Raw genomic sequence first — 57,589 nt, 5'->3', positions numbered from 1 at the left:
AAACTAACATCTAGTTAATGCTAACATGAATTAGCAGAGACTTCCCCGTTTCCGGAAACAAGATGGCGACGAGTGTAACGCTGAACTCGAGGCTTCCAATGGGCCACAAACCAACTGGTGACGTCACGGTGACTATGTCCATTATTCATATACAGTCTATGGGTTAGGTTAAGTAATAAAAGACCATGGTTTAGATTAACTACCACACCTCACTAACCAGACTGTAGTTAATGCTCCAGGTGGAACTTAACCACCAATCATTAGATAATTAAATCATCATGAAGTCATGAAGACAAAAACTCTTTGATCATCAGAACAGATCAAACGTGGCGGGATGATTATTTCCAGGATCTGCTGGATAAAAACACTTTGACTTTGGTTGTTCCAATATAAGTTCATTATCTAACTTGTTCTCATCCTCATCACTAACTTTGACTCTGTATGAAGCATTTACTACATTTAGTTTATAACTAATCATCACATTATAACTCATTAATACAGACTCATCATTATTTACTATAAAGTCCTCAATCTGAGGTTTTAATCCTGATTCTTTACACACACACACACGCACATATTCTTGTACTTCTACCTTTGTGAGGACCCTCATTGTAACAGTGAATTCCCTTGCAAGGTTATAATAGTTTTGGGTTTTTCATTAGTTTTAGTTTTAATTTTGTTGTGATTTTTTTTTTTAAATCAAGTTAGTTTTAATGAGTTTTTAAAGTGAGTTTGTTAGTTTTAGTTTAGTATTTATTTTTGTAATTCTTTAGTTTTAGTTTAGTTTTTATTAGTTGTAGTTTTTTGTAATGGGGTATTTGTTGGGTGGGAGATTAAAAGAGGTCACAGTAAATTTTGCCTTTATTTCCTTTGTCTGATCCATCTTCATTATGTATGAAAAAAGTTGACAAAGACGAAAACGAAGGACATTTTCACTATAATTTTAGTTAATTTTAGTTAGTTTTGTAACCACACAATACAGTTTCAGTTAGTTATCATCATCATGTAACCTTTAACCCTTAAAACAAAGTCTGAAATCTCAAAAAAAAGCCTTTAAAGAAGTGAGGACCGGCCAAAATGTCCTCACTTTGCAAAAATGTCCTCACTCTGTTGGTTTAAAACGTGTTCTGGTCCTCACTATGTAGGAAGTACAAGAACACACACACACACACACACACACACACACACACACAGAGACACACACACACACACAGAGCTGTGTTGTGTGGTTCAGTCAGTAGAACTGAACGTCTCAGCTGAAGGATTCTTCTTTACAGAATACGTGTTGAACTTGTTGTGACTCGTTTCTTGTGATGAAGGAAAACAAACATAAAGTGAGTTTGGTTGCGTGTTTTGTTTTTGACAATCATCAAGACAGAACTCGTTGTGTTTTCTTAGAGCTCTTCCCATGAACGGCATGTTGACAGAATGAGGTGATGTCAATGTGACAGTTGGATTCGTCATGTGTAGATTTATTCTCCTCATATGTTCCCTAAACTCTGTGAGATTATGCAGGATTTAGTAAATAATATCAGAGGTGAAGCTTTGTCACTCAGTCACTTTGTGTTGCTGCAGTTGCATCATTTCACCACATGGAGGCGCCACAATCTCTCTAGTCAGTGAAGAAACTTCAGCCGTCATTCATACGATGCTACATCACCATTTGTTGAGTTTGTGAATTTTATTCATGTTATTATTATTTCATTCTATCTTATGTTTGCATTTGTTTTTTTAAGTTGTTCATTTAAAAAACAGTTTATATTTAATTTGTGAAGCTCTTTTAACTTGTATTAGACTGATTTAAAAATAATACCAATATAATAATAAACTATTTATCTTTTCATATCTATATTTATTTATATGTTTAATTAATTTAATATAAAGTGGTTTTCAGAAAGAAAGAAAAAAATACAGTAGGCGTAAACCATAATAAAAATAATAAAAAAAATACCAACAACAGAGGGATCATAAAAACTTTTTTTTAAATGTTTTTCTCGTGCTAAAATAAAGAAATAAAATCTATATTTTACACTTCAGATAAGTCTAAAATATGCCCAGATCCTAAACGCCCAGATCTAAAAAGTTTCATTTCCTTTCTGATTCTGTGCGTGTTTGTGTGTGAGAGAGAGAGAGAGAGAGAGAGAGAGAGAGGATCAGAATAATTCTCTTCAGTCTAATAAAAGTCTTGATCTGTTCACTAAAAGAGGAAATCGACAAGAAGATTCCCCCTGATGGTAAAATGAACACCTACTTTTGGCGTTTTGGCATCGTCCACCAGACTTTGGGGGTGAGGCTGGAGGTGAGCACTCGGGACATCTCGGTGTTCCAGGATGGCAAACGGGTCAAACTACTGTGGTCTGATACAGCTTCTGTCAAAGGACCCAAGTAAGGACCCTTCAGTGAAACAGAACTATATCTTTCTACATGAGTGATATAAAATATAAAATCCTGTTCAGGATGAATAACTATCATCTCCTCTTATTTCTACTCCAGTGTGGATCTTCTCTTGACCAAGGATCGCAGCGTTACAGTCACTCTAAAGGATTCAGTCAAGTTTGTCATCCTGCTACACAAAGTGTGGACGAAGCACCCGTACCACCAGGACTACTTGGGTTTCTACACCCTGGACAGCCACCTCCTGTCCCCTTCTGTTCACGGCCTGCTAGGTACAACAGGACACACACATATCAGGAAGTAAATAGCCAGACAAACCTCATACACCAACCACCTCAGAAAAATGAAAGAAAAGTTCACTAAAAGTGAAAAAAGTCGCTATAAACAATGTTCTTTCCCACTGCAAGCTAGGGTAATCTTTGAGCCAGCTGGGAGTAATGACCTAAATTTAATTTGCATTTTACTATTTTGCTCACCAACTAATTCTGCCCCCTTGGCAACCTGACCAGTGTGTCTGAGGCATTCTCTCTATAACAACCAATAGTTTTATGTGACTCCATGGCTCTAGGGGAATGCTCGCTTGGGGGCAAAACAAAACTGCATCCTTTTACCACAGTTAGCGAAAAATGTTGAATATGGTCGTTCAACTGGATGCACAAACTTAAGATAGATAAGCTGGCCTAATACTAAGTTGGTAGTAATAACTGGTGGAGATGCTGAGGGCCAGAATAAATGCGTAAAAAAAAGATGCTTCCTTAAAGGTATGACTTATGTAATATAATTGGCAAGAAGACTGAAATGTCACCCTGTGCTAAAGCTTGTTTTATTTTTATTTGGTCAAGTGGGATTTTATGTTGCTGTGTCGATGCTGTGATGTGTGTTGTGGGTCTTGCTGATTGTTAAGAAAGGTTCACTTGGAAACACAGCAGGAGTTTATACAGACTTTGATTTAATTCCTGCCTGTATTATATTGTATAAGTCCTTAATTAACTTCTTTCTCATGGCCCAAAAAAAGAGTAATCTGCAGCTGCCTTTAAAAAATATGCTTTTGATTACATAAGCTAACACCATTCACACAAACACACACACACACACACTTGCTGCACTTGCATATCTTCCTCCCATTGTTAGGTTTGTTTTTATGCCTTTTACTCAACTTTGCCCACTCACACAAAAACTGTCGCAATCTAAATAAACACCCACACTTCACTGTCTGAAGCTCACTAAGTGAAGGGTGATTTTACATGCGAATAGAGTTGAATGATTATTTATTAAGGGTGTAATAAAATCATGTGAGCTAGAAATGAAAGGTAGTGTTTACTGTAAAGACGTGATAAAATCCAATTCTTCCACTGGAAATCAGACAAGAGTCAGTACAGCAGAGTGATGGAACATCCCCCCCCCCCCCACATATTACTACCCAAGTGCAATTCTTAATACTTGTTAGATAGATAGACAGATAGACAGACAGACAGACAGACAGACAGACAGACAGATAGATGATAGATAGATGGTGTGGTCATTAAATATGTATTCTGATATATGTTCTTCACAGAAAATGAGCCAAAGTCAGTGAGTCTCAGTTTGAAAAATTAATTAATTGTATCATTTTTCTTTTAATAAAAAATGAAAACGGGTCCCACAGACCCGAACACCACACAAGGGTTAAATGGTGCAAAACATCTTGTTAGATTTCAGTGTAGTGTCAGCTACCAACTCTGAGCCCACAGAGACTGTGTGTCCCTCCCCCCGGGGCAGAGAGCTTTGAGCTCAGCAGTGAATCAGTCACTGTTCAGTGGGAGTTTGTTCATGTCTGGCCTGCAGGGTGTTGGACTGCTGCTGCTGTGGGGCAGCGCCTGCCTCTGGCTGCCCGGCTCCGCTCTGGTTATTACCTCCAGGAAGCATGAAGCTCTGCAGGTAACTTCACACACTGACCTCTTTGTACTCTGGTTCTCATTTTAAATTGCATTATTTATTGGAGAAATGTTTGTTCTATCGAGGGTTTTGCTATTACATTCCTCCTGCTAACTGCTCTTTGTATGTATATGTGTGACGCAGCATGCAAATGTTGTTTTTGATAAGCAGATTCATGTTATATCAGTAGCTTTTTAGCTTTTTTACAATCTTTGCACCCTGCTGTGTTTGTATTTCAGGAGACAAGAGGAGGTGCCGAATCACTGCAGGTATTAGTCAGAAACGATTTCCCAACAGTCCATTTTGTGCTAAAGTTGCATGTTTTAACTTGTGCATTATAATGCTTAAAATAAAATAAATAAAGCTATTTCCTAATACATAAATTACTATATAAATAGTCTTTTTTGGATTTTTGGACCGCCAAAAGAATGTCCTTGTTGTGATGTTTCTTTTTTATGTTACAGAAAAAAAGTACAAATGACGTCACAGTAAGAAAATAATCTGTTTTTATCTCTATTGATGATAAATGTTCAGTTCTATACAGCTTAATCCTGTAAATAGTTTACAACAGCTCACCATTCAAATCAACAGATACACACACACTGCATATGAGAAAAAAAAACTCTATTTAAATATAATATAAAATATATTTCAAATGTATTTGGAATGGTAAGGTACTAAGTACATAAATAGATACATACATAAATATAAATATACGGTAAAACAATGTAGAAACTAAGAAATAAGACTGTACAAAAGCATACATTTACTATCAAGACTTAAGAAGATGGACAGCAGAGGGAATTAAAGACTAACAAATACTTTTACAAGCGGATAGAATGAAGAGAGGAAAGAAAAGAGGATTCAAATTAAAGTGCTCCGCTAGTTAATGATTCGTTGATTCGTTGTCTGTCTGTCTGTCTGTCTGTCTCTTTGAAGATATTTAAACACTGTCCAGGCTGTGAACCCAGCAAATACAAGAATAGGTCAATAGACTCTTAATAAAAAGCTATAAAATAAGTTAAAAGACCGGAAATGTTTCCATTATATTTAGTGCCACGGCTGAGCAACGAGGCATCTCTTATTATTGCTCATGTTTATTATTCTTTATAGATTATTCTTCCGTAAAAACTTTGGCGCGTAACTAGTCTCACAGCTTTGAGAAATCGCGAAAAGTAAAAACGTCAAAAGTTGCGCCCTAATCGGGAATTGTGTGGAATGACTTTTATTAGCGATCGGCGTGCACGTTTTCGCACAACGTGCACAAACGTGCACTTTTCGGCCCATCCGGAACGCATTGCGCAAACTTTGGGGCCTCACCATTTGCAAACCGTTGCTCGTAAAATTCCGAACTGATTTAGAAAGTTGTAGGGCCTGAATTTAACTCTAGTCCTGTGAAATTTCAGAGTGATTGCACATATAGTTTTCGCACGAAGTGCGAAAACATTTCCATTTTTCCAAACTAATGGGGAGGGCGATTTTCCCATGTGTGTGTATTGCGCGGAATGTTCAGAGTCTAGAGTGGTGATGTCATCAAGCAGAGTGGAGAGGGAGAGAACGAACTGTCAAAAAATAAATTTGAAAACTGCGCTCAAGGCCGCAAATTTCACTCTACAGAAATAATTTATACATAGAAACGTAGGAAAATTTGTCATCTCCCTCACAATCCTCTGGTAAAGCTGTCAGAGTTTTAGTTTGGGCACAGGACGCACAGATGCTCAAACAAAATGCACCAACTGCCCCATTGAGTCCCATATTAAAAACACACGAGGATTTTTAAAAAAATCAGATTTAAGAGTTTTTTGAAATCGCTCTAACAAAGCTATTTTTTCATTTTTCTTAAGAAAAAATATATGTAGATGTTCAGGAAGAACTCAGGACGCTCAAAGTGAAGTCGGATCAATGATAGGTATTATGGTTTTGCCGAAAATGCTTTCTGTTCGAGGCCAGAATTTTCAGTTTGTCCACCTCTGTCTGCGGAACTGTCTCCAACAGCAGTTAATTTCAGTTGATTGCTCTGCTCTGATTGGTCGACTCCACCTGGCCACGTGGTTGCTTAGCTACCAAAGCCGCCCCCATCCTCCCACTCTCCCCCCCACTCCTCCAACACAGACATTCTCACTGAACAGAAATGGCGTTCTTTCATTAAACACGAGACCTAATAACTTGACCATACATTGTCCAATATGCCTCAAACTTGTCATACATGATGATGGCTCATCACTGACAATTTCTACATATTAATATTTCATAAATTCCCGCCCTTTTTGATTAGCCACGCCCCCTTTCATAACTAATGAACCGTTTGTCCTAGAAACTTGTATAAGGTGTCAGATTACTCAGCATAGAGTCCCTGTTTAACTGGTGATTAATAACCCCGCCCCTTTTGATTAACCACGCCCCCTTTTACTAAGTCGTGAACCGTTTGTCCTAGAGACTTGTATGAGGTGTCTGTGAACTCAGGACAGAGTCCCTGTTTAACTGCTGATTTAAACCACGAGAATCATCCGGCAGTAGTCCCGTGGCACTCCAAAATTTCCCTGGAATTTTGTTTCTAGTTATCATATACACTACTGGTCAAAAGTTTTAGAACACCCCAACTTTTCCAGAATGTTATTGAAAATGATGCAGTTTAATGTCTCAGTGTACTCTGAAATTAATGCATATAACAAATAAACAATTGAAGTTAAAAAATAAATCATAGAATCAGTTTAGAAAGGAAAATGTATTCTAAACTGTTGACTCATGGAAGTAGCACCTTAACAGATAGAACAGCTGAACACACTCAATGGAAACCAAATATTCTTCAGAAAGTTCTTCCCAACTCTGTTGCAGAAGTTCCCTTAAATGTGGAGCAACTTGTAGGTTGTAAGTGATCAAGAAAAGTTGGGACGCCTGTAGGAATTGGTAGCAACTTAGCAACTTTCAAGGCTTGATCAACCTCCGTTGCTGCAGAACTGCTTTAAGTTGTTAACCCATTTCTTGTTCCCTGAAAAAGGCCTACTTGTATAATTCTGAAATGTACATTATTTTCCAGTTTTGGTTAAGCTTACCTTTTTTTATTTACCTCTGGCAGTTCACCACTTACCTTTGTACCCTTTCAAGCTGTTCATTTGACTTGAACTGCTTGAATTTCAATAAAAAACTGGAAAAATTGGGGTGTTCTAAAACTTTTGACCGGTAGTGTATACTGTATGTCCCTGTTTAGAGCCTACAGCACCCAATCTGTCTCACACAACACCCCCAAAGTGGAATCAGTGATGTCATGTCTTTTTAAACATGTTTTCAAGCTGTTATGATTTTCTTTGGCACCAACTGAAGCCTGAGCCCAATAGAAAAAAAAACATGAGTTTGAAATAACATGAAAATAGCTAGTTATATGTGATGTGTTTGTGAAACGATGTGTTTAAACCTTTCTAATCGTCCCGTCCTCCCTCTCTTCCTGTCTCAGGTGGAGGTGTACAGTGTGAAAGTGGACTGCACTGTGACGTCTCGTTTCGCCCACACCGTCATGACCTCCAGAGCTCGGAACAAAGCAAACGTTTCCCAGGAAATCTTCTTCGAAGTTGAGCTGCCTAAGACCGCCTTCATCACCAACTTCAGCATGTCTGTCTGTCCTACTTGTTTTATGACATTTGTGTGTGACATAATTTATCCTGTAGTGCAGCTATTCTCAACCTTGAGGTCGGGACCCCAGTTGGGGTCGCGAGATGATTTCTGGGGGTCGCCAAATCATTTTGGAAGTCAGCTCTGTCTCCACTGTGTTAAAGTGTTCATGTGTTTTAGTCTTTGTGGTCAATTAATGTCTTTTTTGGTCAATTTTGTGTCTTTTTTTTTTTGTGTGTCTTTTTTTTGGTCATTTTGTGTCTTTTTTGGTAATTTTTTGTAATTTTGTGTCTTTTTTTGGTCATTTTGTGTCTTTCTTGGTCATTTTGTGTCTTTTTTTAGTCATTTTGTGTCTTTTATTGGTCATTTTGGGTCAATTTGTGTCTTTTTTGGTAATTTTGTGTCTTTTTTTTATTTTGTGTCTTTTTGGTCATTTTGTTTCCTTTTTTTGGGCAATTTGTGTCTTTTTTTGGTCATTTTGTGTCTTTTTTTTGTCATTTTGTGTCTTTTATTGGTCATTTTGTGTCTTTTTGGGTCAATTTGTGTCTTTTTTTGGTCATTTTGTTTCTTTTTTTGGGTGATCTGAACTGTGCGTGTGAGATTGTGTTCAGTGAGCGGGGGTTGCGGACAACATGCATGTTAGATTGGGGGTCGCGACTCAAAAAGGTTGAGAACTACTGCTGTAGTGAAACATCACTTAATCACATCACTTGCCGAGCTGGGCCAGATCACCAGTTCTGGGTTCATCAGGTATCTCAGATCTTCAAACATCATATATTGTTCTTACTTAAGTTGCATCATGTCGTTCTCCATCTTTGTTCCTCACAGGGAAATTGAAGGTCAGGTGTATGTTGGGGAGGTGAAGGAGAAAGAGAAAGCAAAGAAACAGTATGAGAAGGCTGTTTCCTCTGGACAGACTGCTGGACTGGTCAAGTGAGTCAGTCAAGATAAATATATATTAAATACACATTCATAGAAACATTGCATATCTTTATTCTTATGGACTTATAGAAGAAATTGATGATTTTGTGTTTCATATTTTTATTGATGCATGTACAAAAACAACAGAGGGACATACATATATCAGGTACATTGGTGTCGATATTAAACATGTTGTACACATCCTTAGATTTAGATTTTCATAATTTTAAGAACAAACAACGGTCACATAAAATGAAACCAAATAAACTATACAATATTTAGATATTTAGACATAGTCTGTATTAAATGAAAAAAAGAAAAGAAAAAGAAAAGAAAGGAGTGTGTGTGTGTGTGTGGGGGGGGGGTTACATCGTCTCAAAAGAGTCCATAAACAGTTCTTTTGAGACGATGTAACCCCCCCCCCCCACACACACACACACATACTCCTTTCTTTTCTTTTTCTTTTTCTTTTTTTCCTCCTCTTTCCCCTCTCTCTTTTACTATTATTTATGTATTTTATCTGTTATGTTTATGTGCTCAGTTTAGTCATTTAATACGGACTATGTCTAAATATCTAAATATTGTATAGTTTATTTGGTTAGTTAGGTTCTTTATTGTCCCCAATGGGATAATTGTTCTCACACAGTCAGGTTTTTTTCAGGACAGCAGACATGTAATGGAAAAAAAGGCACAGCACAGTGTAGCACACAGGTACCAAATATCTCCTCTTCCCACATACACAACATATAACAGATAACTCCTCTTCCCACATATATCACAGAGAAACATATAAGAACATAGACAGCAGCAAACATGACACCCATTCACGACCCCTCACATGACAGATAACAACCCTCACCACAGCAAAACATCTAGAGCAGCATAAACATGACATGGACAATATAGAGTGATGCCAGTGGAAGCTACATATTCTTATTCAGTGCTATGAAGGCTGTGGGGACAAAACTTTTTTTGAAGTGGGCCTTTTTGCAGTCCAGTGCCCTCTATCTGCAGCCAAATGGGAGAAGAGTGAAGAATTGGTTTAAGGGTGGTCCAGCTGCTGACTATGCCAGGCGTGTCATAGTCGTGGGGGGGGGGGGGGGTTAATTAGTTTGGATGCTGTGTGGGATTTTGAGGAGTCTGTTTTTGCTGGTGACAGTAAGCAGGGTGAAGCAGCAGGGGGAGCAGTATGTTAGGTTGGGTTGGATGATGCTTTGGTAGAGAAGTAAGAGGAGGTGGGCACAAATAGAGGTTTTGTGAATGACTTTCAGTGCGGATTCCCACAAGCATTCTTCATGGAGAAATTGATGATGTTAACGCTAGTGTCTGTCAGTAATGTTTGTGTTTCCTTACAGGGCTTCAGGAAGAAAGATGGAGAAGTTTTCAGTGTCCGTCAACATTGCAGCTGAAAGTAACGTGACTTTCATTCTGACCTACGAGGAGCTCCTTCAGAGGAAACTGGGCCAGTATGAGATTCTGACTCGAGTTAAACCCAAACAACCGGTGCAGGAGTTTCAGGTGAATCATGTTCATGTTCAAATCATAGATATAAAACAGTTTTATCTATGGTTCAAATCCTGTCTCTTGGTGATTTCAGATATTACATGAGTAGTTTAAGCTACCTTACAATGATGTGCGTTATTAACTCTGTGTGTGTGTGTGTGTGTGTGTGTGTGTGTGTGTGTGTGTGTGTGTGAAAACAGATTGTGACAAACATCTTTGAGCCTCAGGGCATTTCTCATGTGGACACTCATGCAACCTTCCTCACCAATGAGCTGCTCCCCCTGGTGGAGAAAACTGTCACAAACAACAAGGTACACATTACAGCAGGCCTTGGAGGAAGTTGTCTGATTATATTTGCCTGTGTCCCAACTCTTTTGTTTTTTAAGTTATCAAAATGATCTTTGTCTGACTTTCTTATCTTCACATTAAACATCAAACACAAATACTGACACAAGAACTAAGACTAAGAGGAACTGATATAATCATATCCCATTACAGGCACACATCTCTTTCTCACCAACTATGGAGCAGCAGAGGAAATGTCCAGATTGTGATGGAACACTCCTTGACGGAGATTTTGTCATCAAGTATGACGTGAACCGAGCAAAGAGTCTCGGGGACATTCAGGTCAGCAGTCAACAAATACTGTACTCAGTATCTGATGAATGCATGTGTAAAGATACACATGTAAAAATATACAGACTATCGTTATATGTTCTGTAAAATACAATTGATTAATCTGTGATTAGATTGCACAACAACATTAAACGTATCGACTATACTTTAAAAGGGGAAACAACATTTGCAATCTCCTTGTTGCCTTGTCATTCCTTCTTGTATATTACTGCTCTTGATGACTCTCTTCCCTTCAGGTTGTGAACGGATACTTTGTGCACTTCTTTGCTCCCCCTGACCTGCCCAGAGTCCCAAAGAATGTGGTGTTTGTGATTGACAGGAGCGGATCGATGAGGGGAAGAAAGATTGAACAGGTGAAAGACTCTCAGTCTTCACTCTTCTGTTAAAATATAAAATACGAATACACTAATGCACACGCACACGCACACACACACACACACACACACACACACACACATTTTGACCTCTGAACCTGTCACTCTTTGCAGACAAGAGAAGCATTGCTGGCCATCCTCAACGACCTCCACGAGGAGGACCACTTTGCCCTCATCCTGCTTGATAGCCATGTTGTTTCTTGGAGAGAATCACTTACCAAAGCAACCAAGGAAAATGTGACAGAAGGAATGGATTATGTCAGAAGGATACGTGAAACAGGATGTAAATAGAAAGAAAAGACACCAGCTTTTATGCTGAACAAAAAAAATCCTGTAAATACAAAAAATACACTCTCATATTATACATAAGGTGTTGTGTGTTTCCCTTCTAGCAACTAATATCAATGATGCAGTGTTGAGAGGTGTGAACATGCTGGTCAAAGACAGGCAGGAGAAGAAGCTCCCAGAGAGGAGCATCGATATGATTATTTTAATGACAGATGGAATGCCAAATGCTGGTGAGCATGCCATACTGGAGGATATAATGTATATTTGTGTCACTACAAATTGAATTAACATAGTCTCTGCTCAGCATCACATTTCTGCATGGTGTGTGTTTGAAGGAGTGTCCTCCCCCCCGAGGATTCAGGAGAATGTGCGTTCTGCAATCGGAGGAAACATGTCTCTGTTCTGTCTTGGATTCGGAAATGATGTGGATTATTCCTTCTTGGATGTGTTGAGCAAACAAAACAAAGGAGTGGCCCGCAGAATCTTTGAGGGTTCAGATGCAGTCGTTCAACTTCAGGTGGAGGCTCTCAAAAAATATTGATTTAGCACGTTTTGATCCAGAAACATGTAATACGATGCGTGAATGCATTTATTCCAGGGTTTCTATGAGGAGGTGGCCAACCCTCTGCTATCAGAGGTGGACCTGCGTTATCCTGACAACACAGTGGACTCCCTGACTACCAACCACTACAGCCAGTTGTTTAACGGCTCAGAGATCGTCGTGGCCGGGCGACTGATGGACAATGACCTGGACAACTTCCTAGTGGAAGTGTTTGGCCAGGGGGTGAGGAGAAGAAAAGGACAGACATTTTAAGACAGAGCTGAGGTGGAGGGAAAACTTGTGTTTAATAATCTGTTGGTTTTTTGTCTCCTTTTCTGTCCCCTGTAGTTTGAGGACGACTTCGAGGTGCAGGGCCAGGCCAGTACTGTGGACTGGGACATGATGTATCCAGATGATAAGTACATCTTTGGGGATTTCACAGAGCGTCTGTGGGCTTACCTCACCATCCAGCAGCTCCTGGAGAAGAGGTGTGTTTGAGTTAATTCACTTAAGCTGAGACCTTGATTTCTTTATCTTGGAAATCTTTGTTTTCCATTGGTTGCAATAAAATCTTTGCTAATGTTAGGCCAATGACTGAGAGGCTAGAATGGATCTTGTAATATAAAATGATAGATTCCATGGTGGTTTTCTGACTGTTATTGTCATCTGTGTTTCTACTTGCAGCAAGAGTGATGCACCAGACGAGAAAGCCAACACCACAGCCAAGGCCCTGGACATGTCTCTGCGTTACAGCTTTGTCACCCCTCTCACCTCCATGGTGGTCACCAAGCCTGAAACTGAGGACGGACCAGACAGCCCTCTCATCGCTGATAAGCTGACTGAGGGTAAGGCAGGGTCTGAGAAGTGATACTGGTCGGGTTCTGCTGAACATGTTTGCTGTCAACCTTTCCCCTTGAAAACAAAACCTTACTGTAACACATTCACAAGCAGCACTGACTATTCTATTTATGTTTTCAACATATTCATTCTTCAGTTCAGTTGAACTGTGAAATGCACTAAGTTGTTTTTTTCCATCTGTTTTTTTGTGACAGAGCAAAGACAACAGGCAGAAAGAATGAGTAAGGAGCTTTTATTTGATATAAAGCATAAAAAGTCTTCTGGGATTAAGTCAATTCACTGTATTACTTTTAACTTGAACCTTGTTGTTCCTGTATCTAGTACATCGATACCCTGCTCAAAATGCTGCTCGATATGTTGCTCCTTCATATGCTTACCAGCCGCCACCACCCACATACTTTGGTAAGTACATTGTTAGCAATGGCAGCTGCATGGCTCTGCAGAAGGCAATTCATAATAAATGCATGAAAAACTTTTCACATTCCAAACCATAGGTATCTTTTGTGTTTAGCATTAATTACCAAATGTTACCATGCTTACATGTTGAACTAAGATGGTTAAAAATGATTAGCATTGTCTGCTAAGCATCATCTTGTTCAGTCAGACTCACATGATGAAGACTGTTGGGATGAGCCTCTTACAGAGTTCTCCGTCCCCATTCTGCTAACTTTGCTATTTTGCAAGGACACTGACGCTTAGCACCGCCCAAGACAACTGGCAGCGCTATGGAGATAGGGGTGTGGCTATGCAATAACTTGTTAGCATGCTAACATTAGTGTTTAGCCTCACAGAGCTGCTAGCATGGCTAAAGACTCCTTATACTGTTGACATGTTGTCATCAGCATGTTCAGCCAACACTTTATTCAAAACAAAATCACACCCATTTTGTTTATGACTTTCTCCCTGGTATCACCTGCAGTGGACGGAGATCCTCATTTTATGATCGAGCTCCCTGACAGAGACGACGCTCTGTGTTTCAATATCAACGACAAACCAGGAACCATTCTCAACCTGGTCAGAGACCCAAAACAAGGTCAGCTCTGAGTTCTAATTATCATCATACATTTATTTCCCCTATTTTTTTAACACATGTATAGGTACGTAAGTCACATCTTGCAGTTTACCAATCCCATGATTTTTCCTCAGGTATTTTGGTCAATGGCCAGACCATCGGAGACAAGAAGATTCCCCCTGATGGTAAAATTAACACCTACTTTTGGCGTTTTGGCATCGTCCACCAGACTTTGGGGGTGAGGCTGGAGGTGAGCACTCGGGACATCTCGGTGTTCCAGGATGGCAAACGGGTCAAACTACTGTGGTCTGATACAGCTTCTGTCAAAGGACCCAAGTAAGGACCCTTCAGTGAAACAGAACTATATCTTTCTACATGAGTGATATAAAATATAAAATCCTGTTCAGGATGAATAACTATCATCTCCTCTTATTTCTACTCCAGTGTGGATCTTCTCTTGACCAAGGATCGCAGCGTTACAGTCACTCTAAAGGATTCAGTCAAGTTTGTCATCCTGCTACACAAAGTGTGGACGAAGCACCCGTACCACCAGGACTACTTGGGTTTCTACACCTTGGACAGCCACCTCCTGTCCCCTTCTGTTCACGGCCTGCTAGGTACAACAGGACACACACATATCAGGAAGTAAATAGCCAGACAAACCTCATACTGCAACCACCTCAGAAAAATGAAAGAAAAGTTCACTAAAAGTGAAAAAAGTCACTATAAACAATGTTCTTTCCCACTGCAAGCTAGGGTAATCTTTGAGCCAGCTGGGAGTAATGACCTAAATTTAATTTGCATTTTTACTATTTTGCTCACCAACTAATTCTGCCCCCTTGGCAACCTGACCAGTGTGTCTGAGGCATTCTCTCTATAACAACCAATAGTTTTATGTGACTCCACGGCTCTAGGGGAATGCCCGCTTGGGGGCAAAACAAAACTGCATCCTTTTACCACAGTTAGCGAAAAATGTTGAATATGGTCGTTCAACTGGATGCACAAACTTAAGATAGATAAGCTGGCCTAATACTAAATTGGTAATAATAACTGGTGGAGATACTGAGGGCCAGAATAAATGCGTAAAAAAAAGATGCTTCCTTAAAATGCTGCATTGTCCTCCAGGTCAGTTCTACCATGGGATTGCATATGAGCTGTCAGACCTGCGTCCAGGTGAAGTCCCAGAGAAACCAGATGCCACCATGTATGTGAAAGGACAGGAGCTCAATGTGACCAGGTACGCAAATAAGTGTGTCCCATCTTTGTGTGGAAGAGTTTGCTTACAGTGTGTCTGACATGAATAAACGGTCTACATAACATTTGTGTCGGTCCACAGAGGCTGGCAGAGAGACTTCAGGAGGGATGTGAAGAACGGGGAAAATGTTCCCTGCTGGTTCATTCACAGTAATGGAACAGGACTTATCGATGGAGATGTGACAGACTACATTGTGTCAGGCCTTTTTAAAACTGTTTAAAAATGGTTAATACATCTACCCCAGAAAAAAAAACTAAATCTAATTCACACAATACATATTCAAATCTGCCTGTACTCGCACCATGAATGATCTGACATCTTGTACTGAAGCCAAACATGCTTCATTCACAGTATTGTATGGACAATTTCACAGTTTCTATCATTGTAATTGCTTACATCCTGCATTGTAGTAAATAAAAAATTATAATTAAAAGTACATGCAGGGACATGTTAAGTGTGGTCACCATGGCACAGAGGTGCTCTTTGTCCTGGTTTCACATCACAGTGGTCGGATTAATCTTCATGCAATATGTCTGCTGGCCAAATCGAGCACTAATCAACTTTTCTTTTGATAATTTAACAAAAAAAAAATTAGATTGTCTATTTGATTTGCTCCCTCACAAGTAGGAACTGACATCAACACTCACATCAAATTAAGCAGCACTGTAAAGATCACCAGTACTGGCAGAGTAGAACCCAAAAGCACGACACAGAGACAATAGCTCAGCAGGAAACTCAGTTTACTTAATTGTTCTGGCAAAAGGTCAAAACCGTGAGATCAGTCCAAACAAATCCGACAAGGGGCAGGCAGGTATCCAAAATCCAGTAAACAGGCAGGTTCAGACGTCGGAGAAGCAAAGTAAGCTGTTTGTTGTTGTTTACCTTATACACAGTTTATCACGGGATCTCGCGGTCTCCCGTACGTTCAGGATTATCGCGTGTTCTCGTTATCTCGCGTGTATCTGGCTGGCTCGCTACGCTGCCGTTACGCGCCCGGTGGTAACTGACGCCGGGCAGGACGGAGCAAACCCGCGGCGGAGCCGTTCCGCGCCCGGTGGAAACCCCCAGTAAGGTTGACGTGTGGGAGAGCGCACACGGACCGTATAGCCGTGTTTCACTACCACCGGGGAAGTCTCAGGCCACGCCCTCTCTAAAGTCTCAGGCCACGCCCTCTCTAATGTCTCAGGCCACGCCCTCTCTAATGTCCGCTCACTCTGCGTGTCTCCGTCACTAGTTAGCCCCCAGAGCGATTTAGAGACTCTGGAGGTGACGTATGGTTTTCGCCGTCGCTAACTGAGCACAGCAATGATAATAAACAAAGCAGCATGGCTAATTATTATGCACAGTGTCTCCGCTGATCATAAACATAGTGATCGTGAGTTAATGGTACGCGCTAACTGTGCACAGTGTCCGGTGCTTGTTGTAAACAAACAGAGATCGCTAAGTGAACACCTCCTGCAGCAGCAGCAGCACATACACACTGTACTGCTACAGAGCTAACTGCCGCTAACTGTGGATCTTCTTAACAAGCTGGCCTCCGGCTTGTTAGCGGCTCGTTAAGAAGAGTAAGAAGGAGTCGCTGGATTTGTCTCCAGTCACTTTCTTGAAAAATAGTAATGAAGTGGGTCTAAAACATGCTCGCTGATGAGTCTTCTTGTCCGGCAGGCTATACGCGATCCACCGTAATCCTGCCCTCCCCGGTCATATCGAGATCTAAGGGTTTTTGATGTTTTTTTTATTAATTTTTTTTAACATGATTAAAAAAACAAAAACACTAGAAAAAAAATGTTCTTCAGGCATTCAGGGCTGCGAGATTTGTCCCGTTTGTCCTAGTGGAGCTGCCGTACCTTGCTGTCAAATCAGCGAAGTCGCTCAACCAATCATGTTCGGTACAATTGTGATTGGCATGCCCGCCCAGGCCCGCCCCCTTACTGACAAAAACCGCCCACTAAAAAAACTCACTCGAGCGCGAGCAGACTCGGCCCGTGCGAGCAGATGAAAGTGTCACGCGCGAGGAGAGGAGAGCGGACCCGCGAGCGCACAAATCGTGTTTTCCTCCTCGCAGGCTGCTATATTGCACTAGGGAGCAGAGATGCAGGATACAAAATAGCTCGCGAGTGATTTGAAAGAGCTCGAAAAAACAATATGTGCCCGCGGATGTTTGATTTGCGATCGCGCGGGTCTCATTACGAGTGCGCGATTTATGTCAGTGTTCTAATCCCATAGTAGTGTGGGAGGAAGTTGGAGTGAACTCACGCTGACATGGGGAGAACATTCAAACTCCACACAGAAGAGCCACAGGCCGGAATGAGGGGCCGTCAGGAACATAATTAGGGCCTCGAGGCGAAGCCCCAAGCACTACTGTTATACTGTGGATTTCTTCTTATTCCTCTTCCGGACGCAATTTCGTCCCGCTACTAGTCCTACAACTTGAAGAGTTGCAGGACAAATTATATATCAAAACGTGCGGTTTGATCGGGATCGGTGTGCTATTACTTTTCTCTACAGAATATGAATTTTTCACGACGTAAGTCGCGAAAAACTGCCCAAAATTTTGCATTGAAGTGAATGGGACAGCCGACAAAAAATGAGCAAAAAAGAACAATAATTGGAGATTTTCAAACGTCGACTTCTCCGGCATTATTTCAGCTAAAGACTCCATTTAAACTTTAAACAGTAGACACAAGTCTTGTGTATCGGTGTATTACTCCACATTTCGATAGGCCATATAGTTTTTTATCAATCCTTGTTCAATGACCATGATCATTTTTGTAGAAATTCTGAGATTATAATGGGTGTGTATTGCACGGAATGTTCGTGTCACAGTGTGTGATGTCATCGCTCAGAGTGTAGAGGGAGAGAAAAAACTGTCAAAAAATTAATTTGAAAACTGCGCTCCAGGCCGCAAATTCCACTCTACAGAAATAATTTATACATAGAAACGTAGGAAAATTAGTCTTCTCCCTCACAATCCTCTGGTAAAGCTGTCAGAGTTATAGTTTGGGCGTAGGACGCACAGATGCGCCACCAACATGCACCAACTGCCTCATTGGGTCCCATATTAAAAACGCAGGGAGATTTCGGCAAAAGGGAAATGGAACAGTTTTTTTAGATCGCTCTAACAAAGCTATTTTTTCATTTTTCTTAAAAAAAAACATATGTAGACATTCAGGAAGAACTCAGGACGCTCAAAGTGAAGTCGGATCAATGATAGGTATTATGGTTTTGCCAAAAATGCTTTCTGTTCGAGGCCAGAAATTTCACTCTGCCCACCTCTGGCTGCTGTCACTGTGCCAGAAGATTCCACAGCTGTTAATTCTGTTGATTGCTCTGCTCTGATTGGTCGACCCCAACGCTTTGATGCTTTGATGTGATGACAGTTACAGATACACACACGCACGCACACACACACACACATGCACACACACACACACACACACAAACACACATATGCGCACACATTTTGAGGTTAAAGGGCATAAGTTGCTGTATAAATAAATATTTGAAGAGGAATGCTTGTTGTAGGTGTGCTCCTTGTATATTATATAGTATCATAACATTACTAGTATTAATTGTTTGAAATCTCTGAAGAATCTCATCATAGTGTACACACACCGGCAGTAGCCCCCGTGGCCCTTTCAAAATTTCCCCAGAGGAAATTTTCTAGTTCAGAATTACCATTCACACACACACACACACACACACACACACATATAAAACAAAAGACATTCACACACTACAGTAAAAACCTAACACACCTACAAGTGAAATGCTTTCTCAAACACCACTGAAATGTTATGCTGTCCCACACACAACTGAAATGCTTTTATACACACAACTGAAATGCTTTTGTACACACAACTGAAATGCTTTTATGCATACAACTGAAATGGTGGTCACGGGTGCAGAAGACGGGCAGCAGAGTTTTGGACATACTGTAGTTTCTTGAGTGTTTTGGATGGTGAACCGGAGAGTAGGCTATTGCAGTAGTGGAGTCTGGATGTGAGGAAGGCATGGGTGAGGGTCTCAGCAGCTGAAAGGGAGAGGGGTGGATGGAGGTGGACAATATTTCTGAGATGGAAAAAGGCTGTTTTGGTGATTTGTTTGATGTGTTGGTTGAAGGAGAGGGTTTGGTTGAAGGTGACACCGAGGTTACGGACGTGAGGAGAAGGGAGCACAGTGGAGCCGTAGATGGAGAGGGAGAAGTCAACGGTAGATTTGGTCAGAGATTTGGCACCAATAATGATGACTTCTGATTTGTCACTGTTGAGTTTGAAGAAGTTGGTTTTGAGCCAGGATTTTTTTCAGTGATGCAGTTGGTAAGGATAGAGTGAGTTGCAGGAGTAATGACTTTGGTAGAAATGTGGAGCTGAATGTCGTCTGCGAAACAATGAAAACTGGCCACAGGGGCTACTGCCGGTGTGTGTACACTATGATGAGATTCTTCAGAGATTTCAAACTATGCCCTTTAACCTCAAAATGTGTGTGTGTGTGTGTGTGTAATTAAAATCACAAAAAGTTACTGTGTTTGTGTGTGTGTTTGAAGCATGTGTATGCATGTGTGAGGCGTGTGAGCGCTTACGCGCATGTGTGTGTGTGTGTGTGTATCTGTAACTGTCATCACATCAAAGATCAAAGTCAATCAGATCAAAGCAATCAACAGAATTAATTGACACCTGCTGATGTCCCGGAACATTGACAGGTGGAATTTCTGGTCTCGAACAGAAAGCATTTTTGGCAAAACCATAATACCTATCATTGATCCGACTTCACTTTGAGCGTCCTGAGTTCTTCCTGAACGTCTACATATGATTTTTTTTAAGAAAAATTAAAAAAATAGCTTTGCTAGAGCGATCTAAAAAACTGTTCCATCTCCCTTTTTTCCGAAATCTTCCTGCGTTTTTAATATGGGACCCAATGAGGCTGTTGGTGGTATTGGTGGATCATCTGTGTGTCCTACGCCCAAACTATAACTCTGACAGCTTTACCAGAGGATTGTGAGTGAGAAGACAAATTTTCCTACATTTCTATGTATAAATTATTTCTGTAGAGTGGAATTTGCGTTTTAGGCAAACGTTAGTTTAAGGCTACTTTACTTGAGTAGGTGTTAGAAAAATTGCATGAGGAAACCTTGAAAATTGATAATCTGTCACCAACAGAAAAAACCTCACCATTTTTCTGCGCAGATCGTTGATGGGGGAAATGAAGAGCTGGAGACGTCCAAGTTCTCAGTTTAACATAGTTTTATTACAATACGTCAAAAAATGTGTATTTTACAGAGATTCTCCGGGTTCAAAAACTCATGTCCCTGATACAAACAGACGGGTTTCAGTTGGTGAAGTCTGAACCACGTCTCTCTCCCTGAACCCATTAAAATACTAACATTTGTTTACAAAACATGCTGGTCGATTTCTTCCAGGAAGTTCCGCCTTCTTGATCCGCTGATTCGCCAGTTTTAATCAATACAAAATGGCACGTCATGCCACCTGGGCATACGATCTTGCTGCCCCGGACAAGGCCATCCTGACCTGGCTTCTTCTCCAGAACATTCAACAAAAACCTCCTGCCTTGTTATGTCTTACAGAGATATCATGTCTTACAGAGCCAAAGGATTTTCACTGTCTCACATAGATTCTAAAAGTCTAAAAATATGAAACAGACAATGAAATATATGTTATAACATTAACACACAAACATAATCATTGTATCAAAATCATATTGCCTGATTTAATATAAATGCATAGAGAGAGATATTACACCCAAGGTTTGACCTTTGATAGTGACCTGCGTCACTCACAGAGACAGAGAACAGAGAAGCAGAAATCAAGCATCAAATCATTTACCAATATAGAAAATAATCAATTATTTTAACAAGTTCCTCAAAATGGAGGTGACCTGCCATTTTGTGAGCTGACTCAGAATGCTGATGCATTTTAGTCCACAAATGTTAAAGTCCACAAATGTTAAAGTCCACAAATGAACCCAAGATTCACCTGTGGTACCATCACAACACAGGTCTCCAGACTATCGCAGGGCTGACAGATAGAGACAGACAACCAAGCTCTAATGCACACCTACAGGCAATTTAGAGTCACCAATTAAACCAAGGTGCATGTTTTTGGACTGTGGGAGGAAGCCGGAATACCTGGTGAGAACCCATGCTGACACAGGGAGAACATGCAAACTTCACACAGAAGAGCCGCAGGCCGGAGTCAACCCTCTTGCTGTGAGGCAAGAGTACTAACCACTACACCACCTTGTAGCCACTGGAAAGACGTGAAAATCCAAATTCTTGGAGAGTTAGTTGGTGAGCAGCAGCTTAAATATACCCAAGTGGAAATAATACTTGTTGAGGATCAGAGGTTACCTTGTTTAATCATCTGTTTTGATACTACATATCTGACTCTCTCTCTGTTCAGAATGTATGGGCAAAGTGGCTCCATCTGTGTTCAGTGATGTGAGGACGGGGACGGAGATGACTTGGACGAGCACTCTGCTGTCAAAGCTCCTGGAGCCAGTATGTTATGTGGACACACTGCAGTCTTCATGTTTCTGAGTCAATGGCTGAGTTTTTTTTAATGAAACAGGATTCAACAGAGATAAATGTGCTAGTTTTATGCCAGTAGTGTGTTGACATTGCTGCTATGTAAGCAGTAATTGTACTTTGTAGTTTACACATTGCATGAGACTTGGAAAAAGGCTTCAGTTGTGAGTAATGATCTATAAATGACTTGTGATATTTATTTATCAGTGTTGTCATAAACTACAAAAAGAGGTTCATTTTCTATGGAGATGGTAAACATCCTCTCGTAACCTAAGTATCAAGCCACCAACCGAGCCCCGGCTCCTCCCGCAAATGAATGCGCAGATGACATGCAAATGACTATATAATGCCGGCATGCCCGCTGATCATCTAAAAACAATGGCAAATCAACGTGCTGCCACAGCTCGCGATTTGGATGTGGTGATCTCAGGCCTCAGGTCTGGGATCAGCATCAAGGTGTCATTGTGGCTGTTAACGCAGCCGGATCAGAGACCCGCACCATGGCAGAAGTGTCCCTCAACACACGCTCCTTCTAAACTCCATCGTTGTTTGAATAACTGTAAAACTGACAGAGCAGCCAGTGGGTAATGTGTGCTATAAATATTTTTACGCACCAGTTTATAAGTCACTCTTAACTTGTTGTCCCAATTAAACATCACATGCGGTATCAAATATGCACCACACCTGACTTATTCAGAAAGGATTTCCTGCACGCTTTTTTCTCCGGGGGAGAGGGATCTGTGCGTTATGGATCACTGTGCACCTGCAGCTTTAACATCTCCATGTTAAACCAAAGGGGAAACAATCGGCGATCGGGACTTTGACCAAGTAATTGAGGCAGGTTATCTGTGGTATTTGTGCGCTCCATATTAATCAGAATCAGAAGTACTTTATTGATCCCCGGAGGGAAATTCGGTATATATGTATATAAAAATAGTGAAAATAGCAGAATATAGGTATAGACTTAAGAAAATATACAATCTTACAAAATATACAATCTTAAAAAACATACAGACTTCAACATACTATTATTGCACAAGTAAGCAGACTGCAGTCAAGTAAGCCGTCATTCGCTTCTCCGTATTCAAACCAGCCGTCCCTATATAATGTAATGCACCCGTATTGTGATATTTACGGTAAATTCATTGAAACTGCTCCAAGCGAGCCGACATGAAGGATAAACACTTTACTGTCATTCTTTCTCACTTTTTTTCAGTATAAAACTCCTATCCCCAGAGAGGAGATGAAGTATTAACTTTACATGAACACACCACGTGAAATAATCAAATTGCGTCGCACCAAAAATTTAATTGTTGTGTCGACGTGAGGTTTTCAGTTTTCAGAATAAAGTGTTATACAACCAGGCCCAAATATAATTTAAATATGGAAATAAGATTCATTGCATGATATTCACAGAACTGTTCACTCTGGATTTGTTGAATTGTTTTTTAAATAAAACACCTTTAGATAGACTGTACAGTAAAATATTACATTATATTAAAATTAATTAAAATAAACTGTTTCCAGTCACTAATTCCACTTCATGTTCATTCTAGAGGACCTCAGGTATATTCTCACAAACTTGCAGGACTCTTCACTGTAGAAATTCATAATAAAATGCACTTGAATATTTACTGTACAGTAAAATATTACTTCATATTTTAAAAATCCTTAAAATTAAACTGTCTGTTTCCAGTCACTAATTCCACTTCAGGTTCATTCTACATGACCTCAGGTATATTCTCACAAACTTACAGGACTTTTCACTCTGGAAATTCATAATAAAATGCACTTGAATATTTTACTGTCTCTGTGGTGACATTGTTGCTCCCATAAAGATACTGATGAAAGCGTTGGCATGCAAATACAATGCTGAGGCATTCCTTCTCAATTTGGGCATAATTCTGCTCTGTTGGTGTGAGCGCTCTCGAAGTGAATGCAACAGGTTGGCCCTGCTGCAACAGGACGCAGCCCAGGCCATGCTGGAGAGAGTCACTCTGGATTGTCACTGCTTTTGTCATAGTAACGCAGCACTGGTGTTGTAGTCACCAACTGCTTCACTTCCTTTACTGCATCAGTGGCTGGCAGACCTCTGAAAGGCGTGGTAGGAACTTAGCCAGGTACGTCACAAAGCCAACGAACCGCTGCACGGCCTTCACATCAGTCGGGAGGGGCATGTCCATGACTGCCTTCACTTTCTCCGGGTCAGCCTTCAGCCCCTTTGCCGATTTGAATGTGCCCGTGAAAGTGAACATCTGGCACTTTAAACTGGAGCTTCTTTATACTGAGCCTTAGTTTGACCTGTCGACATCTGTCCATGAGGGCCAGCAGCTTGGCATCATGGCCACGCCCTGCCTCTTCATCCGTATCCCCACAGCCCACGATGAGGACGTCGTCTGCTTTAGGGTCCACTCCATTGAGTCCCAGCAGGAGCTCGTGCTGTTTCCGTTGGTACACCTCTGGAGCCACCGAGACGCCAGAGGGGAACTTCAACCAGCGCTTGCGCCCCCAGGGTGTCCAACAGGTGGTCATGTATCTGCTTGTCTCGTCCAGTCTGCACTGGAGAAAGGCATCCCTCGCGTCCACCAGGGTGAAGACCCTAGCCTTGGGGAGCTTGTAGAGTATGTCCTCAAGCGTGGGCATGATTTAGTGTGACCGCAGCAGAGCCTGGTTGAGGTGCTTTGGATCAATGCATATCCTCAACTTGTCTGGTTTCCTGATGATCACCATATTGCTGATCCAGTCAGTTGGTTCTGTGACCGAGGTAATGTGGCCCTCTGCCTCGTATTTCTCAAGCTGAGCTTTCACTGCCACCCTCATGGCGACTGGGACGTTGGGGGGGGGCACTGGACTGGCTAAACTGCTGCATTTAACTGAAAGTGCACCACCCCTGGAACGGATTCTACTGGCGCAGTGAAGACATCCTGATACCTCTCGATGAGAGCCTCCCTTTTCAAAAGCCTAGCCTGGGTACTACTGTCCACCGCATTCAGGCCTGCTGGGATGGTGAACTGCAAGTCTGAGGCGCTCGCATGTAGACCCGGAAAGCAGGGGCTGCTGACTGGTTTCGACTATCTCAAGCTCTAAGGTGTGTCTGCAGTCCCGCACAACACATTCTGTCATGAACAGACCCATGGAGGTCATCAGCTGACCTGAGTAGAGCTTCAGCTTGGTGCTGCTTGGCATGAGTTTATCTTGTGGTGCGATTCGCGTCTTGTCTTTCAAGCTCATAACGTCACATGTGGCTCCTGAGTCTGGCTGGCATTTTTGCTTAATGCCATTCAGTTGGAGAGCAGCGGGCCACTTTTTTCGGCCCCAATGCATTCGGTTGTGAAGAGATCATCCCAACTACCATCTGTTTCCTGGGTTAGTATTGGATTTTCCATGGAGTGAACATGTGCAGATGCCTCCGATCCCCTGGTTTTCATGCAAACTCGAGCAAAGTGGATAGCTGTAACACAGGCTTAACAGATTTCCATAAGCAGGACATTGCTCTCGCCCTCTCCCATGATGCACACCACAGTATCTGCATGCAGAGACACTGCCTGTGGCTGGGGTTGTGGCTGGCGTGTATTTCTTTTGCTGCCTCCCTGTAGCATGGGGACTTTTTTTTGATGGCTGTCTGAAACCTGAATTGACGCTGTCTGTATGTGGCCTTTCTTGATCCATGGACCTCAGTGTCATGTCCGTCAGCTCTGCAGCACAGCATATTTCTATGGCGGCCAGCATCAGACCTTTCTCTCTCAACAGCCGTCTATGTGTGCACTCATTGGTAATGCCAAGTCATATTTTGTCCCTTATCAACACGCCTCTGAGAGCCCCATAGTCACAGGTTGCTGCCTTTTCCCTCAATCGGGTAAGAAAATTGTCAATGGACTCACCATCCTCCTGTTTGCAGCAGCCAAAAACATATCGCTCATATATAACGTTCTTGGCCAGTTTGAAGTATTCCTCTAATTTATCCAGAATTTCTTCACATCGGTGCGCTCCTCCTCCGTCAGCTGCAGGTTGTGCTTGTACACATGACAACATTCTGGCCCCATTAAAATCCTCAAAGTGGCAGCTTGGACAGCTGAAGATGCGTCTATCAAGGCCACCGCCAAACTGTAATCCTCATATTGAGCCCTAAAGATGTCCCAGTTTGTGCTCCAGTCTCCGCTGTGCTACATCGGAACAGGAGGGGGAATTATGTGGTTGAATGCCATTTTGTCAACAAGTCTCCGTCAGTTAGCCATGGAGCTGAAGCTGGCTAGTTTGCTGGTAGCGCTAGCTAGTAATACTGTGCTAAACTAGTCAAAACAAAAAACGTAATATGCATGTGCACTCACGCGGTAATTGTGCTGATACACCGTCCATTAGCTGTCAATTTGTGGCTTTTATTAACAGCGAAACCATGTTACATGAATGAAGACACAAGAGTGCTGGTGTACTTGACTATTCATGTTGTGGCAATCGCAGGTTTCAGTGGGTAATATCTACATGTAGTACTGAACATAAACAACCACTGGGTGACAGTGCATCCTGTAACAATGGAGCGAAATATCAATGAAGGGTGGCTCCCAGCTGATGACCATGCAGCAGGTGGAGGTGGGACAAGCAGCAATGCTTAGCTGGCAGTCACTTGTCTGTGCTACCATCTATACTAGACACTAAAATGGATACAGCTAGATTTTTTATTTATATTTTACATGTATTTTTTTCTAATAAATAATGGAGAGCAACACAGATATCAATAGTTTGTAAAGTAACTGACTGCATTGACATAGTGTCCTATTTTATTATTAGGAAATGATTACCTCCAGTAAATACACCTCCAGGCCCCCTGCACATTGAGCCCAAGTCTGTTGGTCAATACTTCATGACACTTTGTGTCCCTCCCCCCGGGGCAGAGAGCTTTGAGCTCAGCAGTGAAGTCAGTCACTGTTCAGTGGAAGTTTGGTCATGTCTGGACTGCAGGGTGTTGGACTGCTGCTGCTGTGGGGCAGCATCTGCCTTTGGCTGCCCGGCTCAGCCTGGGGGGCTCTGGTTATCTCCGGGGAGCATGAAGCTCTGCAGGTAACTTCACACACTGACCTCTTTGTACTCTGATCTTAATTTTAAATTGCATTATTCATAGCAGAAATATGTCATCTTTCTGGTGCCTTCTGATCTGGCTTTTTGTTTGTTCTGTTTTCAAAGCTAATTTTCGCTCAGTTTTACTATCACATTACTCCTTCTGACTTCTGTGACACAGAATGCCATTTTTTTTTCTGAGAAGCTAGTCCTTGTTATATCAGTAGCTTATTTTCTAAAATCCTGGCACCATGTTGGTTCATACTGCTGAATTTATATTTCAGGAGACAAGAGGAGGTGCCAGACCACTGCAGGTACTATTCATTTACCAGCAGAAAGTCCTGATGGACGATAATGTTGCATATTTGTCTTTGTGCATTATAATCCTTAAAATAAAAAGAATATGGTTATTGGTGCATATGTAATTGAATAGCATGAACTTCAATTGCTCATTTCTGGAACTTTCAGGCTTAAAAAAAAACTCTTTTTTTCTCGTCTTTTCTTTCTTATTTTATTACAGAAAAGAAGTACCACTGAGGTCAAGGTAAGAAAACGATCAGTTTGTATCTGTTAATGAGAAATATGCAATTCATTACAACTTTATTTATCCTGTGAGGGAAATGGTAGGTTGCAGTTCAGAAAAACAACAACTAATTTAACCATTTCTGTCATTCACTGTTCAGGCTATGGCAACAACAAATAAAATAAAAGGTCAATAAACTCTCAGACTAATAATAAAAAACACCCTGGGTGCTGTAGGCTCTAAGCAGCATACTTAGGTCTGAACCCAATAGTAAAAAGTTTGAAGTAAAAAATAGCTAGTTATATGTAAGTGTTTGTGATAGGAGGCTTACCACAGTGTTTATTCTTTCCACCCGTCCTCCCTCTCTTCCTGTCTCAGGTGGAGGTGTACAGTGTGAAAGTGGACTGCACTGTGACGTCTCGTTTCGCCCACACCGTCATGACCTCCAGAGCTCGGAACAAAGCAAACGTTTCCCAGGAAATCTTCTTCGAAGTTGAGCTGCCTAAGACCGCCTTCATCACCAACTTCAGCATGTCTGTCTGTCCTACTTGTTTTATGACATTTGTGTGTGACATAATTTATCCTGGCATCATTTCCCACTTGTGCTCTGAGGTTCATTTTTATGATGAACACATATATTGTACTTTCCTTAAGTTGCATCATGTCGTTCTCCATCTTTGTTCCTAACAGGGAAATTGAAGGTCAGGTGTATGTTGGGGAGGTGAAGGAGAAAGAGAAAGCAAAGAAACAGTATGAGAAGGCTGTTTCCTCTGGACAGACTGCTGGACTGGTCAAGTGAGTCAGTCAAGATAAATATATATTAAATACACATTCATAGAAACATGCTGTATCTACATTCTTATGGACTTATAGGAGAAATTGATGATGTTAACGCTAGTGTCTGTCAGTAATGTTTGTGTTTCCTTACAGGGCTTCAGGAAGAAAGATGGAGAAGTTTTCAGTGTCCGTCAACATTGCAGCTGAAAGTAACGTGACTTTCATTCTGACCTACGAGGAGCTCCTGCAGAGGAAACTGGGCCAGTATGAGATTCTGACTCGAGTTAAACCCAAACAACCGGTGCAGGAGTTTCAGGTGAATCATGTTCATTTTTTAAATTAGTTTATGTTTTACATAACAAATGTTCTCTGTTTGTGTGTGTGTGTGTGTGTGTGTGTGTGTGTGTGAAAACAGATTGTGACAAACATCTTTGAGCCTCAGGGCATTTCTCATGTGGACACTCATGCAACCTTCCTCACCAATGAGCTGCTCCCCCTGGTGGAGAAAACTGTCACAAACAACAAGGTACACATTACAGCAGGCCTTGGAGGAAGTTGTCTGATTATATTTGCCTGTGTCCCAACTCTTTTGTTTTTTAAGTTATCAAAATGATCTTTGTCTGACTTTCTTATCTTCACATTAAACATCAAACACAAATACTGACACAAGAACTAAGACTAAGAGGAACTGATATAATCATATCCCATTACAGGCACACATCTCTTTCTCACCAACTATGGAGCAGCAGAGGAAATGTCCAGATTGTGATGGAACACTCCTCGACGGAGATTTTGTCATCAAGTATGACGTGAACCGAGCAAAGAGTCTCGGGGACATTCAGGTCAGCAGTCAACAAATACTGTACTCAGTATCTGATGAATGCATGTGTAAAGATACACATGTAAAAATATACAGACTATCGTTATATGTTCTGTAAAATACAATTGATTAATCTGTGATTAGATTGCAACAACGTATTATCTATATTTTAAAAGAACAAAACAAACAACATTTGCAATCTCCTTGTTGCCTTGTCATTCCTTCTTGTATATTACTGCTCTTGATGACTCTCTTCCCTTCAGGTTGTGAACGGATACTTTGTGCACTTCTTTGCTCCCCCTGACCTGCCCAGAGTCCCAAAGAATGTGGTGTTTGTGATTGACAGGAGTTTTTCAATGAGGGGAAGAAAGATCATTCAGGTGAAAGACTCTTCAGACTGTTGATGTGTTTCAGATATACTGATACCTACACACACAGAACCTGTCACTCTTTGCAGACAAGAGAAGCATTGCTGGCCATCCTCAACGACCTCCACGAGGAGGACCACTTTGCCCTCATCCTGTTTGATGACAAGATCATTTCTTGGAGAGAATCACTTACCAAAGCAACCAAGGAAAATGTGACAGAAGGAATGGATTATGTCAGAAGGATACATGAAGGAGGATGTAAAAAGAAAAAAAGACACCAGCCTTTATGCTGAACACCATCTTAAACCCCTTAAATATAAAAATCACACTCTCAATACACTCTCATATTATACATAAGGTGTTGTGTGTTTCCCTTCTAGCAACTAATATCAATGATGCAGTGTTGAGAGGTGTGAACATGCTGGTCAAAGACAGGCAGGAGAAGAAGCTCCCAGAGAGGAGCATCGATATGATTATTTTAATGACAGATGGAATGCCAAATGCTGGTGAGCATGCCATACTGGAGGATATAATGTATATTTGTGTCACTACAAATTGAATTAACATAGTCTCTGCTCAGCATCACATTTCTGCATGGTGTGTGTTTGAAGGAGTGTCCTCCCTCCCGAGGATTCAGGAGAATGTGCGTTCTGCAATCGGAGGAAACATGTCTCTGTTCTGTCTTGGATTCGGAAATGATGTGGATTATTCCTTCTTGGATGTGTTGAGCAAACAAAACAAAGGAGTGGCCCGCAGAATCTTTGAGGGTTCAGATGCAGTCGTTCAACTTCAGGTGGAGGCTCTCAAAAAATATTGATTTAGCACGTTTTGATCCAGAAACATGTAATACGATGCGTGAATGCATTTATTCCAGGGTTTCTATGAGGAGGTGGCCAACCCTCTGCTATCAGAGGTGGACCTGCGTTATCCTGACAACACAGTGGACTCCCTGACTACCAACCACTACAGCCAGTTGTTTAACGGCTCAGAGATCGTCGTGGCCGGGCGACTGATGGACAATGACCTGGACAACTTCCTAGTGGAAGTGTTTGGCCAGGGGGTGAGGAGAAGAAAAGGACAGACATTTTAAGACAGAGCTGAGGTGGAGGGAAAACTTGTGTTTAATAATCTGTTGGTTTTTTGTCTCCTTTTCTGTCCCCTGTAGTTTGAGGACGACTTCGAGGTGCAGGGCCAGGCCAGTGCTATGGACTGGGACATGATGTACCCAGATGATAAGTACATCTTTGGGGATTTCACAGAGCGTCTGTGGGCTTACCTCACCATCCAGCAGCTCCTGGAGAAGAGGTGTGTTTGAGTTAATTCACTTAAGCTGAGACCTTGATTTCTTTATCTTGGAAATCTTTGTTTTCCATTGGTTGCAATAAAATCTTTGCTAATGTTAGGCCAATGACTGAGAGGCTAGAATGGATCTTGTAATATAAAATGATAGATTCCATGGTGGTTTTCTGACTGTTATTGTCATCTGTGTTTCTACTTGCAGCAAGAGTGATGCACCAGACGAGAAAGCCAACACCACAGCCAAGGCCCTGGACATGTCTCTGCGTTACAGCTTTGTCACCCCTCTCACCTCCATGGTGGTCACCAAGCCTGAAACTGAGGACGGACCAGACAGCCCTCTCATCGCTGATAAGCTGACTGAGGGTAAGGCAGGGTCTGAGAAGTGATACTGGTCGGGTTCTGCTGAACATGTTTGCTGTCAACCTTTCCCCTTGAAAACAAAACCTTACTGTAACACATTCACAAGCAGCACTGACTATTCTATTTATGTTTTCAACATATTCATTCTTCAGTTCAGTTGAACTGTGAAATGCACTAAGTTGTTTTTTTCCATCTGTTTTTTTGTGACAGAGCAAAGACAACAGGCAGAAAGAATGAGTAAGGAGCTTTTATTTGATATAAAGCATGAAAAGTCTTCTGGGACTAAGTCAATTCACTGTATTACTTTTAACTTGAACCTTGTTGTTCCTGTATCTAGTACATCGATATGCTGCTCCCCCTTCATATGCTTACCAGCTGCCACCACCCACATACTTTGGTAAGTACATTATTAGCAATGGCAGCTGCATGGCTCTGCAGAAGGCAATTCATAATAAATGCATGAAAAACTTTTCACATTCCAAACCATATGTATCTTTTGTGTTTAGCATTAATTACCAAATGTTAGCATTGTCTGCTAATTCAAAAGACCTCTATGAAGCGGACCATGAGAGATCAGCGCACCTCGCCCGGCACGGGTAAACCGGGGCCCCCTCCTGGAGCCAGACCCGGGAGTGGAGCACGCAGGCGAGCGTCTGGTGGCCGGGCTTTTGTCCACGGGGCCCGGCCGGGCTCAGCCGAAGAAGCTACATGGATCCGCCGACCTGTGGGCCCACCCCCCGCAGAGTAGGGCATAGGGGTCGGGTGCAGTGGGAGTCGGGCAGCAAGGCGAAGCCGGGTACCTGGCCGTGCTGACCCCCGGCTCCAGCGGCTAGTTCTGGGGACGTGGAACGTCACCTCGCTGGCGGGGAAGGAGCCCGAGCTTGTGCGGGATGTGGAGCGTTACCAGCTAGAAATGGTTGGGCTCACCTCCACACATAGCGTGGGCTCTGGAACCAAACTCCTGGAGAGAGGCTGGACTCTCTCCTTTTCCGGAGTTGCCCAGGGTGAGAGGCTGTGGGCGGGTGTGGGGATACTCACAAGCCCCCGGCTGAGCGCTGCTGTGTTGGAGTTCTCCCCGAGGAACGAGAGGGTCGCCTCCTTGTGGGTGCAAGTCGCAAGGAGAAGGTCTCTGACTGTTGTTTGTGCCTACGCACCGAACAGCAGTTCGGTGTACCCGGCCTTCTTGGAGTCTCTGGGTGGTGTCCTGGAAGGGGTACCGCCTGGAGACTCTATTGTTCTTCTGGGAGACTTCAACGATCACGTGGGCAACGATGATGGTATCTGGAGGGGGGTGATTGGGAGGAACGGCCTGCCCGATCTGAACCCGAGCGGTGTTTTGTTATTGGACTTCTGTGCCAGTCATGGATTGTCCATAACAAACACCATGTTCGAACATAGAGTTGCATAAAGTTCATAAGTGTACCTGGTACCAGAGCACTCTAGGCCAAAGATCAATGATCGATTTCATTATCGTATCGTCAGATCTGCGGCCGCATGTTCTGGACACTCGGGTGAAGAGAGGAGCAGAGCTGTCAACTGATCACCACCTGGTGGTGAGTTGGATCAGGTGGCGGGGGAGGATGCTGGACAGACCTAGCAAACCCAAAGGTGTAGTGAGGGTGAACTGGGAACGTTTAGCGGAAGCCCCTGTCTGCAGGGTCTTCAACTCACACCTCCGGAAGAATTTCTCCAACATCCCGGGTGAGGTTGGGGACATGGAGTCCGAATGGGCCATGTTCAAAGCCTCAATTGTTGATGCGGCTGGTAGGAGCTGTGGCCTGAAGGCCGTCGGTGCTTGACGTGGCGGCAACCCAAGAACCCGCTGGTGGACACCAGCGGTGAGGGAGGCCGTCAAGCTGAAGAAGGAGGCCTTTCGGTCTTGGCTGGCCGAGGGGTCTCTGGAATCAGCAGACAGGTACCGTTCAGTCAGAACGGCTGCAGCTGTCGCTGAAGCGAAAACTCGGGTATGGGAGGAATTCGGGGAGGCCATGGAGGAGGACTTTCGGTCGGCCTGAAAGAGGTTTTGGAAAACCGTCAGGCGACTCAGGAAGGGAAAGCAGGGCATGGCCCAAGCTGTGTTCAGCGGGGGAGGAGACCTGCTGACCCGACCTGTGGATGTCGTCGGACGGTGGAAAGAACACTTTGAGGAACTCCTTAATCCAGCCAACACGTCCTCTGTAGAGGAGGCAGAGTCTGAAGACTCAGGGGAAGACTCACCAGTATCCCTGGCAGAGGTCGCCGAGGTAGTCAAAAAGCTACCCGGCGGCAAGGCGCCAGGGTTGGATGAGATTCGCCCTGAGATGCTGAAGGCTCTGGACACTGTTGGGCTGTCATGGTTGACGCGCCTCTTCAGTGTCTCGTGGAGGTCTGGGACAGTGCCAGTGGAGTGGCAGACTGGGGTGGTGGTTCCCATTTTCAAAAAGGGGGACCGGAGGGTGTGTTCCAATTACCGTGGAATCACACTCCTCAGCCTCCCCGGAAAAGTCTACTCCAGGGTGCTGGAAAGGAGGCTCCGGCCGATTGTCGAACCTCGGATTCAGGAGGAACAACGCGGCTTCCGTCCTGGCCGTGGAACAACGGACCAGCTCTTTACCCTTGCAAGACTTCTGGAGGGGTCATGGGAGTTTGCCCATCCAGTCTACATGTGTTTTGTGGACTTGGAGAAGGCCTATGACCGTGTCCCTCGGGGAGTCTTGTGGGGGGTACTGCGGGAATATGGGGCACCGGGCTCGTTGCTACGAGCTATCCGGTCCCTACATAACCAAAGTGAGAGCTGTGTCCGCATACTCGGCACAACGTCAAACATGTTCCCAGTGGGTGTTGGCCTCCGCCAGGGTTGCCCCTTGTCTCCGATTCTGTTTGTGGTTTTCATGGACAGGATCTCAAGGCGCAGCCGGGGGGAGGAAGGGATTCGGTTTGGTGACCTAAGAATTGCATCTCTGCTTTTTGCAGATGATATGGTTCTTTTGGCCTCATCAAGCCGGGACCTCCAGCACTCGTTGGGGCGGTTTGCAGCTGAGTGCGAAGTGGTTGGGATGAGAGTCAGCACCTCCAAGTCTGAGGCCATGGTTCTCTGCCGCAAAAAAGGTGGACTGCCCCCTCTGGGTGGGGAGAGAGGTACTGCCTCAAGAGAAGGAGTTCAAGTATATGGGGGTCTTGTTCACGAGTGAGGGTAGAATGGAACGTGAGATGGACAGGCGGTTTGGTGCAGCGTCAGCAGTGATGCGGGCGTTGTACTGGACCGTCGTGGTGAAGAAGGAGCTGAGCCGTAAGGCAAAGCTCTCGATTTACCGGTCCATCTACGTTCCAACCCTCACCTATGGTCATGAACTTTGGGTAGTGACCGAAAGAGCAAGATCGCGGATACAAGCGGCTGAAATGAGCTTCCTCCGTAGGGTGGCTGGGCTCAGCCTTAGAGATAGGGGGAGGAGCTCAGACATCCGGAGGGAGCTCGGAGTAGAGTCGCTGCTCCTTCGCATCGAAAGGAGTCAGCTGAGGTGGTTTGGGCATCTGGTAAGGATCCTCCCGTTAGAGGTGTTCCGCGCACGTCCAACTGGTAGGAGGCCTCAGGGTCCCCCAGGAGGAGCTGGACGTTGTGGCTGGGGAGAGGGACGTCTGGAATGCCCTGCTTAGCCTGCTGCCCCCGCGACCCGGCCCCGGATAAGCGGAAGGAAATGGATGGATGGATGTCTGCTAAGCATCATCTTGTTCAGTCAGACTCACATGATGAAGACTGTTGGGATGAGCCTCTTACAGAGTTCTCCGTCCCCATTCTGCTAACTTTGCTATTTTGCAAGGACACTGACGCTTAGCACCGCCCAAGACAACTGGCAGCGCTATGGAGATAGGGGTGTGCCTATGTAATAGCTTGTTAGCATGCTAACATTAGTGTTTAGCCTCACAGAGCTGCTAGCATGGCTAAAGACTCCTTGTACTGTTGACATGTTGTCATCAGCATGTTCAGCCAACACTTTATTCAAAACAAAATCACACCCATTTTGTTTATGACTTTCTCCCTGGTATCACCTGCAGTGGACGGAGATCCTCATTTTATGATCGAGCTCCCTGACAGAGACAACGCTCTGTGTTTCAATATCAACGACAAACCAGGAACCATTCTCAACCTGGTCAGAGACCCAAAACAAGGTCAGCTCTGAGTTCTAATTATCATCATACATTTATTTCCCCTATTTTTTTAACACATGTATAGGTACGTAAGTCACATCTTGCAGTTTACCAATCCCATGATTTTTCCTCAGGTATTTTGGTCAATGGCCAGACCATCGGAGACAAGAAGATTCCCCCTGATGGTAAAATTAACACCTACTTTTGGCGTTTTGGCATCGTCCACCAGACTTTGGGGGTGAGGCTGGAGGTGAGCACTCGGGACATCTCGGTGTTCCAGGATGGCAAACGGGTCAAACTACTGTGGTCTGATACAGCTTCCGTCAAAGGACCCAAGTAAGGACCCTTCAGTGAAACAGAACTATATCTTTCTACATGAGTGATATAAAATATAAAATCCTGTTCAGGATGAATAACTATCATCTCCTCTTATTTCTACTCCAGTGTGGATCTTCTCTTGACCAAGGATCGCAGCGTTACAGTCACTCTAAAGGATTCAGTCAAGTTTGTCATCCTGCTACACAAAGTGTGGACGAAGCACCCGTACCACCAGGACTACTTGGGTTTCTACACCTTGGACAGCCACCTCCTGTCCCCTTCTGTTCATGGCCTGCTAGGTACAACAGGACACACACATATCAGGAAGTAAATAGCCAGACAAACCTCATACTGCAACCACCTCAGAAAAATGAAAGAAAAGTTCACTAAAAGTGAAAAAAAGTCGCTATAAACAATGTTCTTTCCCACTGCAAGCTAGGGTAATCTTTGAGCCAGCTGGGAGTAATGACCTAAATTTAATTTGCATTTTACTATTTTGCTCACCAACTAATTCTGCCCCCTTGGCAACCTGACCAGTGTGTCTGAGGCATTCTCTCTATAACAACCAATAGTTTTATGTGACTCCATGGCTCTAGGGGAATGTCCGCTTGGGGGCAAAACAAAACTGCATCCTTTTACCACAGTTAGCGAAAAATGTTGAATATGGTCGTTCAACTGGATGCACAAACTTAAGATAGATAAGCTGGCCTAATACTAAATTGGTAATAATAACTGGTGGAGATACTGAGGGCCAGAATAAATGCGTAAAAAAAAGATGCTTCCTTAAAATGCTGCATTGTCCTCCAGGTCAGTTCTACCATGGGATTGCATATGAGCTGTCAGACCTGCGTCCAGGTGAAGTCCCAGAGAAACCAGATGCCACCATGTATGTGAAAGGACAGGAGCTCAATGTGACCAGGTACGCAAATAAGTGTGTCCCATCTTTGTGTGGAAGAGTTTGCATGCAGTGTGTCTGACGTGAATAAACGGTCTACATAACATTTGTGTCGGTCCACAGAGGCTGGCAGAGAGACTTCAGGAGGGATGTGAAGAACGGGGAAAATGTTCCCTGCTGGTTCATTCACAATAATGGAACAGGACTTATCGATGGCGATGTGACAGACTACATTGTGTCAGGCCTTTTTAAAACTGTTTAAAAATGGTTAATACATCTACCCTAGAAAAAAAATCTAAATCTAATTCACACAATAAATATTCAAATCTGCCTGTACTCGCACCATGAATGATCTGACATCTTGTACTGAAGCCAAACATGCTTCATTCACAGTATTGTATGGACAATTTCACAGTTTCTATCATTGTAATTGCTTACATCCTGCATTGTAGTAAATAAAATTTTGCTTAATGAAATTGAAAGCAAACTACTGATCATTAACCAGTGGTGGTGCACGGTGGGATGGGGGGCATTAGGGGCGCACAGCTCATTTTTGCCTTCAGACCCGTAGTGGGTTGATTCAGCCATAGCTGAAAAGGTTTAGGTATTAAAACCAATAGACAACACAAGCAAATTCTGTCCCAAATAACCTGCTCGGCTCTGTTTAACACTGAATGTAGTGCCCAAGAAAAATTGGTATGGATAATTTTTGCCCAGCACAGTCCTGTACCGCCACAAGTGCCAAACACAGTGTCATATGATGGAAGTGATTTAATAAACGAGAGCAGAATGCAGCTCACCCACACAGTCAAATAATGTTTGTTCAAATGCTTAGAGTGGCAGAACTACAAATATGCAACTAAAGTAGTCTGTTGCAGTTAAAAGTGTGGTCACCATGGCACAGAGGTGCTCTTTGTCCTGGTTTCACATCACAGTGGTCGGATTTATCTTCATGCAATATGTCTGCTGGTAAAAATCGAGTATGAATCAACTTTTCTTTTGATAATTTATCAACAACAAAAAACCCAAACAAGAGTCTGTTTGATTTGCTCCCTCGCAAGTAGGAACTGACATTAACACTCACATATTCACTCACAAATTAAGCAGCACAGGCTGTTGAGTAAGGAGGAAAACAATACCATTCTTTTAAAAATAACATGATTACGATGAAAATGATGATTATTAAGGCTACTCATATATAATATTTATATAATTTTACGGCAAATAATGGGGAGCAACAGCAACATAGATATCAACAGTTTGCAAAAGTAACTGACTGCATTGACATAGTGTCCTATTTTATTATTAGGAAATGATTACCTCCAGTAAATACACCTCCAGGCCCCCTGCACATTGAGCCCAAGTCTGTTGGTCAATACTTCATGGACACTTTGTGTCCCTCCCCCCGGGGCAGAGAGCTTTTAGCTCAGCAGTGAAGTCAGTCAGTGTTCAGTGGAAGTTTGGTCATGTCTGGACTGCAGGGTGTTGGACTGCTGCTGCTGTGGGGCAGCGCCTGCCTTTGGCTGCCCGGCTCAGCCTGGGGGGCTCTGGTTATCTCCGGGGAGCATGAAGCTCTGCAGGTAACTTCACACACTGACCTGTTTGTACTCCGATCTTAATTTTAAATTGCATTATTTACAGCAGATTTATGTAATCTCTCCCGTGCCTTCTGATTTGGCCTTTTGTTTGTTCTTTTTCAAAGCTAATTTTCACTCGGTTTACTATCACATTACTCCTTCTGACTTCTCTTTCGTATGTATCGTATGTATGTGTATGTGTTATCCGCACGGTCGGGTCACAGGGTTAGGGTTAGGGTTAGCCTATTCCAGCTGACATTGGGCGAGAGGCGGGGTACACCCTAGACATGTTGCCAGACTATCGCAGGGCTGACACATATAGACAGACAACAAAACAGACACCACACTCCTACGGACAATTTAGAGTCACAAATTACACCTAAGCTGCATGTTTATTGGGAGGTAGTGTGGGAGGAAGTTGGAGAGACGCTGACATGGGGAGAACATGCAAACTCCACACAGAAGAGCCACAGGCCGGAGTCAAACCACCGGGGTCCCTCAAGGCTCTGTCCTTGGTCCGCTCCTCTTCTCGATATACACCAACTCCCTTGGCTCTTTCATCCACTCGCATGGCTTCTCCTATCATAGCTATGCCGACGACACCCAGCTAATCTTCTCATTTCCCCAGTCTGAAACACATGCAGCAGCACGTATCTCTGCATGTCTGGCCGACATCTCCCAGTGGATGTCCTCGCACCACCTCAAACTCAACCTGGGAAAGACTGAGCTACTCTACCTCCCAGGGAAGGGCTCTGACCTCTGACCTCCACATCACTGTCCAGAACACAGTGGTTGCCTCCACAGAAACGGCCAAGAACCTTGGCGTAACTCTTGACAACCAACTGTCCCTCTCAACAAACATCACCCCCACTACCAGATCTTGCAGATTCTTGCTGCATAACATCAGGAGAATCCGCCCGTTTCTCACCCAGAAGGCAGCTCAGGTCCTGGTCCAGGTCCAGGTCCAGGTCCAGGTCCTGGTCCAGGTCCTGGTCCAGGCGCTGGTCATCTCACGCCTGGACTACTGCAACTCCCTCATGGCAGGTCTGCCTGCCAAAGCCATCCGACCTCTACAACTCATCCAGAATGCAGCTGCTCGATTGGTCTTCAATCTTCCCAGATTTTCACACAAAACACCCCTCCTCCGCTCCCTCCACTGGCTACCGGTGGCTGATACGCTTCAAGACTCTAGCTCTGGCGTACTCTGCTGCTAACGGTTCAGGTCCTACTTACATCCAGGACCTTGTTAAACCCTACACCCCTGCCCGTCCTCTACGCTCTGCATCAGCCAAACAGCTGGCGACTCTCACCCTGCGTGGGTCAACTTCCCTCAGAACCACTTCCAGACTTTTCTCTGTCTTGGCTCCCAAATGGTGGAACGAGCTCCCCACCGACATCAGGACCTCAGACAGCCTGTACATCTTCCACCGCAGGTTGAAGACCTATCTCTTCCAACAATACCTCGGTTAAGTCATAGTCACCTAACATATAAAAAAAAATAAAAAAATTCTTAGTCTTTTCTCTTCTTTTTCTTCTTTAACATATAGCACTCCTTTAGCGATGACAGTTAGCTCTTAAAGTTATGTACTTACTTGGTTCCTATGGTCTATGTCTACTTCCATCAGGTTGAATGCACTTATTGCAAGTCGCTTTGGACAAAAGCGTCTGCTAAATGACATGTAATGTCATGTAAAAAACCAACAACCGGCAAGAGTGCTAACCACTACACCACCGTGTAGCCTGTGACACAACATGTCATTTTTTATGATAAGCTAGTTCTTGTTATAGTAGCTTATTTTCTAAAATCCTGGCACCATGTTGGTTCATACTGCTTTTATTTATATTTCAGGAGACAAGAGGAGGTGCCAGATCACTGCAGGTACTATTCATTTACCAGCAGAAAGTCCTGATGGGCGGTAATGTTGCATATTTCTCTTTGTGCATTATAATCCTTAAAATAAAAGGAATATGGCTATTGGTGCATATATAATTAAGTAATAAAATACACGGTCACCCATAAAGTTTCCATGAAATGATTGTGACAATGTGATTTATTCTTGACAGACAAGTATATATCTTCTCAAAACTTGATTGATCAGTCCCTTCCAAACATGTCACAATGAAAATGAAACCACAATTTACAGAGGATTGTGTGTGAAAACAAAATTATTCCAACTTTTTGGGCAACTGTGTAACATGAAGTGTTATTTTTTTTTTCACTTTCAGACTCCAAAAATACTTCTTTTTTCTTGTCTTATTTTATGACAGAAAAGAAGTACAAATGAAGGCAAGGTAAGAGAACAATCAGTTTGTATCTGTTTGGTGTTAATTTTTAATGAGAAATATGAAATTCGATACAACTTTATTTATCAATCTGATTAACGAGATATACACACAATAGATTTGATAAGAAAGAAAAGACTCAGTTAACCATTTCTGTAATTAGGGACCGAGCACTAACGGTGCGAGGACCCTATTGTAATTGGTCCATTTATTATTATTCTTCACAAAAATAAAGCGCTAATTTGGGGCCTTTATCATATTCCAAAACTCACCATTTTTGGAATACACGTCTATCTTCCGTGAAATTTACGTATTCTAGTATTTGCGGGAATGGGCGTGGCAAAATGACTCACTAGCGCCCCCTATATTTCATTCCCTCTCACAGGTTTGTCGTAGACACACTAAATTTGGTACATACGTGTATCATGGGAAGACGCACCAAAAAGTCAGTGGAAGCCATGTCCTAAAACGTACAGGAAGTCGGCCATCTTGGATCGAATATGGAATTTTTGCCATTTCCAGGTTGCATACTTTAACGAACTCCTCCTACAGATTTTACCCGATCAACTTCAAACATGGTCAGTACCATCACAAGGCCTTTGGGATCAAAAGTTATCCAAATCTTTACCGAAGGTCACACTATGTGGGCGTTGCATGCCCGCAAAATATGGCGTCTCGCCATCTAGCACCAGACTGGATAACTTGACCATACATTGTCCAATCTGTCCCAAATTTCACACACACGATTAAGGTCCAGCCCGGGACACACCCACGTGTCAATAGTGACACACAGTCATAGCGCCCCCTGCTGGCTACAGCAACTATTACGTTTTACACCTACCCCGAGCACAGTGGTAGGAGACACGCCATTTGGGACGCATAGGGACTGAGCCCACATCGCCGTGCCCGACGTGGCCTCCCCCAACGGCTCCACTCTGCTCGGTCCCGTTCAGTCCTGCTTGCAGGCCTAGTTCACTATTATGTCACCAGCGAATAAAATAAGAGGTCAATAAACTCTCAGACTGAAATAAACAACACCGGTAGAGCCGACTCACCCAATCAGTCTCACACTACACTCCCAAAGTGAAATCAGTGGCATAATGTCTTTTTAAGCATTTTTGTTTTTCAAACTGTTTGTTTTGGCACCAATCAGGGCAGCATACTTAGGTCTGAAAAAACAATAGTTTGAAGTAAAAAATAGCTAGTTATATGTGTTTATAAATGTTTGTGATAGGAGGCTTACCACAGTGTTTATTCTTTCCACCCGTCCTCCCTCTCTTCCTGTCTCAGGTGGAGGTGTACAGTGTGAAAGTGGACTGCACTGTGACGTCTCGTTTCGCCCAAACCGTCATGACCTCCAGAGCTCGGAACAAAGCAAACGTTTCCCAGAAAATCTTCTTCAAAGTTGAGCTGCCTAAGACCGCCTTCATCACCAACTTCAGCATGTCTGTCTGTCCTACTTGTTTTATGACATTTGTGTGTGACATTATTTATCCTTGCATCATTTCCCACTTGTGCTCTGAAGTTCATTTTTATGATGAACACATATATTGTACTTTCCTTAAGTTGCATCATGTCTTTCTCCATCTTTGTTCCTCACAGGGAAATTGAAGGTCAGGTGTATGTTGGGGAGGTGAAGGAGAAAGAGAAAGCAAAGAAACAGTATAAGAAGGCTGTTTTCTCTGGACAGACTGCTGGACTGATCAAGTGAGTCAGTCAAGATAAATATATATTAAATACACATTCATAGAAACATTATGTGGGTGGGCCCACAGGTATGTGGGTATGTGGGTGGGCCCACAGGTATGTGGGCCCACCCCCCGCAGAGTAGGGCATAGGGGTCGGGTGCAGTGGGAGTCGGGCAGCAGGCGAAGGCGGGTACCTGGGCGTGCTGACCCCCGGCTCTAGCGGCTAGCTCTGGGGACGTGGAACGTCACCTCGCTGGCGGGGAAGGAGCCCGAGCTTGTGCGGGAGGTGGAGCGTTACCAGCTAGAAATAGTTGGGCTCACCTCCACACATAGCGTGGGCTCTGGAACCAAACTCCTGGAGAGAGACTGGACTCTCTCCTTTTCCGGAGTTGCCCAGGGTGAGAGGCGCCGGGCGGGTGTGGGGATACTCACAAGCCCCCGGCTGAGCGCCGCTGTGTTGGAGTTCTCCCCGAGGAACGAGAGGGTTACCTCCTTGCGGCTGCAAGTCGCGAGGAGAAGGTCTCTGACTGTTGTTGACTGTTATGCACCGAACAGCAGTTCGGAGTACCCGGCCTTCTTGGAGTCTCTGGGTGGTGTCCTGGAAGGGGTACCGCCTGGAGACTCTATAGTTCTTCTGGGAGACTTCAACGCTCACGTGGGCAACGATGACGGTACCTGGAGGGGGGTGATTGGGAGGAACGGCCTGCCCGATCTGAACCCGAGCGGTGTTTTGTTATTGGACTTCTGTGCTAGTCATGGATTGTCCATAACAAACACCATGTTCGAACATAGAGTTGCTCAAAAGTGTACCTGGTACCAGAGCACTCTAGGCCAAAGATCGATGATCGATTTCATTATCATATCGTCAGATCTGCGGCCGCATGTTCTGGACACTCGCGTGAAGAGAGGAGCAGAGCTATCAACTGATCACCACCTGGTGGTGAGTTGGATCAGGTGGCGGGGGAGGATGCTGGACAGACCTGGCAAACCCAAACGTGTAGTGAGGGTGAACTGGGAACGTCTAGCGGAGGCCCCTGTCTGCAGGGTCTTCAACTCACACATCTGGAAGAATTTCTCCAACATCCCGGGTGAGGTTGGGAACATGGAGTCCGAATGGGCCATGTTCAAAGCCTCAATTGTTGATGCGGCTGGTAGGAGCTGTGGCCTGAAGGCCGTCGGTGCCTGTCGTGGCGGCAACCCAAGAACCCGCTGGTGGACACCAGCGGTGAGGGAGGCCGTCAAGCTGAAGAAGGAGGCCTTTCGGTCTTGGCTGGCCGAGGGGTCTCTGGAATAAGCAGACAGGTACCGTTCGGCCAGAAGGGCTGCAGCTGCGGTAGTCGCTGAAGCAAAAACTCGGGTATGGGAGGAATTCGGGGAGGCTATGGAGGAGAACTTTCGGTCGGCCTCAAAGAGGTTCTGGAAACCGTCGGGCGTCTCAGGAAGGGAAAGCAGGGCTTGGCCCAAGCTGTGCTCAGCGGGGGCGGAGACCTGCTGACCCGACCTGTGGATGTCGTCGGACGGTGGAAAGAACACTTTGAGGAACTCCTTAATCCAGCCAACACGTCCTCTGTAGAGGAGGCAGAGTCTGAAGACTCAGGGGAAGACTCACCAGTAACCCTGGCAGAGGTCGCCGAGGTAGTCAAAAAGCTACCCGGCGGCAAGGCGCCAGGGTTGGATGAGATTCACCCTGAGATGCTGAAGGCTCTGGACACTGTTGGGCTGTCATGGTTGACACGCCTCTTCAGTGTTGCGTGGAGGTCTGGGACAGTGCCAGTGGAGTGGCAGACTGGGGTGGTGGTTCCCATTTTCAAAAAGGGGGACCGGAGGGTGTGTTCCAATTACCGTGGAATCACACTCCTCAGCCTCCCCGGAAAAGTCTACTCCAGGGTGCTGGAAAGGAGGCTCCGGCCGATTGTCGAACCTCGGATTCAGGAGGAACAATGCGGCTTCCGTCCTGGTCGTGGAACAACGGACCAGCTCTTTACCCTTGCGTGACTTCTGGAGGGGGCATGGGAGTTTGCCCATCCAGTCTACATGTGTTTTGTGGACTTGGAGAAGGCCTACGACCGTGTCCCTCGGGGAGTCTTGTGGGGGGTACTGCGGGAATATGGGGCACTGGGCTCGTTGCTACGAGCTATCCGATCCCTATATAACCAAAGTGAGAGCTGTGTCCGCATACTCGTCACAACATCAAACACGTTCCCAGTGGGTGTTGGCCTCCGCCAGGGTTGCCCCTTGTCTCCGATTCTGTTTGTGGTTTTCATGGACAGGATCTCAAGGCGCAGCCGGGGGGAGGAAGGGATTCGGTTTGGTGACCTAAGAATTGCATCTCTGCTTTTTGCAGATGATGTGCTTCTTTTGACTTCATCAAGCCGGGACCTCCAGCACTCGTTGGGGCGGTTTGCAGCCGAGTGCGAAGCGGTTGGGATGAGAGTCAGCACCTCCAAGTCTGAGGCCATGGTTCTCTGCCGGAAAACGGTGGACTGCCCCCTCTGGGTGGGGAGAGAGGTACTGCCTCAAGCGAAGGAGTTCAAGTATCTCGGGGTCTTGTTCATGAGTGAGGGTAGAACGGAGCGTGAGATGGACAGGCGGTTTGGTGCAGTGTCAGCAGTGATGCGGGCGTTGTACCGGACCGTCGTGGTGAAGAAGGAGCTGAGCCGGAAGGCAAAGCTCTCGATTTACCGGTCCATCTACGTTCCAACCCTCACCTATGGTCATGAACTTTGGGTAGTGACCGAAAGAGCAAGATCGCGGATACAAGCGGCTGAAATGAGCTTCCTCCGTAGGGTGGCTGGGCTCAGCCTTAGAGATAGGGTGAGGAGCTCAGACATCCGGAGGGAGCTCGGAGTAGAGCCGCTGCTCCTTCGCGTCGAAAGGAGTCAGCTGAGGTGGTTTGGGCATCTGGTAAGGAGGCCTCCTGGCCTGGGAACGCCTCGGGGTCCCCCAGGAGGAGCTGGACATTGTGGCTGGGGAGAGGGACGTCTGGAATGCCCTGCTTAGCCTGCTGACCCGGCCCCGGATAAGCGGAAGAAAATGGATGGATGGATGGATAGAAACATTGCATATCTTTATTCTTATGGACTTATAGGAGAAATTGATGATGTTAACGCTAGTGTCTGTCAGTAATGTTTGTGTTTCATTACAGGGCTTCAGGAAGAAAGATGGAGAAGTTTTCAGTGTCCGTCAACATTGCAGCTGAAAGTAACGTGACTTTCATTCTGACCTACGAGGAGCTCCTGCAGAGGAAACTGGGCCAGTATGAGATTCTGACTCGAGTTAAACCCAAACAGCGAGTCCAGGAGTTTCAGGTGAATCGTGTTCATGTTCAAATCATAGATATAAAACAGTTTTATCTATGGTTCAAATCCTGTCTCTTGGTGATTTCAGATATTACATGAGTAGTTTGGGTTACCTTACAATGATGTGCGTTATTAACTCTGTGTGTGTGTGTGTGTGTGTGTGTGTGTGTGTGTGTGTGTGTGTGAAAACAGATTGTGACAAACATCTTTGAGCCTCAGGGCATTTCTCATGTGCACACTCATGCAACTTTCCTCACCAATGAGCTGCTCTCCCTGTTGGAGAGAATTGTCACAGACAACAAGGTACACATTACAGCAGGCCTTGGAGGAAGTTGAATCTGTGCATGTTTTTCACTTCCTGAATCCCAGCTGAAATGTCCTTTAGTTCACATAAAATAAAACTGCTGACACACGAATTAAGACTAAGAGGAACTGATATAATCATATCCCATTACAGGCACACATCTCTTTCTCACCAACTATGGAGCAGCAGAGGAAATGTCCAGATTGTGATGGAACACTCCTCGACGGAGATTATGTCATCAAGTATGACGTGAACCGAGCAAAGAGTCTCGGGGACATTCAGGTCAGCAGTCAACAAATACTGTACTCAGTATCTGATGCGCCATATAGAAAGAAATGAAAATCTTTAAGATTCACGTTTAAGCCCATATTGTGAAAAGTGTGATTCATAAGGTGCTATATAAATACTGTGAAAATATCAAGATGCTCAATCCACTGAGATTCATAAACTGTAAACTTTAAGTGAGGCGTCAGGACTTCTGTAAAGTTGTGATGTCACAACTATATATAGAGATTTAGATAATGCGTGATTATTAATCCCACTCCATTTATTGGAAACATGCAACCTGCAAGGACAAGGACACCTGGAAGATCCTAGTGCTTGTATGCTGCGCAGGGCGTGTCTTATCAAGAAAAGGAGTGGGATTCATAATAACAGTGCCATTAAAATCATTCCTCTGCTGCAAAGATGCAACAGAGACACCATAAGCGCAGATGCTCAAGACCTGGAAACACTTTCCAATCAGAGCAGACTGGGCTTTTTCAGAAGAGGAGCCAAAAGAGACAGGTGCTAAAACAGAGAGTTTCAGTCACAGGGTGAATACAGGTATTTGAGACTGACAATAAAATGATATAAATTTAAATATTAACATGTAAACATTGATTAATCTTTGATTAAATTGCCCAACAAAATGAAATGAAATAACTGTATTTTAGGGGAATCGTTTTTGCAATCTCCTTGTTGCCTTGTCATTCCTTCTTGTATATTACTGCTCTTGATGACTCTCTTCCCTTCAGGTTGTGAACGGATACTTTGTGCACTTCTTTGCTCCCCCTGACCTGCCCAGAGTCCCAAAGAATGTGGTGTTTGTTAGTGGAAGAAAGATTATACAGGTGAAAGACTCTTCAGACTGTTGATGTGTTTCAAATATACTGATAGACGCACACATTTTGACCTCTGAACCTGTCACTCTTTGCAGACAAGAGAAGCATTGCTGGCCATCCTCAACGACCTCCACGAGGAGGACCACTTTGCCCTCATCCTGTTTGATGACAAGATCATTTCTTGGAGAGAATCACTTACCAAAGCAACCAAGGAAAATGTGAAAGAAGGAATGGATTATGTCAGAAGGATACGTGAATCAGGAGGTAAATAGAAAAAATGACACCAGCCTTAAATATAAAAATCACTCTCAATACACTCTCATATTATACATAAGGTGTTGTGTGTTTCCCTTCTAGCAACCAATATCAATGATGCAGTGTTGAGAGGTGTGAACATGCTGGCCAAAGACAGGCAGGAGAAGAAGCTCCCAGAGAGGAGCATCGATATGATTATTTTAATGACAGATGGAATGCCAAATGTTGGTGAGCATGCCATACTGGAGGATATAATGTATATTTGTGTCAGAACAAATTGAATTAACATAGTCTCTGCTCAGCATCACATTTCTGCATGTTGTGTGTTTGAAGGAGTGTCCTCCCTCCCGAGGATTCAGGAGAATGTGCGTTCTGCAATCGGAGGAAACATGTCTCTGTTCTGTCTTGGATTCGGAGATGATGTGGATTATTCCTTCTTGGATGTGTTGAGCAAACAAAACAAAGGAGTGGCCCGCAGAATCTTTGAGGGTTCAGATGCAGTCGTTCAACTCCAGGTAGATTCTCTCTTTGAATACATTTTTGAGCCAATACAAAGATTTGTGTAAAGTTAAATGTTAATAATACCAGCGATGCCACATTCACCAAAGTTATTTTATCACTTTTTTATGATTTTATCAAAAAACTTAATGCATGGCACATTTTGTACAGATTGATGCAATACGATGCGTGAATGCATTTATTCCAGGGTTTCTATGAGGAGGTGGCCAACCCTCTGCTATCAGAGGTGGACCTGCGTTATCCTGACAACACAGTGGACTCCCTGACTACCAACCACTACAGCCAGTTGTTTAACGGCTCAGAGATCGTCGTGGCTGGAGAATGGGTGGACAATGACCTGGACAACTTCATATTGCAAGTGTTTGGCCAGGGGGTGAGGAGAAGAAAATTACATTTTAAGACAGAGTTCAGGTGGAGGGAAAACTTGCTTTTAGTAATTAGGGCCACGGGGCAATTGCACCGAGCACTATTGTTAAACTGTGGATTTTTTCTTCTTCCTCTTCCGGACACAATTTCGTCCCGTTACTCGTCCTGCAACTCTTTGAGTGCAAAATTTTACATTGAAGTGAATGGGGCGGCCAAAAAAAAATGAGCGAAAAAGAACAATAGTTGGAGATTTTCAAACGTCTACTTCTCCGGCATAATTTCACAGAGAGACTCCATTTAAACTTTAAACAGTAGACACAAGTCTTGTGTGTCGGTGTATTAATCCACGTTTCGATAGGTCATATAGTTTTTTACCAATCCCTGTTCAATGACCATGATCATTTTTGGAGAAATTCTGAGATTATAATGGGTGTGTATTGCACGGAATGTTCGTGTCACAGTGTGTGACATCATAGCCAGAGTGTAGAGGGAGAGAAAAAATTGTCAAAAAATAATTTGTAAACTGCGCTCCAGGCCGCAAATTCCACTCTACAGAAATAATTTATACATAGAAACGTAGGAAAATTAGTCTTCTCCCTCACAATCCTCTGGTAAAGCTGTCAGGGTTATAGTTTGGGCGTAAGATGCAGAGATGATCCACCAACACCACCAACAGCCTCATTGGCTCCCATATTAAAAACGCAGGAAGATTTCTGCAGAAAAGCATATTTAACAGTTTTTTAGATCGCTTTTACAAAACTATTTCTTCATTTTTCTTCACAAAAAACATATGTAGACGTTGAGGAAGAACTCGGGACGCTCAAAGTGAAGTCGGATCAATGATAGGTATTATGGTTTTGCCAAAAATGCTTTCTGTTCGAGGCCAGAAATTCCAGTCTGTCCACCTCTGGCTGCTGTCACTGTGCCGGAACATTCTACAGCAGCAGTTAATTCCGTTGATTGCTCTGCTCTGATTGGTCGACCCCAAAGCCTTTCATCCTTTCATCCATCTCTCACAGAAAGAGAGAATCAGACAGAGAGACAGACAGACAGACACACACACACACACACACACAGGTAACTTTATGTGATTTAAGTTACACACACGCGCGCGCAAGCACTCACACTCCTCCACATACACGTTTCACACACACACACACACACACACACACACACACACACATTTTGAGGTTATAGGTCATAGGTTGCTGCATAAATAAATACTTGTAAAGGAATGCTTGTTGTGGGTGTGCTCTTTGTATATAATATAGTATCATAACATTACTAGTATTAATTGTTTGAAATCTCTGAAGAATCTCATCATAGTGTACACACACCGGCAGTAGCCTGTGGCCCTTTCAGAATTTCCCCAGAGGAAATTTTCTACTTGTTTTGTAAAATATTTCTTTCTAATTTTCTGTCCCCTGTAGTTTGAGGGGGATTTCCAGGTGCAGGGCCAGGCCGTTATTGTGGACTGGGATGTGATTTACCCAGATGACAAGTACATCTTTGGGGATTTCACAGAGCGTCTGTGGGCTTACCTCACCATCCAGCAGCTCCTGGAGAAGAGGTGTGTTCGAGTTATTTCACTTATGCTGAGACCTTTGTAGGTAAGACTAAGATGCTCAGGATTGATAGTCGCTACCACGGTGTGTTGATTGCAGTGTGTTGAAACACAGAAGACACAGAACTTTAACGGCAGGTTTTCAACCAAAGTGGATAACTGTGTGGTCTACAACAGAGACATATACAAGAGCCCCAAAGAACAAGAGGGTTATACATTGACAATGCTTGCCATTAATTGCTCCACTGCCGGCTTGCTCACAAAGTCAACCACACAGGGAGGGCATGCAGGGAGGCTGGTACACTCATGCAGATCACATGAAAACATCTGTCTCTTAAACTACCATAATATTAATATCCCTCCATAATATAATATCCCCATTGGTTGCATTATAAACCTTGTTGATGATACTTTTTGACTAATACCTGAGAGACTATTATGGATATTGTTTCTTCTTGCAGCAAGAGCGACGCACCAGACGAGAAAGCCAACACCACAGCCAAGGCCCTGGACATGTCTCTGCGTTACAGCTTTGTCACCCCTCTCACCTCCATGGTGGTCACCAAGCCTGAAACTGAGGACGGACCAGACAGCCCTCTCATCATTGATAAGCTTGTCAACCCTCTCAACTCCATGGTGGTCACCAAGCCTGAAACTGAGGACGGACCAGAAAGGCCTTTCATCACTGATAACATGGCAGGAAGATGGAGTAAGGAGCTTTTATTTGATATAAAGCATAAAAAGTCTTCTGGGATTACCGTATTTTCCGGACTATAAGTCGCTCCGGAGTACAAGTCGCACCAGCCATAAAATGCATAATAAAGAACGAAAAAACATATATAAGTCGCACTGGAGTATAAGTCGCATTTTTGGGGGAAATTTATTTGATAAAATCCAACACCAAGAACAGACATGTCATCTTGAAAGGCAATTTAAAATAAAAATAGAATAGAGGCAACAACAGGCTGAATAAATGTACGGTATGCTTACGTTACATGACACAACTGAGAACGTGCCTGGTATGTTAACATAACATATTAAGAGTTATTCAGATAACTATAGCATAAATAACATGCTAAGAAGTTTACCAAACCATCCGTGTCACTCCAAATAACTAAAATCCAATGAAATCTTCATCCTCGGTGTCACTTTTAAACAACTCCGCTAACTCCGGAGGCTACGTCGCTTACGTCAGACTAGACCTAGAGCGCCCTCTTGCGGTTTAGTGTGAAAATAACATGTGAAATGATATACCGGTAATAATGTGTTAATAATTTCACACATAAGTCACTCCAGAGTATAAGTCGCACCCCCGGCCAAAACTATGAAAAAAAACTGCGACTTATAGTCCGGAAAATACGGTAAGCCAATTCACTGTATTACTTTTAATTTGAACCTTGTTGTTCCTGTTTTCTTCAGTTAAGGAAAAACAATTGTCAGAAAAAATGTGTAAGGAGCTTTTAATTTACCATAAAGCATAAAAATACTTCTGGGATTAAGTCACTTCTGCTTTCAACTCAAATTGTATTTTTCCCGTAGCAACTGACTATCAACACATTTCCAAAGCTGACTCCCTGCTACCACATGTGATACCCACACATTTTGGTAAGTACATTTTAAGCAATAGTAGCTGCATGGCTTGTCAGGTCGGTCAGTTGGTCTGTCAGTCCATCACAACAACAATTAGATAGACAGATAAACTGACATGGTCCTTGTAGTCCTTATGACTGTGGGAATCCCTAACTTTTCATTACAATCAGGTCAAGACCTTTACCTATGTAGTAAATTATCTCAACATCTACAAGATAGATATTCATGGTCCTTTCATTTATCCAGAATGATATCCTTTAGTTTATGGCCAAATACCAGCAAAACTATAACCTTGAATCCAGACGAAACCTGTCAAGTTAATTTGTTTTATTTGTTCTAGCAGATGAGTCTTTCCCATTCAATCAGATTTCAAGCCGGTGCGGAAGCGGTGGAATCACTTTTGTCTGCACAAGTAAACGCCCCTTTGAAATAAAGAGGTCCCAGACTATTATACATTTGTGAATTAGTCTGGCGATGCCAGGCTCACGAAATTCATGACTTTAGCGTCAACTTAAGCTGTTTTTGTATTTAGTTAATTTGCAAAAGTTAGCATGCTAACAGGCTGAACCAAAATGGTGAACATGACAAACATTTCACCTGCGAAACATCAGCATGTTAGCATTGTCATTTTGACGTTAGTGTTTAGCTCAAAGCACCACTGTACCAAATGCTGCCTTCAAATAGAACTCATGAGCTGAGGTTTATGACATAGGAAGACTAGTACAGGATGTGCTTGGTTTTCAAGTCTTAAAGTTGGGAGAACACTGCTGCTAGACAACCACAACACAGCCACTAATATTAAGGTTATTGTACAGTCATGGAAAAAATTATTAGACCATTGTTTTCTTCAATTTCTTGTTCATTTTAATGCCTGATACAATTAAAGGTACATTTGTTTAGACAAATATATAATAACAACAAAAATAGTTCTTAAGAGTTTAATTTAAGAGCTGATATTTTTCTTGATAATAACCAAAATCATTATCAAGACAACCATGGAAATGGCTGTAGGTCCATGACTGTAGGTGTCTAGAAACCACCAAGGCTACAAATTTAGCAAGCTAGATAGTGTGTGACGTAATGCAAAAAATATATGTTATGTAACAGTTAGGAGAAATTGAAGAACTTTTATTTTGGAGAGGCGACTTTTATTTTGGTGACTCTCCGGTCTCCTTATGGTTAGAGGAGTCTTGTTTTGTTATCTGCAAGAGCAACAATCCTCATCCTTCTTTATTCGTGTGGCATTGCCAGTGAGTATGTTTATTTGTATTTGTATATTTGTTTAGGAGGATTTAACATGTTGTAAGTTATATTTGTTATATTTGACTCATGCACATGGTTAATATTGTCTGTATTATTTGTTTATTTTCAGTTTTACCTTTTCTTCATTAAAATCCTGCCAAGTACTTCACACGGCCTGATCATTGGAGGAGATTTTTGGAGAGTTAGAGAGTTTCATAACTCAGATGAGAACAGAACAATATAAATATATAAATATGTTACTCGATGGAATACAGGAAATGTAGACTCTTAGGCATGTTGATTGTTGTCATCCACATGGTGAGCCAATACTACATGACATTTTTTTTTTTTAAATCATCAATTTTGTTTATGACTTTCTCTCTGGCGTCACCTGCAGTGGACGGAGATCCTCATTTTATGATCGAGCTCCCTGACAGAGACGACGCTCTGTGTTTCAACATCAACGACAAACCAGGAACCATTCTCAACCTGGTCAGAGACCCAAAACAAGGTCAGTCCTGAGTTCTAATTATCATCATACATTTATTTCCCCTATTTTTTTAACACATGTATAGGTACGTAAGTCACATCTTGCAGTTTACCAATCCCATGATTTTTCCTCAGGTATTTTGGTCAATGGCCAGACCATCGGAGACAAGAAGATTCCCCCTGATGGTAAAATGAACACCTACTTTTGGCGTTTTGGCATCGTCCACCAGACTTTGGGGGTGAGGCTGGAGGTGAGCACTCGGGACATCTCGGTGTTCCAGGATGGCAAACGGGTCAAACTACTGTGGTCTGATACAGCTTCTGTCAAAGGACCCAAGTAAGGACCCTTCAGTGAAACAGAACTATATCTTTCTACATGAGTGATATAAAATATAAAATCCTGTTCAGGATGAATAACTATCATCTCCTCTTATTTCTACTCCAGTGTGGATCTTCTCTTGACCAAGGATCGCAGTGTTACAGTCACTCTAAAGGATTCAGTCAAGTTTGTCATCCTGCTACACAAAGTGTGGGCGAAGCACCCGTACCACCAGGACTACTTGGGTTTCTACACCCTGGACAGCCACCTCCTGTCCCCTTCTGTTCATGGCCTGCTAGGTACAACAGGACACACACATATCTGTAAATCATACAGTAGCTTACCGTGGGGTTTCAGTCAGGGCATTCCCTAAAAAAAACACAACCACATACAAAATACACTCAGGCACTATATGCACTAACACCAACGAGACAGTTGATCTTCAACAACCACAGCGCACACGCACACCACTGTGAATTATAACAGCTATAGGCTTCTGCAGCATCACCACCAGATTTTCCGTTATGTCACTCAACAACTGGATTTCACACTCACACCACATGACACAAAAACCAGCTTCCACATAAGGGTGTTTGTGCAACTTCAACAGATTCAATAAAATATAGCGACAATAGCACCACCTTCAGTTCAATAACAAGATGAAACATGTAAGTAGGGCATATATGCCAAATATTTACAACAGCTATTGCAGCCAGAATATTAGATGTGGCCTAGTTGGGAGCAGGTTATTAAGTGGCATCAACACTGATACAGCATCGCCATCTACTGGCCAAACTTGAGCAATACCAATCAGACATAACCACACAATATGCTGTGTAAAATAAAACACCACAATAACTTTATCTCTCCTAAACAGTAAGCAGTAACACTCACCCATTACTTGTTAATGAAATCCATCCTCCGATCCTTTCTGATGAATCGTTCAATGACCACTGGGCCCCTGGGCCGTTCTGGTACTATGCATCAAAATTTGATTGGCTGATGACACACGTCAGTCAAGATTATAAACAAATAGGAAATCGCAGCTTCAACGAAAGGCTAGCAATACTACTACAGCAGGCCCATGGAGCAGTGATGTGTTTAATGACATCAGGAAAATCCAGCTGAGCTTCACAGAAAATAACTATTCTTTAAAAGTAGTTGAATGCAGACACGTTCAGACACACACTAATTTAATTGTGAAAAAAATGCTTTTTGGATTTTGACAGGGCCAACAGAGAAGGCCCTGCTGGCCCTGACAGCCCACCACTAAAATCATATATGGAATATTTTCCACCACCTACTTTGCCATCAGACCGGCCTGTTTAAATTTACAAGGGGAACTGAAGCCATCCAATGCTCTCCTCAAAATCAAAATTTGTTTGTGATATTTTGTGACCAAAGTCACACAGTAACACAAACAAACTTACTGATTATGGCAGCAGCAGACCAGCAACTCTTGTGTTCTGTGAGGTAAAATGAAATGTTTTTGTCAATGGAATCTGGTGGGTTTGACAAGAGCATACAATCAAATTCCTACAATAAATGTTGAAATGTTGTTTATAGTAAACCAAACCCAGATTAATCCTCTTTCCTGTAGTATAAACAGAGGTATAAATAGATTTGTAGTGTCTTCAAACTTTATGACATTACAAATAATATGAGGCTCAAATTGTTTTAGTTTGCAGTTATCACTGGTAAAGAGATATAGAGGCTGGGTTATTATATTAAATTATATTTCCTTAAAATGCTGCGTTGTCCTCCAGGTCAGTTCTACCATGGGATTGCATATGAGCTGTCAGACCTGCGTCCAGGTGAAGTCCCAGAGAAACCAGATGCCACCATGTATGTGAAAGGACAGGAGCTCAATGTGACCAGGTACGCAAAAAAGTGTGTCCCATCTTTGTGTGGAAGAGTTTGCTTGCAGTGTGTCTGACGTGAATAAACGGTCTACATAACATTTGTGTCGGTCCACAGAGGCTGGCAGAGAGACTTCAGGAGGGATGTGAAGAACGGGGAAAATGTTCCCTGCTGGTTCATTCACAGTAATGGAACAGGACTTATCGATGGAGATGTGACAGACTACATTGTGTCAGGCCTTTTTAAAACTGTTTAAAATTCTTTGTACATCAGTGTCTACCCCAGAAACAATCTAAATCTAATTCACTTGATACATATCTGACTGTACTTAAAACATGAATGATCTGACATCTTGTACTAAAAGGCAAACAAACTTCAATCACAGCATTTTATGTACAATTTATCAGTACAGTTAGAAGGGGAAGCAACACTATCCTAATACAGTAAGAGGAACTGGGAGATAAATATATGAATGGGACTGTTGCAAAAAAGACTATGATTTCTACTATGATTAAAATAAAAATATAATTCATTTCAGTGTTTCAATTTTTCCAATATTGCTCATTTCAAACCCTTGTGTTTTGGATAAGAAATAAAGAAATACATTCAGCCATGAAAGAGAAACAAGATTCAAGTGAGGAAAACACACACACACACACACACACACACACACACACACACACACACACACACACACACACACACACACACACTAATAAGTACATCTTGAAATCAACCAATGGATAAACGAGTCCCGACTGGATGAGTGCAATTCTTAACCTTACGTAGCAAATGAACTGAATGTCTCTGGCCCAATCATCGCATAGTTGCATCCCTCATGGTTCCTCTTGTTACTCTTAGAGTCCTGGAAAAGTTCCTCCAGGGCAATAGGTGTCAGTATGCAACCTCAAAAACAATGTTCATAATCTGCCATTAGACGGGTAGAAGAGAGATGTTGAAGCTCTTGAAATATTATGACTTTATTCTCATATTAGCACTTTATTCTCTCATTTATTACAACTTTTTTCTTAAAATGTTACAACTTTATACTTGACTTCTCAGTGAACACAGATATGTGAGATATGTTTTTAATGTGCAGAATGTTTTGAACATGAGCAGAAATCTTGCAGTGTTAGAAAAATTGCATGAGGAAACCTTGACAATTGATAATCTGTCACCAACAGAAAAAACCTCACAATTTTTCTGTGCACTAAATTTAAACATGCTCTCTATGCATCTGAAACTGTGTGTCTCTAAAAGTTAAACCTGTTGCTGCAACATGCAGAGACAACACATTACACTGTGAAAACAGCTGACGGGACTTCTTACAAATCCCCCCTCTTTTATTTATTTTATTTATTTTTTAACTGGCCTTCAAGACAAGTTTCACTCTGTTTTTTATCATTTTGTCACCAACGTCAAGGCCAGAATGTTGTGCTATTTTTAACAGCTGCTCTTTTGTGCAGAAAGCCAACAAGCTCCACTGAAAGGAGAAATAAAAAATCAAGAACAAAATAAAAAATAACTCATCAACACTTGTCATACTTGGGTGTGTGCAAAAAATCAATACACAACCAGCCAAACACTATGGCCTAGACAGTAAACAAGGCTCCTCTAGCTGACTACCTGACCATTACTGTCTAGCTAATCTAACCCTAGTCTTCATGTGGTGACCAGCGGTGGGTATTTAAACACTGAAACTCATAGCGAGGTGAAGCAACCAGAACTGGTCAACCCCCCTTGACCATGAAGGCCCCCGAGACAAATGCTCTAACCAGAGCACCACAGCACTAGTAAAACAAAAAATAAGACCAAACCCAAAGGGGTAACGCCACTTGGCCTCACAGGGGAACATTTGTTTACATTACAGTAACAATTATACTGCGCTTCCACACAGAGCAGGAAAAAACTCCTCCACCCAAAGCATAACTCATAAAGAATAATACAAAAAAACATAAACCAAAGATAAAAGTCAGAATAGGTCAGTGAGTGTAACTGTTAATTTGAAAAGAAAAATGTTATGTCTCCATAAACAAAACAATCAGGCCTGAAGGAGAGAACAACACCAGGCGAGCTCGGAGCCTCTGTCTCTCTGCTGCCTCTCTTTTTCTTTCCACACTGAAAATAACTCAAAAGATTTACTTAAAAAATATATTGTCAGTATTTGCACACAAATGATTTAAGTAAAATGTAATGCTGCAATATCAAGTAACACTCACTTGCAAGTATCAAGTAAATTTTACTTTCCATAAAACATAACAGTTCTGAAGATATTAAGTAACATTTACTTAATTCCATCCACGTTTTAAGTTATATTTATTTAACCAAATTAAGTAAAGTCTGTTTGTTTTTTCATAAACAAGAACATCATTTTACTCAAAAATTTAAGAACACTTTATATATCTGTACACTGTAAAAAAAAACAAAAAAAACAATAGCTACTCAATAAAAATGAGGCAACAGATTGCACGCAATATTATTAATTAAATCTAACTATGTTACAAGTCGAGTTAATAACAACTTAAAAGGAAGTGCCTGTCAATTAGAAACAGTCCAATTGTCTGGTTGTCCAGTATTCCACCATCTGAACTCCTCCTCTCCTGGTCTGTAGAAGCTTGTGTCTGACAGTGACCACCCCCAGCTGTTCACGTCATCGTACAGTCCGATCCAGGCGATCTGAAACACATATTTGCATTAATAATAATATTCATGTGTCCATATGAATAATAATAATAATATAATAATGCA

The 57,589-nt window shown here is 42.9% G+C and overlaps 3 protein-coding genes and 1 pseudogene across 9 annotated transcripts; all 4 read left to right on the top strand.

Moving 5' to 3' along the window:
- Positions 1-4,177: 4,177 nt before the first annotated feature.
- Positions 4,178-15,738, top strand: LOC131968490 (inter-alpha-trypsin inhibitor heavy chain H3-like). Of its 2 annotated transcripts, XM_059329399.1 has the most exons (22): positions 4,178-4,311; positions 4,548-4,577; positions 4,773-4,796; positions 7,760-7,914; positions 8,743-8,847; positions 10,191-10,353; positions 10,539-10,649; positions 10,837-10,965; positions 11,211-11,327; positions 11,463-11,631; positions 11,741-11,866; positions 11,972-12,153; positions 12,235-12,420; positions 12,526-12,665; positions 12,862-13,022; positions 13,230-13,256; positions 13,357-13,437; positions 13,955-14,068; positions 14,182-14,383; positions 14,492-14,664; positions 15,173-15,284; positions 15,384-15,738. In XM_059329399.1, exons 1-22 carry the CDS (start codon positions 4,204-4,206, stop codon positions 15,520-15,522), a joined length of 2,754 nt encoding a protein of 917 aa, XP_059185382.1. In that variant the 5' UTR covers positions 4,178-4,203; the 3' UTR covers positions 15,523-15,738. The 2 variants fall into 2 exon arrangements, with proteins under 2 accessions (XP_059185382.1, XP_059185383.1); XM_059329400.1 differs by lacking the exon at positions 4,773-4,796.
- Positions 15,739-26,748: 11,010 nt separating this feature from the next.
- Positions 26,749-36,769, top strand: LOC131965294 (inter-alpha-trypsin inhibitor heavy chain H3-like). Its single transcript, XM_059328489.1, has 22 exons — positions 26,749-26,901; positions 27,183-27,212; positions 27,419-27,442; positions 27,800-27,954; positions 28,112-28,216; positions 28,352-28,514; positions 28,614-28,724; positions 28,912-29,040; positions 29,282-29,398; positions 29,476-29,644; positions 29,767-29,892; positions 29,998-30,179; positions 30,261-30,446; positions 30,552-30,691; positions 30,888-31,048; positions 31,256-31,282; positions 31,383-31,442; positions 35,078-35,191; positions 35,305-35,506; positions 35,615-35,787; positions 36,296-36,407; positions 36,507-36,769. The coding sequence occupies exons 1-22, from the start codon at positions 26,788-26,790 to the stop codon at positions 36,643-36,645; spliced, it is 2,739 nt and encodes a 912-aa protein (XP_059184472.1). The 5' UTR covers positions 26,749-26,787; the 3' UTR covers positions 36,646-36,769.
- A 786-nt stretch (positions 36,770-37,555) lies between these two features.
- LOC131965228 (inter-alpha-trypsin inhibitor heavy chain H3-like) lies at positions 37,556-55,381 on the top strand. 6 transcript variants are annotated; one of them, XM_059328483.1, is made up of 22 exons: positions 37,556-37,963; positions 39,810-39,839; positions 40,229-40,252; positions 41,534-41,688; positions 41,846-41,950; positions 45,077-45,239; positions 45,423-45,533; positions 45,688-45,816; positions 46,551-46,646; positions 46,733-46,901; positions 46,995-47,120; positions 47,226-47,407; positions 47,599-47,784; positions 49,208-49,347; positions 49,803-50,050; positions 50,761-50,790; positions 50,881-50,946; positions 52,571-52,684; positions 52,798-52,999; positions 53,108-53,280; positions 54,748-54,859; positions 54,959-55,381. In XM_059328483.1, exons 1-22 carry the CDS (start codon positions 37,850-37,852, stop codon positions 55,095-55,097), a joined length of 2,814 nt encoding a protein of 937 aa, XP_059184466.1. In that variant the 5' UTR covers positions 37,556-37,849; the 3' UTR covers positions 55,098-55,381. The 6 variants fall into 6 exon arrangements, with proteins under 6 accessions (XP_059184466.1, XP_059184467.1, XP_059184468.1 ...); XM_059328488.1 differs by having other exon boundaries at positions 37,854-37,963; positions 40,187-40,252; XM_059328484.1 differs by lacking the exon at positions 40,229-40,252 and having other exon boundaries at positions 37,557-37,963.
- Positions 37,973-39,796, top strand: LOC131965311 (uncharacterized; annotated as a pseudogene).
- Positions 55,382-57,589: the final 2,208 nt, after the last annotated feature.

The sequence above is a fragment of the Centropristis striata genome, chromosome 3, assembly GCF_030273125.1.
Source record: "Centropristis striata isolate RG_2023a ecotype Rhode Island chromosome 3, C.striata_1.0, whole genome shotgun sequence".
Lineage (NCBI taxonomy): Eukaryota > Metazoa > Chordata > Actinopteri > Perciformes > Serranidae > Centropristis > Centropristis striata.
The sequence above is the reverse complement of the archived record's forward strand: the minus strand, read 5'-3'. Positions and strand labels throughout refer to the sequence as shown.

Excerpts from the sequence above, each read along its gene's own strand:
- LOC131965294 (XM_059328489.1), top strand. The coding sequence starts at position 26,788 with ATGTCTGGACTGCAGGGTGTTGGACTGCTGCTGCTGTGGGGCAGCATC. Across the intron at positions 35,507-35,614 it reads GCTTCCGTCAAAGGACCCAA|TGTGGATCTTCTCTTGACCA; the intron begins GTAAGGACCCTT and ends TTTCTACTCCAG. Across the intron at positions 35,788-36,295 it reads TTCTGTTCATGGCCTGCTAG|GTCAGTTCTACCATGGGATT; the intron begins GTACAACAGGAC and ends ATTGTCCTCCAG.
- LOC131968490 (XM_059329399.1), top strand. The coding sequence starts at position 4,204 with ATGTCTGGCCTGCAGGGTGTTGGACTGCTGCTGCTGTGGGGCAGCGCC. Across the intron at positions 12,154-12,234 it reads ATGCAGTCGTTCAACTTCAG|GGTTTCTATGAGGAGGTGGC; the intron begins GTGGAGGCTCTC and ends CATTTATTCCAG. Across the intron at positions 14,069-14,181 it reads GGTCAGAGACCCAAAACAAG|GTATTTTGGTCAATGGCCAG; the intron begins GTCAGCTCTGAG and ends ATTTTTCCTCAG.
- LOC131965228 (XM_059328483.1), top strand. The coding sequence starts at position 37,850 with ATGTCTGGACTGCAGGGTGTTGGACTGCTGCTGCTGTGGGGCAGCGCC. Across the intron at positions 40,253-41,533 it reads GAAGTACAAATGAAGGCAAG|GTGGAGGTGTACAGTGTGAA; the intron begins GTAAGAGAACAA and ends TTCCTGTCTCAG. Across the intron at positions 53,281-54,747 it reads TTCTGTTCATGGCCTGCTAG|GTCAGTTCTACCATGGGATT; the intron begins GTACAACAGGAC and ends GTTGTCCTCCAG.